This window comes from Gossypium hirsutum, chromosome D10, assembly GCF_007990345.1.
Source record: "Gossypium hirsutum isolate 1008001.06 chromosome D10, Gossypium_hirsutum_v2.1, whole genome shotgun sequence".
NCBI classification, from domain to species: Eukaryota; Viridiplantae; Streptophyta; class Magnoliopsida; order Malvales; family Malvaceae; genus Gossypium; species Gossypium hirsutum.
In genome coordinates, this window is record NC_053446.1 from 67,907,005 (window position 1) to 67,976,235 (window position 69,231).

At 33.6% G+C, this 69,231-nt stretch overlaps 10 protein-coding genes across 25 annotated transcripts in view; 5 read left to right on the forward strand and 5 right to left on the reverse strand.

Moving 5' to 3' along the window:
• Nucleotides 1-1,232: 1,232 nt before the first annotated feature.
• LOC107931798 (uncharacterized) lies at nt 1,233-13,973 on the reverse strand. Of its 11 annotated transcripts, none has more exons than XM_016863737.2 (14): nt 13,828-13,973; nt 11,171-13,701; nt 9,820-10,260; nt 8,998-9,696; nt 7,642-8,439; nt 7,050-7,541; nt 5,293-5,778; nt 4,850-5,185; nt 3,922-4,599; nt 3,687-3,774; nt 3,524-3,576; nt 2,691-2,760; nt 1,898-1,950; nt 1,233-1,596 (listed from the first exon to the last, which is right to left on the reverse strand). In XM_016863737.2, the coding sequence occupies exons 2-10, from the start codon at nt 13,676-13,678 to the stop codon at nt 3,748-3,750; spliced, it is 6,465 nt and encodes a 2,154-aa protein (XP_016719226.1). In that variant the 5' UTR covers nt 13,679-13,701; nt 13,828-13,973; the 3' UTR covers nt 1,233-1,596; nt 1,898-1,950; nt 2,691-2,760; nt 3,524-3,576; nt 3,687-3,747. The 11 variants fall into 11 exon arrangements, with proteins under 11 accessions (XP_016719226.1, XP_016719225.1, XP_016719224.1 ...); XM_016863736.2 differs by having other exon boundaries at nt 3,922-4,629; XM_016863735.2 differs by having other exon boundaries at nt 3,928-4,683.
• Nucleotides 13,974-19,370: 5,397 nt separating this feature from the next.
• LOC107931854 (protein JINGUBANG) lies at nt 19,371-20,995 on the forward strand. Its single transcript, XM_016863811.2, has one exon. The coding sequence runs from the start codon at nt 19,460-19,462 to the stop codon at nt 20,642-20,644; it is 1,185 nt and encodes a 394-aa protein (XP_016719300.2). The 5' UTR covers nt 19,371-19,459; the 3' UTR covers nt 20,645-20,995.
• Nucleotides 20,996-21,424: 429 nt separating this feature from the next.
• LOC107931855 (bifunctional endo-1,4-beta-xylanase XylA) lies at nt 21,425-23,611 on the reverse strand. The gene is made up of 2 exons (XM_016863812.2): nt 23,179-23,611; nt 21,425-22,760 (listed from the first exon to the last, which is right to left on the reverse strand). The coding sequence occupies exons 1-2, from the start codon at nt 23,276-23,278 to the stop codon at nt 21,754-21,756; spliced, it is 1,107 nt and encodes a 368-aa protein (XP_016719301.1). The 5' UTR covers nt 23,279-23,611; the 3' UTR covers nt 21,425-21,753.
• Nucleotides 23,612-24,515: 904 nt separating this feature from the next.
• On the reverse strand, nt 24,516-26,345 carry LOC107931751 (transcription termination factor MTERF15, mitochondrial). Its single transcript, XM_016863681.2, has one exon. It carries the CDS (start codon nt 25,977-25,979, stop codon nt 24,663-24,665), a length of 1,317 nt encoding a protein of 438 aa, XP_016719170.1. The 5' UTR covers nt 25,980-26,345; the 3' UTR covers nt 24,516-24,662.
• Nucleotides 26,346-26,626: 281 nt separating this feature from the next.
• Nucleotides 26,627-32,285, reverse strand: LOC107931850 (pentatricopeptide repeat-containing protein At1g30610, chloroplastic). 3 transcript variants are annotated; one of them, XM_016863806.2, is made up of 10 exons: nt 31,618-32,285; nt 31,223-31,519; nt 30,460-30,651; nt 29,775-29,856; nt 29,480-29,671; nt 29,238-29,351; nt 28,749-28,839; nt 28,480-28,637; nt 27,669-28,100; nt 26,627-27,219 (listed from the first exon to the last, which is right to left on the reverse strand). In XM_016863806.2, exons 1-10 carry the CDS (start codon nt 32,130-32,132, stop codon nt 26,881-26,883), a joined length of 2,412 nt encoding a protein of 803 aa, XP_016719295.1. In that variant the 5' UTR covers nt 32,133-32,285; the 3' UTR covers nt 26,627-26,880. The 3 variants fall into 3 exon arrangements, with proteins under 3 accessions (XP_016719295.1, XP_040959758.1, XP_040959759.1); XM_041103824.1 differs by having other exon boundaries at nt 31,223-31,543; nt 31,618-32,284; XM_041103825.1 differs by lacking the exon at nt 29,480-29,671 and having other exon boundaries at nt 31,223-31,543; nt 31,618-32,284.
• Nucleotides 32,286-35,673: 3,388 nt separating this feature from the next.
• LOC107931750 (protein IQ-DOMAIN 14) lies at nt 35,674-37,861 on the forward strand. Of its 2 annotated transcripts, none has more exons than XM_016863679.2 (6): nt 35,674-35,848; nt 36,024-36,164; nt 36,249-36,372; nt 36,462-36,803; nt 36,885-37,106; nt 37,192-37,861. In XM_016863679.2, exons 3-6 carry the CDS (start codon nt 36,298-36,300, stop codon nt 37,747-37,749), a joined length of 1,197 nt encoding a protein of 398 aa, XP_016719168.1. In that variant the 5' UTR covers nt 35,674-35,848; nt 36,024-36,164; nt 36,249-36,297; the 3' UTR covers nt 37,750-37,861. The 2 variants fall into 2 exon arrangements, with proteins under 2 accessions (XP_016719168.1, XP_016719169.1); XM_016863680.2 differs by having other exon boundaries at nt 35,719-35,848; nt 36,242-36,372.
• A 7,130-nt stretch (nt 37,862-44,991) lies between these two features.
• Nucleotides 44,992-47,442, forward strand: LOC107931753 (cytokinin dehydrogenase 6). Its single transcript, XM_016863683.2, has 5 exons — nt 44,992-45,878; nt 45,964-46,091; nt 46,163-46,423; nt 46,502-46,764; nt 46,849-47,442. Exons 1-5 carry the CDS (start codon nt 45,269-45,271, stop codon nt 47,168-47,170), a joined length of 1,584 nt encoding a protein of 527 aa, XP_016719172.2. The 5' UTR covers nt 44,992-45,268; the 3' UTR covers nt 47,171-47,442.
• A 496-nt stretch (nt 47,443-47,938) lies between these two features.
• On the reverse strand, nt 47,939-53,454 carry LOC107931752 (putative calcium-transporting ATPase 11, plasma membrane-type). The gene is made up of 7 exons (XM_016863682.2): nt 52,951-53,454; nt 51,691-51,745; nt 49,649-51,600; nt 49,266-49,424; nt 49,005-49,176; nt 48,595-48,893; nt 47,939-48,501 (listed from the first exon to the last, which is right to left on the reverse strand). The coding sequence occupies exons 1-7, from the start codon at nt 53,122-53,124 to the stop codon at nt 48,187-48,189; spliced, it is 3,126 nt and encodes a 1,041-aa protein (XP_016719171.2). The 5' UTR covers nt 53,125-53,454; the 3' UTR covers nt 47,939-48,186.
• Nucleotides 53,455-55,224: 1,770 nt separating this feature from the next.
• Nucleotides 55,225-57,730, forward strand: LOC107931848 (sister chromatid cohesion protein DCC1). 2 transcript variants are annotated; one of them, XM_041103827.1, is made up of 4 exons: nt 55,225-55,348; nt 55,811-56,133; nt 56,229-57,122; nt 57,202-57,730. In XM_041103827.1, the coding sequence occupies exons 2-4, from the start codon at nt 55,970-55,972 to the stop codon at nt 57,302-57,304; spliced, it is 1,161 nt and encodes a 386-aa protein (XP_040959761.1). In that variant the 5' UTR covers nt 55,225-55,348; nt 55,811-55,969; the 3' UTR covers nt 57,305-57,730. The 2 variants fall into 2 exon arrangements, with proteins under 2 accessions (XP_040959761.1, XP_040959760.1); XM_041103826.1 differs by having other exon boundaries at nt 55,276-55,348; nt 55,926-56,133.
• Nucleotides 57,731-63,355: 5,625 nt separating this feature from the next.
• Nucleotides 63,356-69,231, forward strand: part of LOC107931826 (putative ABC transporter C family member 15) — a 6,129-nt gene continuing 253 nt past the window's right edge. The window contains exons 1-12 of one of the 2 annotated variants that reach the window (XM_041103828.1): nt 63,356-63,505; nt 63,596-63,670; nt 63,897-66,241; nt 66,367-66,453; nt 66,541-67,191; nt 67,264-67,428; nt 67,531-67,825; nt 67,917-68,131; nt 68,231-68,536; nt 68,629-68,692; nt 68,783-69,022; nt 69,135-69,231. The exon at nt 69,135-69,231 is cut by the window's right edge and continues 253 nt beyond it. In XM_041103828.1, coding sequence (XP_040959762.1) covers nt 63,625-63,670; nt 63,897-66,241; nt 66,367-66,453; nt 66,541-67,191; nt 67,264-67,428; nt 67,531-67,825; nt 67,917-68,131; nt 68,231-68,536; nt 68,629-68,692; nt 68,783-69,022; nt 69,135-69,231 — 4,511 coding nt within the window. In that variant the 5' untranslated portion in view covers nt 63,356-63,505; nt 63,596-63,624. The remainder of the gene's footprint in view (nt 63,506-63,595; nt 63,671-63,896; nt 66,242-66,366; nt 66,454-66,540; nt 67,192-67,263; nt 67,429-67,530; nt 67,826-67,916; nt 68,132-68,230; nt 68,537-68,628; nt 68,693-68,782; nt 69,023-69,134) is intronic. The other variant, XM_041103829.1, reaches the window with a different exon arrangement.

The window sequence follows — 69,231 nt, forward strand, 5'->3', positions numbered from 1 at the left end:
TGTGGCATTCGCCATTGAGAAGTGATGATCTAGTGTAAGATGGTCTTAAAAAAGTGGCAATTGGCTAGAGTCAGGTTCCTTTAAATCGTAAGGCTAAAATCTAAGTGGAGCTGGTGGTCGTAGGTGTCCTCTTCTATTATAACTAGCTTATTCTGTCATGAGAAGGATCATCTAAAAGCCGAGGATTAAACCCAAGAAGGATTGAGACAACCGAAGGCTAGAATCTCTCAATTAAAGAAACTATTTTCTCAATTCTATTTCTCTTTACAATTTTGATTTCAATTTATACAACTTCACCCCTTCTATATCTTTAATTCTATTTTTTTTCCAAGTACATTGCTTTTTCTTGGGAACGATTGTGACCGAGATCTTGAGGAATAAGAAGTTGTGCAAATCTAATCCCTGAGGATTTGATCCTACTTCCCTTATACTATATTTTTCCTTATTTTATAGGGATAGATTATTTTTGGTGATTTTAATAACACACCAGTTTAGAAAATGCCAATTGTTGCTGCAATGTATATGAAGGTAAGTGGGTGTATGACAGCTCCTATCCTCTCATCCACAAGGAGTTTAATTGCCTCAAGTATGGCCGCCCTGATAATCTTTACGTTAAATATAGATGGCAACCAAGCAAGTGTAATTTGCCAAGGTACATATCTCTCACCGCCCTCAATGTTTCATCTATGGAGGGTGTCGAAATTATCAAATAAAAATAATTCCTACAATAAAATAACTCTAAATAGTGGTAAACAGTAGTAAATAGTAGTGTTTGTAAATTAAGCTGCCTTTTAAGTGTACCACACCACCTATTTATACATAAATCATACGCTAATTTTAAGCTTGTTCCACATATTACTAACTACATAAATTAATATCATATTTCATTTCTAATTTTGACTTTTACAAGGTTAAAATTTGATCAGCCCCTCAAATGTCTCAAATTTATGATTCAGTCCCTGTTCTATTTCTCATGCTTCAATTTAATTCCTTCTTTGTTTGTTTTTTATTTAAAACACCCAAATTTCATCTCTGTAAATATTTAAACACAAAATTCATCAATTAGCAGGAACTAATTCAAAATCAAATTAAGCACAAAAAATATACAAAATGAACAATCTATCAATCTGCATGTCTATTAGCTTAATGGAACAAATGACAGGTTTGATGGAACGCATTTGTTGAGGAGATTAAGGGCAATAAGATAATGCTTATTGGAGACTCCATAAGTATAAGCCAATGGCAATTTCTGTTATGCATGCTTCATGCTGCAGTGCCTACTACATCTGGTATAATCACACTGTTTCCACTGTTACTTTCAAGGTATAATCACACAAGACTTGCATAATCTGGTATAATCTGACATAATTTGAAATTAAATTAAACAATATCATAATAATCCTAACAATAATCCTAAAAATAAAATTCATATTTAAATGAAGTCTTATATTCATAAATCTCTTCTTTGATTTTTTGCTCCAAGTCTATCACAATTTGTATTTTTGGCACCACTTCTTCCCTATTTCGCATGCTGACCTATTTTGTCTCTAATCTCACACTTTTTCCCCAAACTTCCTTTTGCCTTCAAGTTAGTCCCTACAAGATTAAAAACCATAAAAAGCCCAAATTAGTAGGATCATTTTAGAAATATGTTATTAGATCTAGCTTTTGCTATATATATGGTATTCAATTATATTTTGCTATATAATTTCAAGTATAAAAAAACATACAACTTAAATAATTCAAAATTAAACATTGCAATTTTAAATCCATACTAACATACTTAACCCAATTTTCACAAAATATGAACAAGATATCATATATTGCATAAATAACATAGATAGTTTGAAGTTGATTTTTCAAGTATTAAAGACCAAAAGAATACCGAGTCACTTACCTAGTCTGCTGAATCAACACTTGAGTGACAAATTTCACAAATCCACTAATAGCCTAAAATTTAAGAATGGAACTTGAAAAATCAGAATTCAATCAATAAATCAAAGGCTTAAAAGGTATGGCTTTATGCGGTAATCCTATGACATTTCACTTGTGACAATTCCCCTAACTAAGACACAATTATATAGTTTAATTAAACTATTCTTTACTTCAAAAGTAAGTAAATCAAATTTAATAAAATGCATACATATTTTAAGAAAATTCAATAAATTAATAAAAATCTGTTTACTATGGTTGGAGTTCCAACCAAAGAATATATATTCAAACAGAAAATATTTTAAAAATCAAAATTTCGAAATTCTAAACTTCACTATTTTGACTCACTTGAAGCAATTCAAACTCACAACTTACTTGGTTTTTGGCAGTAGAAAAACATAATTTAAAGAATTAATGTAATAGTAAAACTGAGAAACTTAGTTTTGTCAAAATCAGTTACCAAAAACTTAAGTTTCGAAAGCCAAAACATAAGAAATCATCACAATCTGCACAGATTTTTTGGGTTAACAATTTTGACTAGCCTACTTTGGGGCCTCATATGACCAAGATAACAAATACCACATAAAAAAACAAACCCCATACTATGAAAAACATCTAAATTTCGGAACAAATGAACACCTAATGATGGATTTTTTGTGCATCAAAATCGACTACTCAAAACTATCAAAAACCCACACATCAGAAACTTTTAAAAATTTTCTCCTAAACTACTCGATCAAAATGGATCTCATACATACCATTTGAAAAATCTTGAAAAGAACTTTCGTTTGGTACCAACAATGTCACCGAAATCTCACCGGAAAGTCACTGAAATGTGGCGAACAATAAAATTAACCCAAATAAAATACATGGGCAAAGATTTCAACAAATATAAACCAAAACTCATCTTAATAGTTGAAAACTAAGATCGATTTGCCAAATTATCAAAACCACCGTCCAAAAGAAAATAGCATAAGTGATTTTTCCCCTATTCTTTGATATAAAAGAACAAACGCTATAAAATACACATAAATTTGAGCTTGATAAAAAAAATAACTAATGGATCAAATAATTAATTGGGCATTCATTTAAAAAAGTTGGGGGTATTACAATTAGTGAATTAATTATCTTGAAGGCAAGGATGGATTAAGGTATAGGACGTGATTACGAGGGTTGGAGCATAATTTTTTGAAGGCTAATGTTTGGAGTTGGATTGCGAAACCACGATATGTTCTCATTAAACATTAATGGAGTGAATAATGAATTTGAGCTGAGTGTTTCATGAAGCAGGTGTTTTCTTTTCTTGATCTTTGCTAGACAGGGAATATTGTTAAGCTCAGCTGGTTGTTTTTAAAGATTGGTGGATGCAGGAAATTTTCAAAATTGCGATGGCCTATGTATGAATTACGTGAGCAGAAAAACTACTGTTCAATGACAATGATGATGACCAATGTGTACGCTTTGTGTGATCTTGATGAGCATAAAAACTATGTGATAAGATTTTAGATACTTTAATTGCTGTTTGATGAAAGAGAGAAAGTAATGTGAAATGGAACAGTTCAAATAATAGATTTGCAAAAAGTGAAACAACCTTTTAGGTTCGGAGGAAAATTGCAGACCCATACATCAATAGAGCAACTCAACCTACAATGAAAAAGGCATCTCCATCATCACTTTGTAGCTTCTGTAAAGCATTAGTTAAGCCATGATGAAGGTTAATAAAGCAGATAAATGAAAATAGAAAAGTAAATTACCATTTGTTTTGAACTGAAATGAAACTAAGCTTTTGTCTCAGAAGCACCCAAACATATTTCCTTAAGTCACCTGAGAATTTTGCACATTCTGTGCTTGACCAAAATAAACAATTATAAAGAAAGGTAAAACCAAGAACTGTTCAATTAACTATGTATGCAAATGCACCAAATAGCAATTTATATTCGTTATGTTATTAAAAGTTAAAGACTTGAAATCCTTTAAAATGATTTTTACCATTACTTGGAACATTTGTTTTATGGTAGTGTTAAGGTCGCCTTCCCACCATAGTTCATCTTCCTCATCTCTTGCTACATGCATTTGTTGTAGATTTGAGGTGCTTAAATCTCCTTGACAGAAATTTCTCATTTTTGGGCACTTTGTCACCATTACCATTTGCAAGACAGGGAACTCTAACGAGTGATGTGCCAAGGAAAAGCTTGCTAGACTTGGCAGACCACTCAGTTTCAAATACTTCAGTTTGGGAAAAATAATGCTGCCTTGTATTTCTTCACCCTCACATGCTATGATTTCCTCTATCATCTCACAATCAGCTACGCTCAATCTTTCTAGTAGCATCAGGCTCTTACCTGTTGAGCATGCCATTAAATTGATGAATCCATGGCAGCTTATAACTTCTAGAGTTGTTAGCTTTTTGAAAGACAGCAAAGATGGTTGAAAAGTCTTTAATGTCAACTGCGGAAGTTTAGACAACCTCAATTCCTTTAACTGATAGAATGCTGATGTCTGCCTTCCCTTGTCGCTGAGTCCTTCAGACCAGACTATTTCAGAAATGGAAGCATTGTTTATAACAAGCTTTTGAAGCTTTGGTAGTGACTGAATGAAGCAATATGGAAGAGTAGTGGATGTCTCCGGAAAGCAATGGAGGTTAAGAAGTTTAAGGTTTGGGAAACACTGCAATGAGAGTTGTCCATCACATATCCCCTTCATCATATCATTCATTTTTAGTGTTAATTCTTCTAAGACAGGGAAAGTGTCCTAGACAACAGCAAATATATTAAACATTGGTTAAAGAGTTTTAAATTTAAGTACCAGAGAGAAGGTGACAATATTAGTTACAGTGATAATCTCATTTGGTATGGATATAATCTCAAGCAATGAATTATATATAACACCATGGAATGTAAACTATTTGTGAACATACCTCATTGACGCAAAACAGGGGTTGTTGGTTTGAGATTTCAACTTGACTCTTAGGACATTTTGGAGCAAATATGTGTGCTTTGGGGCATTCAATAACCTCCATATGTTTCAATGATGCCCATTGGGTGGTATGCATCCTAGAGCAGAAACTTTTCAATCTCGGCAACTTATTCAACCCAAGGTATATTAGTTTGGGAAATACAAACTTAATCGTCGTAGTTTCTCGCACAATAGATTGAGTAGTTGATGTATCGGCAATCAGTCCTTGTGCCTCAATTATTTCTTCTAAGGAATCACAATTTTGAATCTGCAACTTCTCCAAACTAGGGAAAACAACCTAATAAATTATTTGATTGGGTTAATAACTGAAATATGTTTAAATGAATAAGATTAATGAAAGAAGTAAAGGGAGAAGACTGGTAAAGTAAAAGAAGAAGAAATGACCTTTTCATCGAGGACAGCAGAGTTATGAACCAAGTTACTTGCTTGTAGATGGTGGTCAGCTCGTGGATCATCTCTGGATACAGATACAGATATGAATGCTTTTAGAAAAGGACATTTTTTTAGCTTTAAATTTGTTAAGCATGGGAATTCAGAGTAATTTTGAAAGCAGAAACTTGTGAGTTTGGGAAGGTCTTTCAGAGACAGCAAATCTAGTTTAGAGAAAATCGTATGATTCCTCCATTGATCTTCTGCACCCAATCCATCCGTGAAGATTACTTGTTCCATCATATTACAGTCCCAGATTTGAAGGATTTTGAGTTCCACAAGATGTTTTACTAAGAAGGAGGGAAACAGGTATTTCAAATTGTGACACCCCTCCACCCGCAAATGATACAAGTGTCTGAGAGATGAGGAAGATGGGTAGTGCCATAAGTTATGAATGTTAACGGAGGACAATTTCAGATCCATCAGAAGGGGAATGACAACCTGCAAACATAAATCTCATTGTAAGATAACATCACTCCTCCTCCTTTACTTATAAATACAATCAAAATCACAAGACGAGTATGAGGATTAATAATATTCAAACATCAAGTCGCTCGACAGTCGTGGACCTTTTTTGTTTAGATGAAATGTCTAATTTGATTTTTTTTTTTATAATAAAAGAAAAAAGCCTTTTTCTATAAAACTTGAGCTTCTTTCTCTATCTCCTAATAAACCACACTTGACAACCCCTGATTTAATATTTCTTTCTAATAAAACATTTTTAAAAAAATTTAAAAAAATATTAAAAATTTATATAAACTTATAACAATTATAAAAAATATATAAAATTTAAAAAACCCTAAAAAATAAAAAAATCATTAAGAAAAACTAATAAAAATAATAAAACATATTTAAAATTTTATATAAGCTTATAAAAGTTTTTAAAAAAATCAAAAAAGCTTATTAATATTATAAGAACTTATAATTTTTTTTTAAAAGAAAAGTTATTATTACTTCCTCAATTTGTAAATTAAACCCCTAAAATCAAAATGAACACGTGGTATCAGATCAACCATTGAATAATGAGAATAATTTCATGTTGAATAAAATGTTCTCTACCTTCCATAGATAAAACGACAACTGCACAACCCTCTAATTTTTATTAATAATTTGCGATTTTTATTTTTGAATTTTTTATCTTCAATTTTTTGAGTATAGTACAATAACCTTGAAAGGTTGAAAATTGTTTGCCAAATATTATATACTATAAAGAATTTTTGGTACAATTAGATATTATAAAACCAAAATTTCATAATCCAATGGTTACAAATATTAGCATATATTTGTATAAAATATTGTGATGACTACACCCATTATCCAAGGGTTGATATGATGTCACATGTTTATTCTGATGTTAAGAGTTTAGTTTCTAAAATGAGGAACCAATAAATGATTTTTTTTAAATATATATTAATATTTAATAAGTTTTATGATTTTTTTCATAATTTTTATAATTTATATAAGTATATAATATTTTCAACATTTTTAGAATTTTTTGAGTTTTAATAATATTTATAAGTTTTTTATGAATTATTTATAAGTTTTATATTTTTTATAAGTTTCCTTAAAAATTATTTTTTTATCCATTAGATTTTGATATATGAATTATCACCATTCATATATATGTGTAGACCAGACAAACTCATAAATTGATCAAATAAAAGGAAAATATGAAATAAGTTGTGCAGATAAATATTAAATACCAAACTGACCTTGTCGCTAAAAAAATTTGCAGTATTATCGTCGATGTCCCCCTCACCAACCACATTTTCACTTGCATCGCCACTCTCTCTTGAAACTGAGGATGAAAATGCAGTCATTTTTGGACAGTCAACTATCGTAATATCAATAGACTTGGGAAATTCAAGAGGTCGACTTCCCAAATAAAAATTTGTCAAGTTGGAACACGCCTCTATTTTTACAAAGGAGAGCTTAGGAAATGTCAACTTATGAATGGTTGCTTCCTCCTCCTCCCTAATCACTTGTTCCATTGTATTGCATTCCTTTACTTCTATCCTGTCTAGTTGCTTGAGGCTCAAAAGCATAGACGGGGTAAAAATGTACTTCAAGCTGCTACATTTATAAAACTCCATTTCTCTAAGGTTCTGCAACTCCAAAATTTCTTGAGGGTTCCTTTTCCATGTTTCTATTAACTTTGGAAATGTGTCAGAAATGTTCAAATCACGTGGGCCATTGAATCCACCCTAAAACAATAAATCCATCCATATTATTACATTCATAATTCAAAAAATAATTGTACCAGGACAGGAGAAAGCTAGCTAGCCTTATGAATTAACTCCGTACCTTTTCCGTGTACAATTGTTGTATGGTGGTATTCAGGTCACCTGTCCAACGCCCTTTCTCATCGAAAGTCTCCTGTTTTACTCTTTGTAATTGCGGGGTACTTAAAACTCCCTCAGAAAAGATCTTCAATTTAGGACACCTTTCCACAACCACTTCTTCCAAACAAGGAAAGTTGAAGGTGTAACTCCCAGGACAAAAGCTTGTGAGGCTTTGTAGTTCGCTGAGTTGTAAACATTTCAATTTACCAGCAACTATCGTCTGATGGTAGTCTCCCTCGTGTGCCACTATTTCTGTCATTTTGGTGCACCCTTTTACCCTCATTGTTGTTAATTGTACCAGATTCTCAACTACAGATGGAGCTACCAGGTTTTTCATCATTTTGCAAAATGACACGTGCAAAGTTGTGAGATTTTGAAAAGATAATGACCAGGCTCCGATATTTATCAAATCCTCACAATTCCAGACTTCAAGTGTTTGGAGATTAGAAAGAATATAACCAAGCACTGAATCTTTCCTCCATACGTGCTTAAGATTTCTAGAATATTGCAATTTCAGATTTTTTATTCGTGTGAGAGTCCTAGCATCTCCTTTACAATGGACTACATCTTTAAAATCAAAACCAGAAAGCAAAAGAGTTCCCAGATTGTAGAATCTTCGGAGGAAAGGAAATATATAAGAAGATCCACCATGGGAGGAACAACTCAGTCGAAAAAGTTTAATATTGTGAAACAAGTCCAGCGGAAGCAGATCCATATCACCAAATATTACTACCTGCAGTTCCTCTAAATTGGGAAAGACCTTAAAAACCAATAAAACATACACAAGCCAGGCTCAGTGTGGGTCTGCATGCTTAAATCAAATGAATCCAAAAATAGAAGAATTTTTTATTTTAAGAAAACACAACACCTTATACACAACTTGAGAGCCATGGAAGAATAGCAAGTCTAAATTAAAATGGATATACTATCACTGTTTATGACAAAGACTACTTAATGCTCATATATAGGCACAACAATGTAATCAAAACAAAAGGTTTTCTTTTAGTACAGTTAAGGTATCCTCTAGGTTAGTTTTAAGGTTCATGAAGACTCTTTCAAAGTTCATGGATGCTCCTCCTTATAATGTCATCCTTAATGTTTAAATTTGAGTTTTTCTCCTGAGAGCACAATGTGTTTTACCATTGCATAAAGGCTTGTTGCATAAAAATTAAAGTTTCTGTAGAATATGTAATGCCCATCGAACTTATATAAGATTCAGTTAATTAAAATGCATTATCATGGCATATATACGGACTTGAGATGCATGTGGCAGTGGTTTAAATCAGGAAAAGAAATATATTTGTAATAATATACGTACCTCCTCAACCAGCAAAACTGGCTGCCCATTTCCATTTGTCTCTTGGATTAATCTAAGATGTTCTGAAGCCACTATCTTTCGCAAAGTAGAAGAATCTGTTCTCATTTTTTTCAACATGGGCCAGACTATTGTATGTTGCCCTTTATAGAAACATTTGAGCTTTTCTAAGTCTGTAACCTCAAGTGAAGACACTTTGGGAAACTTAAACCTCACAGGCTGCTCCTCCACTCCTTCCCCTGCCGATACAATCTCCTCCGCCCCACACCTACTTATCCTTAAATGTTCAAGTTGTGGAAGATGTTTGGCTATTGACACTGGAAATAGATTTTTCAGACTCCAACAGTCCTCAAGAACTACTTGTCGTAGATTTTGAAAGGTAAGAATTTCTTGGCCTTGGAGATCAACATGCTTCAATTTTGGGCTTAGTTGAGAATCTGCAGCATGTACTTTGTTGGTATTTAACCCTCTGACCTCAAATATATGTTCTAGTGATTCACATCTCCACACTTGAAGCATTTGCAAACAGTTAAATACTCTGATGAGACATTTAGATGAAAAAATAGTCAACAACTCATCACAAAAAGCAACACTTATTTCTTCTAATTTGCAAAAGGAACCTGGTGCTAGCTCATTATCAAATATCATCTTCACATAACTCAAGTAGGAGATTGTCATCCTTTCCAAGCTAGGTACTGCAACCTATTCATATATATAATTCATGCCCATACCAAAGTTAGCTCATATAATGAAGGCAAAAAAAAGAGGACAAATCAGCCGAATTATATAAGAGTGTAAGACAAATGAATTAAATAAATAAATTACCTTCTCACTGAAGAGAGCTTGTATGCTGGATTTAGTACTGGTTTGACAAATGAATTCTTTTAATTTTGGGCAATTCTCAATCTCTAGCTCTTTCAACAATGGGAACTTGATATTATAATTTCTTGAGCAAAAGAAAATGAGGTTTCGAAGGCCCTCTATACGCAGGAAATTTAATCGAGGGAAACAAATAACATCTATCTTTTCTTCGTCTATTTTCTCTATAAATATTATCTCCCTTAAGGACTCACAATCCAATATCTGAAATCGTTGGAGCTGCACCATGCTGTTGGCGAGAGAGGGTGATAACAGATGCTCCAAGTTACCGCATTCATTGATGAATAAGCTCTTCAAATTCGAAAGCCAAGGATATGTTTGGCTATGCCATATTCTTTTGGTGTTAATGGAACACAATTGCAAGCTTTCCAAGTGACGGGAAACAAACTGCACACATTTACACACAATTCATTTCTTCTTAAAAATCTAAAATTTAGAAGGGAAAGGGAAAGAAGGTATGCAACATACTTTGGAAGCATGATTTTCAACTTTAAAGACAATTTCAGTCCGAATTAGGTTTCAACTTTGAAACATATTTTTGAGCCCTGAAAAGTGAAAACCATTGGACAATATTTTTTTTATTTTTGAAGTTTCATCTAACAGGCAGCCAATCTAGTCCCCTAACACTCCAAGGTATTGTCCCCTAGGGAGGGTTTTGTCCCTTGTGTTCTGTCGAGAGCCAGCGTGCCATAAGCGGCTGTCTAAGGACATGGTTCATTGAGCCAAGAGTGCCTTGACCATAGTCTATGGAGACACTCTATGTCACCTCTTGGTGGGTGGTCGTATGTCCACGTATGGTCAAGACTCTTTCGGCTCCATGAACCAAGCTCTCAAGGCAGCCGCTCCTGGCAAGCTAGCTCTTAACAGAGCACAACAGTACATTTTTAATTATTTCATTTAAACATTTCATATAAAAATATTAAAAAACAAAAACACCATTATATTAATATTCATTACTTTTTTAAAAACTGATTTTTAAGTAACTTCCATAACCAGATTGATATCAAGTTGAGTCGGGACTCCAACTCAATCAAACACATTACATATAGTATAAATTATTTATTATATTGATAGTTAAAAAATTTTAACCACACAAGCAGGATTGAAAAACTACAACATGTAATATTTTTTACTCTAAAGTATCAATTAGAAACATATGACTGGGTTCTCATTGAAATTAAATATCTGCAAATAATTATCTATTAATTAATACTTTTGATGGCGTTACTAAATAATTGGAGTATAAAAAAGGGTGTATAAGAAAATACGTATAGGAGCCAAAGAAACAAACAAATACCTGTTTATTGAAAAGTGGTAAGGGCTCAGAACTCATGGAATACCTTTCGTCTTGAGAGCAAAAGCTAATGAGTTGTGGCAAATACTCAAGTGTTATGGAACGTAATTCAGAAAACCCAATTTTGTTCATTGTGATATATTGGACCTGCTTACCATTTTTGACATGGACTCTCTTTAAATATGGAAAATCTTCCCCATTATTTAACTCCTCAAATACATTCTTGATGCCTTGGATTCCATCTAGGTCTAGGTACAAATCTTGAGTCTTTTTCAACAACATTTTCACCCCATTATCCAAATCAATGTTTGTATATAACTTGAGCTTCAATGTTCTCAAACATTCATGTTTTTGGCACCACTCGTACACATTATAATCACCTACAAAAATCATGTATCTGTCTAATGTCTCAATGAACCGATGCTTTGGAATCATTTGAGCATCAGGAATATGAACATATAAAGTAGTTAGACGAGGCAAACTATTTAATTCATCAAGGCTTGCGTTTCTCCTATCGTTGTCAACCACGCCTTCATTTTCCCATTCAGCAAAGCTTCCCTCCATATATAATTCTTCTAATTTAGACAAACTTGATAAGACATTTGGTGGGATGATTTTGAGTTCTCTACACTCACTCAAATCTAACAACCTTAACCGAGTCAATTGTGCTATCTCCTTGGGTAGTTCTTTGATCCATGAGAAAGCAAGGTCAAGGATTTCTAAATTTTTGAGCTCTCCAATGATGGTTATGTCTTCAACTAGACATCCTCTTAGACATAACATGCGAAGGTCTATGAGGTGATTAATTGAGTCAGGTAGATAGGAATATGAAGGTAAATCCAAGACTTTGAGACTTTCAATTCGTCTGAAAAAATCGGGAGGAATTGCCACTGAATCATCATGGGCCATATGAAAAAAGGAAAGACCTGAATACTCCATCTCCTTAGGAAGCTCGGCTACAATTTGAGGACAAGGTAAGCTTATCACTCTCAAGCTGTTCATTTTCGCCTTATCGGACCACTCCTTTGGAATATGATCTCTCAAAATAAGCATATGGTAGTCCCTCGAAGCAATAGCTAAAGCAGCATCCCAAACAACATCATGGATATCAAAGTGCTCATCATCATAACTATCAAGCAGCAGGGAAGACGCTTTGAGATTAGCCACAACCGTCAATACTTCATTTCTAGCTTCTTCCATAGTGTTGACACCACCAAATAAACCCAAACCCACAGTATATCTCATCAACTTCTCAACCAGACCATTATGGCCTATTACACAGCAAAGCAAGAAAGTCAGCTTAACTTCCTCACTTTCTAAATAATTAAAACTCCACTCAATAGCTGAATATGCTGCAGCTATCCCCGTGAAGTTGCTTGATGAAGGCCTCTCTAGTTCTCGTAAAGCATTCTTCCACTCAAACAATCTTTTGTTTCTCAAAGCCCCTGCAACTGTCGCAATGGCTATGGGCAATCCTGCACATTTTTTGGCTACCTCCATAGCTGCAGGCTTCAAATCACAACTTTCAACGCAGTCGCCAGCCTTCTTCTTGAACAGGTCCCAGGCCTCGTTTTCATTTAGAAACCCTATTGCAAAACATTTCTGAGCATCCATCCCATTTGATAAAACATTTAGCTCTCTAGAAGTTAGCAGCAACTTGCATCCCTTGTGCTCATCTCCCAAAGGGATCCCAACTTCCTCAATATCAACCTTTGCCCAAATGTCATCCAAGACAACCAGAACCCTCTTCTCTTTCTTCAATCTTTCTCGTAGTCGAAGTGCCTTTACATCAGTACTCTGTTCCTCAAATTTCAAGCCCAATAACTCTGCAATTCTGTTCTGAATTTTCTCAATATCAATGGCTTGAGTTACTGTTGCTATGACAACCGAATCAAATAAATTGCCCTTGACCTTTCTAGCGATTTCTTTGACTAGCATTGTTTTTCCGATCCCACCCATACCGTGCACCCCAATAACGCTGACGCTATCATCATTTAGTGCCTCCATTATTCCATTCAAAACCAACGTTCTTGACTCAAAATCCTCGTACCCTTTAAATGGTGTGATAGTGATACCTTGCAGAGGCACAGGATAAGAAACCTCGTCAAACTTGCCCTGTTCAAGTAGCTCGGCAACAGCCTTCGCCTCCTCTGCAGCTTTTAGGCTAAGCTTGTAACGAGTCCAGAAATTAGGACACAAACCAACGAAACACTTTTTCTTTGCTTTTTCTTCATCTTGCGTCACTTTCTCTACTTGTTCAAGGATCTTTGTGTCGACTGCAGACAACCATTTGTCAACATCGCCTTCGATCTCTTTGCCGTTTCGTAAAGCTGCATCAACAGAATGCTGCACTCTGTCCCTTGCAACTTTCAGCTTCTCAGCTTGGTGCTTGAGGGTTTCAACATTTTTCCGATGATTGGAAAGGTATTTGACATGGTTTATGATAGGATAAATCGAATACTCTGCAGCTTTAGTGACAATACAGCTAACAATGCCACTAACAGACTCCATTGAGAGAGCAAACAGAAAGTAAACTGAATAACCACAGCAAAAAACAGAAATCAAACAAACCCAGAAGAAAAGAATTACAAATAAAAAAGAGCAAAAAGTAAAGCTTCAGTATAGTAAGAAGTAAGAGCAAATGAAAGCAGATGGCGTACATTCCAAAATATAAGAGAAGGATTCAGCGATTAATTCTCCCAGTTAAGAACGAGCAAAAATTTTGTTCCTTCTTTTTTCTTAACAGAGTAAAGCGAGTAGTAATTTGACAAAAGGCAACTCAATGTTAGAAGTAAGCAAGTTTCAATTGTATTGTATGTTCAAAAAAGTAGGCGAGTAGTAAAGCTAAGCGCCTAAATAAACTGCTAATTTCACGTAATATAATATTTTTTCTTCTATTTTTTTTACTTAATTACAATTATAAATATGTTAAAATTATTAATTAAAAAATTACTTTTTAAAATAATACAAATATATTAATATCTAATTATAAAATTTAATGATTATATTTAAATATTTAAAATATAATTTATATATTCTAATTAAATTTTATAAATATTTATATTTTATATTTTAAAATATTAATAATAAGTTATAATAACTTTTTTATATTTTTACTAAAATATAATAATATTAACTAACTTAAATATTATTTAAATGTATATTTGTTACTTAATAATAACATGTCTAATATTAACATTTTATTTATCAAAATATTTTTCAAAAACATTGTTAAACTATAGCTCAAAAGTGAAAGAGACAACTACATGATGACCCACTTAAATGCTCGATAAGGATGTTTTGTCATTTATCGGACTTTTTGTCTTTGTTGTTTTTCTTTTTAAGGGTAACTTATACATGATGGTTACTTAATTATGTTCATGTTTTTATTTTGGTCTTTTAATTTTTAAAAGTGTATAATTTAGATATTAATATGAAAATTAATTTCTATTTTAACCACCAATAATTAAATTGATAATAAAATATTATTTTAATCGATATAATAACACATTTAGTATTTAATATTTACATATTTTATCAATTTTATCTTAATTCTAAATAATTAAGTAAATATAACCTTGCACGTTTACATATTTTATTAGTTTGATCCTCAAATTTTTTAACCATAGCTTTCAACTTTTAAAATAGAGGTATTTCATATCTATTAATTATTTTATTTATAGTTGAAATAATCAATTTGGTACATAATCCTTTTTATTTAAATTTTAAAAAGTTAGTGTTAAAAATTAACTGAATACCATTAAAAGTAATAGAAATACAAATTTTAATAATATAATTTATATAAGTTTAATGTTTGTAAGAAAATAAAATTTCACTTAGACTAGTATAATTTTAATTTTTAATTAATTTGGTAAATGATTTGACTCTAAATTAGATTATTAGTGATACATATTGCTTATTGTGGATTTAAAAATTAAAAATAAATAGAATACATAATAATCTCTTAATATATTTATAAAATTAAAAAAAAATCATTATCAATGTAACAAAAGGAAATTCAATTAATTCTTTTACATTTTTTTTTCTTATGAAAAATTAAATGTTCTTTTTATTATATAATTATTGATTAAATAATTGAATTTTTTTTCAAAACCATATTTTTAACTCTGGATTTAATTTTCCATTTCAAGGACCAATTTCAATAACTTATGTATTTAGAAGTAAATATCATACGGTTAACAATAAGAGTAAACTCATTAGTATCAAGAGGTGGCTCGAAAAATGGTTCATTAGTTGAGGGAAGTGTTTTTTTTTTTAGGTTTTACAAATTTATAAATGTGAAATATCTCTATTTTAAAAGCTAAAAGCTTTAGTTAAAAAGTTTGATGATCAAATTGATAGAATTTATAAATACGAAGTGTTAAATTTATTAAATTATATAGAAGTAGGATCAAATTGATAAAGTATGTAAGTATTGAGGACTAAATATATTATTATATCAGTTAAAAAAAACCTTTAGTTAAGAATTTAACCACAAATGACCAAAATAGAAATAAATTCAAACGTTAATGTTTAAATTGAAATTTTTTAAAGTTTAGTCTATTTTTTTAATTTATTTTCTCTGACAAAAGAAAGAACACGGTATGGCCCATTATTGTATTTGCCCATTCTATTGACTTGGGGGACTTGGGGGATGAAATTCCTTTTGGCACTTTTGCAGGTAATTTCCAAAAAAGAGCTTATAAAAATCAAGTAATTAGTCTAAAGTACTGAGAAATATATATAATTAAAACATTAAATAATTATTTGAATTATGAAAGAATTCTAAGAAATTAAGTAATTCATAATACATAAAAGAAATTATTTAAGCAATTGGAATATGAGAATTGAAGTAATTACATGAATAATATATAGTTTTTCAAACACCTATACATAATTTTAACATTAAGAAGTTATTTTTATACAAGTTTAAGTCATACATATTATATTATTAACACGGGCATGTATTAATGTTTGGGATGATTATGATAAAAAAAATTCTGAAGTTGTATTATCAATGTTAAAAATTATATTATAAAAATAATTCATGTGTATTTTATAAAGTTATAACAAAAAATTATACTATATAAATTTTAAAAGAAATTCTAAAGTCATCGTCAAAAAATATAGTATGAAAAATAATTCACATGTTATAAAAGTGTTATAGTATACTTATTTATAAAAGTTAAGGTCAAAAAGTATAGACATAACTTATTTACGTGTTCATACTACATGTTATAAAAATAATAATATACTTATTTATAAAAATATATCTTTAAAGTTATGGCAAAAAATTATATTATTTATAAAGTATGGACACTTTATAAAAAATTTTAAATAAATTTTATATTTTTTACCTAACTTACATATTAAAAAAAGTAATAACTTAACATAAGCTTTTCTACAAATTAAATTTATAAAAGTTTATATAATTAAAATTATTGGGAGAATAGGGCTAGACATAAGCACTAAAGACAACTCGCTAACGCTTTAATTTAAAATATTAAAAGCTTTGAAATGTAGTTTAGAGAATATGTATATTTTAATAATGTTAGACTGCTTTGACAAAATCACCATATTCATTACGAACCATCGCAGCAAAGCTAGAGACCCGAGCAGTGTGATCGATGGCGGCATCAACGTTACATTCAACCAAGCCAGCCGGCGGCGGAGACCAAACGGTAGCAGCTGAAAAAGGAGCCAAAGACAACCCTTTGAGCCGGCCATAGGCGCTCCTCGAGGCTGCCCAATCCTGCATGAAACGGGCAGCAAAAGAAACAACCTGTTGCGAAGGCACAAAAGAAGCTTTCCAGACAGCAGAGTTACGAAAATACCAAAGGCTCCAAAGCGTGACGGCCACCTACTCCAGTCGGTCAACATCCGAACCCAGCAGCAAACTACAAAGCCAGTCAAACAGGGAGGCTCGGGGCATCAATATTCACCAAAGACCAGACCAAAGCAGCAAACGGACACCCAAGAAACACATGATCGATCTCTTGATCAGTCCCCGCAGCGAACACAGTCGACAAGGGCCGCAGAACCCTTTTCTGCTAACCGACACCAAACCGGCAAAAAATTCCGCAGACAACGCCATATAAAGTCTTTAACCTTAGGCGCTAGGGACGAGTTCCACAATCTCAGCCATAGTCCCTCCACCTGCTGCGAACAGCAAGTTTATAGTTATAATTCAGCGTATAAGTACCTCGACGATCAAAATGTCATATTCATCGATCGGGCACAGAAAAGGAACTTACGGTAATCGTAGAACACGCGAGGCATCAGAAGGGGTTAACAAACCATCAATAAGCGAAACATCCCACCCCTTACCATCGGCTCTAATATATTTTATCTTTATATTATTAAAAATATTTATAGATTTTTTCAAATTTAAATACTAAGATTTAAAATATTTCATTTTACAAATTTTCAAAATTTAATATTATTTTATCTTTTATATCGATTTTACTATCCATATTCGAGATTCGTGGTTGTTCCTTCCAACGATCTTATCTTTGATGTTGAACTTATATTTTGTATTTGATAGTGCAATATGCCTTATTATTACATTCCATACTTATTGGTTTTGTTAGGTTTAATGCATATTTTAGCCTTTGTAGTATATCACTTTTCCTAATTTGGTTCTTAAGGGTTTTTGGCTTATTCAGTCCTTACCATTATCAGACGTTCCCAATTTAGTCCCTAACATTGTCAGACATTTTTGTTTCAATCCTTTGCACGTTAAAAGAAACCGGGATACCATCCAATCATATGTTGCTGCATGTCATACAATAATATCCTTAATGTCAGTCATCTAAAGAAACTTTAAAAATATTTAAAAATTATAAAAAATACAAAAAATATTTAAAATTATTAAAAATAGAAAAATTATACAATCATAAAACTACAATATATATAAATATAAAAAATAAAAACAAATTAAAAAAATTAATATTTTTAAAGTTTTATAAATTACATTTAATAAAGTTTGAATATGAGATCATTGTCTCATAGAAGGATATCACTTACAATAATTTTTTTTATAATTCAATTAATCGACATTTATGATTAGATCTTTTTACTGATGAATTTGAATAATTTTTTAGTTATTTAAATGAAACATCCTTCTAAAAAAACAACGATCTTATATTCAAGTTCTATTAATTATGATTTATAAATTTTAAAAATATTAAAATTTTTAATATAAATTAAAAATTTTAGTAATTTTATATTTTTTTAGTTTTGTAATTTCATTTTTTCTATTTTTAATTATTTTTGTAATTTTATATTTTTTTCATTTTTTAATATTTTAAAAGTTTTTCGTATGATACATCACAATGATGTCACCACATGATACACGGAAGCTTGAGTGCTTGACTAAATATCCAACTGTTAGTTTTTAACCAATTAAACTGGTATTGGAGATTGAACTTGAGGTGGACCAAATAAATTTCCAAGGATCAAAGTCAGAAAAGTGTAACATTTTAGGGATTAAAGTGTGCATTAATTTTTTTTAAATATTTATCCTCTGAACAGTGCTAAATATAGTTTGATAGAATGCAGGCAGTTTTGTGTTGAAAATTTCGCTTTCGTGAAATTGTTTCTGCTGAAACAAAGTCTTCCATGGAGAATGAGGAAAGAGTTGGCCCAACTATCTAAACCTTTTCTTGTATTATTATATTCTGAAAAAGCGTAACGAATAGTAACCGACCGCTTCTAATTTAATATAAACTAATCAAGTTTAGCTCTCGATATTGACTCTATTATTATTACTTTTTTATTTTTCCTTTGCTGATGGAAAAACAAGAGAGCAAAATTTAAGTTGATGATTGGCGAGCTGGCATGTTTCATGTGCTCTAATAATGATGCTTAGTGCGGTCAATCTAATACCAATTAGCAAAATCACCAAGGAAAACTAACTAATTACTCCATTTTTTGTGTATCTCTTTTGACTAGGAATGTCTGAATTCCACTAGCATTGGTGGAATTGGCTGCCCAATTTTGAAGTCAGTTTACAATCCATAAATTTTTTTACCAAAAATCTCATACCATACATTTCATTACATACATGTCAACACATACTCGAAACAGACAAGAAACGGCCCCAAAATATCACCAAGGCCAAGCTTACATTTTTGTCAATATAGCCGTTACAAGGCACCCTCTCTTCCATTTATTCACATTCTCTCTCTATCAAGAAATCCGTGCCTTTCTTTAGACCCCGCTCCTCTCTTTCTATAGCTGCTCTCTGTCTCTCACACTCGTACAGGCGCAGAGGAGCATAGAGTTCAAGAAATGGTCCTTATTACAATGGCTCCTTCAATGCATGAATTTTCAGCTCCCTTACTGTCATCTGCCACAAGCAGTAGAAGCTGCAGCATTAGCAGCACAAGCAGTGAAGCTGATGATAATAGCCCACCCACATCTCATCGTTTTGAGCTTCGAGATGTGGCCACCACATATGAATTTTCATGCAAATCATTGGCAGTGCTGTCCGGGCATATTGGTTCAGTTTCTTGCTTGGCTTTATGTGGGGAATTCATCTTAAGTGCATCACAAGGCAAGGACATTATAGTGTGGCAACAACCTGATTTGAGGCAGTTCACAAAGTTCGGCCAAGGTGATGGCTCGGTGAAAGCGCTTGTGGCTGTAGGCAATAAGGTTTTCACTGCACATCAAGATAGTAAAATCAGGGTATGGAAGGTGTCAACAAGCTCGGAGAACGTCTTTAAGCTGATCAACACACTTCCTACTACTAAAGACTATTTGGGAAAGTTCATGAAGCAAAGCAATTATGTCCAAACTCGTCGGCATCACAAGCGATTATGGATTGAACACGCAGACAGTATTTCTTGTTTAGCAGTGTATAATGGGTTAGTTTATTCAGGTTCATGGGATAAAACACTTAAAGTATGGAGGATATCTGATTTGAAATGTTTAGAATCCATTAAAGCACATGATGATGCTATCAATAGCTTAGTAGCTTGTAAAGGAATTGTGTATTCAGCATCTGCAGATGGGAAAATAAAAGCTTGGGGAAAACATGGGAACACCTCTCATTCATTGCAAGGGATTTTAGAGGGTCATAAAGATGTTTCATTGAATTCAGTCACTGTTTCAGAGGATGGAAAATGGGTCTATGGAGGTGGTTCAGATGGGTATATTATGGGGTGGGAAGGGAATGCCAATTTTATTAGTTGGAAATTAGTGAGTGAGACTAGAGCACACCATATGGCTGTTTTGTGTATGTGCCTGATGGGAGAGGTTTTGTGCAGTGGTTCAGCTGATAAAACCATAGGTATTTGGAAGCGAGAGGCTTATGGTAAACTTTGTAAAATTGGGGTCATTAATGGTCATCAAGGACCAATCAAATGTTTGCAGGCATCACCCTGTAATGTTGGCAATGGTTTCTTGCTCTATAGTGGTGGCCTTGACAAAACAGTAAGAGTCTGGTGGGTGCCCAAGAGGTTTGCTATATAAGTTAGTCATCAATTTTTTTTTTGTTTGTAATGAAGTACTGCTTCCTCTTTTAATCGTTTGTAGTGCTTCAATAGTTTATTTGTTGTTAATTAGTTTTGTTTGAACTTAAGAACTTAGGAAAAATCTTTTATTGAAGCTTTGAGAAGATATGGTTTAGGGGTTCATGTTTTAATGTGCAGTTTCTTAGGGTATATTTGTCAGTGATCGATTTTTTGTCTTATTGTTTTCATACGGATTTTTTGAATTCTTGTGAATTGTAATTAGTCATTTGTGAAAAGAAAAAATAAAGAATGTAATAGTTTGCTTTATTTGTTCAATGATTGAGAATAATAGCAGCTTTGTTTTGTTTAATGAAGAATCAACATTTGTTGTCTGAATCATGTGTTTGCTAATTAAGGACAAAGAAATCAGGTATTAAGCAATAATTCGCGGTCATTACATGATTGATGATTATGTTAGGCAGAAATTAGTTAATTGAATCAGGGGGCAAACTTAATCAAGTGATGATTTTAGTTGTAAAGTTGCTACCATTGACATTCTTACAAACATCTTAATATGCCATTAACAAAGCAATCTTTGCCTTATCATAGACATCAAGTGTTTTAGTGTTTTCTAACTTCTCTTCAGTGTAAGCATGTCCTTTACTTTGGACTAAAATGTAGAGGAATCATGCTAAGTGTCTTTAAACTTGTTTATTAATATCATAAAGGCTGTTTAGAATGTTGAAAAGCATGCATAATAATAACAAGATAACACTGTTGTGCAAGTGTAACCAGTAAATTAACAACAAAATAACACTGTTGTGTAAGTGTAACCAGTAAATTAATAACAAAATAACACTTCTATTGGCAGAGCTTTGTCTCATGGACATAATTATGGACCAAAACAAAAATGTCTATATGGATCACAAGGTATATGTATGAACTTCCCAGACTCTTCTGAAAAATCAGGGGAAGGTTCACTATTATCTGGTATGCTCTATGCTGTGGCACCAATTGCACAAAAAGGAACCACCATCCCCTACTTATGAGACAAAAGTGAAGTAAAAGATGTTCATGGCTTGATGGATGGAGAATCTTCAAACAAAAAAAATTAGCCAGCAAAAACGGCTACTCGCGCACAAAGCTAACCCTCTTGTTAGATTTTGTGTTCCTCCAGTAATGATTTGCTTGATTATCATCCTGTTGAAACCTGGAGCTTTTGTAGCCAGGTGTATACTGGTGAGAACCTTCCCTCTTCCGGGAACCAGAATGCCATGCTCCCCCGCTGCTGCTACTTTTGTAGTCCAACTTTCTTGATCCAACATCATGATTACCCCCTGCTTTCCGACCCCATGAATTTCCATCACAACCTGCATTATGCTGAACATAGCTACGTTCCCATGAATTATTCCTATTCGGCAACTCCTTAGCATCTTGTCGGTTCCTTCCCCATGAAGTTCGTTTGAAGTCTCCCCATCCATCATCCATCTTCGAGTCAATGCCTTTATAGCTATGACCCCAAGAATTATTTCCAGTATTCCAATCCCTAGACCCATAATCCCCCCATGAGTTATGCTTTCCACTTTCATTTCCCTGAGTAATGCTACTCTCCCAAGGATTATTACCACTCCTTGCGTCATCAACTTTAAGAACCAAATGGCCCCAGCTTATAAAATCCTTTGAACTACCCTGAGTAACATTGTTACTTTCCCAAGGATTATCATCAACCTTAGAGGGGATCGTGTTACACTCTTCTGTTGGAGCAGATGAAAGGTTCCTTGTTATCTTATTTTCATGCTCTACCACGCTATCTTCTTCTACCTCAGTGGGGGGAGCAAAATATTCTCGTTCTAATTCCCTTATTAATTCAGGGTCAATATAAGGATTCCAATTTATTTCTTCGATATAAGCATTCGGATCAGGAGCAGAAATGTCACATGAGAAGCCATTGATTTTTGCCCAATACTGGCTTTTTGCATTACGAAATGCTTCTTCTCCAGCTGAATCATCCCAGTTGAGCACATTATTGTTGTGGCTAGTGAAGTTCTTGGCATCCACTATCTTCCGCCACGAAACTTTACCAACTAGAGTGCAGAATTTCTTTTCCCACAAAGGCACACCATCATTAGAAAACTCTACGAGGAAAAAAAACATAATCAGCATAGAGTCGCACACCACCATTTTATATATATAATTTGTTAAAACATGAATAAACAAGTGTTGGTTCTTAGACAATGTGGATAGTAAAAATCAAACTAGCAACCAGTAAGAAATTAGGAATAACATTTAAGTCGTTTATCATGTAAGTAGGTTCACCAAGAATACACATACAGAAACAATTGATGGTTATATACAATAATATTCCAAGAATGCACCAACTTGCGAAAGAAAGGAAACTTTTTTTTTCATCTACAAATTAACAGTCATCAAAATTTGTTCACTCTTTAAAAGCATGTGCCTCTGATTCTGTGCTGTGTGAAGTGAATGTGAGATCTTTTGAATCAACAAAATCGTACAAGAAATTAGATTGATTGGAAATGATAGCGGCAGTACCAGAAAAAGAAGATTCAGGGACATGGTAGGAAGGAGGATATTTAGGAGCTATATCTTGGCGGTCAAATCGTCGGGGTCGTCGATGTCTCCAATTGCCCATCTCTCCTCCAAACCCTAAACCCAAAAAAATGTTTTTATGGTTTCAATTAAGGGGGAAGATTAGAAGACAAGCTTTTAGGGGATAAATAAACAAAAAAAGGAATGTTTTTGGAGAAACTAAAAGTGAAAGTGAAAAATGAGAAGGATAGAGATTGTGTTTCTGGAATTTGAGTTTTGAGTTTGAGAGTAAGACGGAGATTTATGGTTCCAGAGCGCGCGACGGGCCGGAGGAATGGAACGGTTTATTATTTATTTTACGATTTTTATTTATTTCTTTCCTTACAAATTACAATACCAAGTACTACCACTATAGGCTACAGCTATGCTTTCTTTCTGAGCGGCTGTTTATTTTTATACTTGCATTTTTATAATTTTATGTAATAAATTTATATAATAAAAAGTGTGGATTAAACCTTAGTTTAATTGACATTGTTGTAATATATAACATAACCGAAATTTTAATGGGGTTAAATGGCAATCCCAACTTATGATGCCTTTAAACTTAATACTAATGGATGATCGCTTGGTTATCCCAACATCAAAGATGTTGAGTGACATTGTTGTAATATATAGCATAACCGAAATTTTAATGGGGTTAAATGGCAATCCCAACTTATGGTGCCTTTAAACTTAATACTAATGGATGATCGCTTGGTTATCCCAACATCAAAGATGTTGAGTCTAGCATTAAAAATCAAGATGGAAATTGAGTTAAAACTAGAAAGTCTTATAGACCTATACTAATTGTGGGATATTTAGAGATTGACTCTCCTTAGCACATCAAATGAATATTTCTCACTTGAAGATTGAGGTCAATGTTGAGATTATGATGAAAATCATTAATAATACTTTGTCTAACATGTTTCTCTCCACTTTTGTTAATGAAATTGCAAGTCGCTTGTGTTTAGATTTATTTGCGCCTCATGCCTCACTCATATATATATATAGGGAAGGAAATTAGTGTGCTGATAGGATGGCTCATTTAGTGAGCATTTTTAAGAGATTAATTCTAGTGTTATGGGCCACAAATTAAACTCCATCACTATTACGCATTGAACGTCTTATAAAGTTCAACTTATTAAATGAGAGTCATTTGGTTCATATGAATTAGCTTGATTCATAGAACCCATAGAGAAGCTTAGGAACTCAACGAAACACTCCAATAAAACTAAAATTAGCAAGGTAATTAATGTAAATTATGAAATGCACCTTTTAGATAAAGAAAAAGGGAATTTGAGTGTACCAACTATGGGTAAATATATATTATCTTCCAATTTAGAGATTGAATATTGAATGTAAGAACTGTATACAACAAAAAAAGAAGAAGCTTATTTACACATTTCAGATTGGACTACAAAGAAATGATAGATCAGTAGCTTTGTGAGCTAAACTAGTGGTTCCATAAAAGATTTCGTGTTGTTCACATCTTCCTTTGATTCTGCATACTTTTGTGGTTTAAAAAGCTTCCACATCCCAACCGGATGCCGCCCTTGAATGGCAGCACCTTCAGCAAACCTCCCAAACATCTTCTCGCATTCCGGATATGGTTTGACATACAAATTATAGAATCTAAGCCTACTTGGCTTTATCAAACTCTTCAATCCCACATCAAATTCTAGTGCTCCTTGCGATCTCAAATACTCCACGACATTGTATCGAGGAAGGATCTGTTTGTCGAAATTAGCACCCAAATATTCCGGAACTTCAACTAAGCAACCAACTTTATAATTCATCGTGTTCACCAAGAAGTCTATTTTCTTCTCAATCTCTTCCACTTCATATAAAATCAATCTTGGTTCTTTCCATAGGATCTTAAATGCTTCTCTATGAATTAACCCCTGTTTGCACAAGCAATCAACTCTAAGCTTTACTTCAAACCCAGCTCTAAATTCACCTTCGCTAAAAATCTTGTCTTTAATGGGAGCTCGGCATTTCAAAGTTTTTAACAATCCCAAACACCTTGACATTTCCCCTAATTCCATGCTCAGAACTCTTGAATCTTTTATAATTTCATCCCTAATCATATTTTCACTAAAACCCAGTTCCAAAAACTCATCAAGCAATGGCTTCAACCTATTTTCGACATCAAATCCTAAAACCTCAGGAAACAAATGAAAAACCCTTTCAATCCCATATCTTGAAATCCCAATTCCTTCCAGAAACCCAATCTTTTCACAAAGATCATCTTCCTTCATCATGATTATCCGAGGAAACCTTTCTAAAACCCTAGTCAAAACCCCACCATTAAACCCTAAATCTTTCAAAACACCAACACGGTTCAAAAACAAATCCGGGTCGATCCGAAATCGCCTAGAAAGTGCCAAAACATTGCAGATCCCTACTGGGGAAATACCCAAGTTCCCAAATTTGGAAATCCCAATTTGCCATTTCTTCAAAAAGTTCGAATCCAAGACTGCCGGACAGTCAAATAACAAAGAAATAAAGGAAGGCTGAGGAATTTTAAAAGATAAAAGAATGTTCAGAGAGTTCTGGATGTCATGGACATTAGAACGATTAAGTAAAAACTGGTTTTTTGCAAGAAAAGAGTGGAGTTGAGTTGGTGGAAAACCGTACCTTCGAAGGAGATTGGCAAGAGAAATTTGGTTCCTGAATTGGGAAATTTTGGGGGAAACTGTGGAAAAGTATTGGGTTGATGACAACCGGTAGAAAAGACTTGCTTTAGTTAAGGAACTGATAACCATGGCTTTTCCTACCCGAAAAATTCAGTTCTTCTTTTCAAATAAAAAACAAATAACACATTAAAAGCACAACCCTGAGCTCGAAATCTTTAATATAGTGATACTAGTAAGGATGGCAAATTTAAGTTAAAATCAAACTACTAACTAGTAATAAATTGGGAATAACATGTAAACCAATTATCGTACAGGGGATATTTAGGAGCAGTATCTTGGCGGTAAAATCATCGGCGCCGTCTCCAAATGCCAATCTCTCCAAACCCTAACCCCCCACCCCCCCCAAAAAAAAAAAGCTTTTACGCTTTCAATTAAGAGGGAGGAGTAGAAGTCCAGCTTTTTGGGGCTAAATAAAAAACCCCAACCTTCAAAATCTGCCAAAATTTCATTGGCATTGAAAGATTTATTTACTTTAATTTATTATATATTTTTAGATTGGAATTGTAAAATTTCTAAGTCATTTTGATTTCATCCTACCTCTTTGATACAGACCATTTTGCGTTACTTTAGCATGTTTAAGACATTTCGAGAGTTAAACAAATTTAAATTTAAATTGTTGAAATTGTGCTGGATTGAGTTTAAACTTGATCAGATCAAATTTTTGAGTTCGAGTCTGAATTTGGTTCATAAAAAGATAAACAGAACATGCAAAAACATAAACATAATATTTATATATTCATTCATTCATCCATTCTTTCCTTGATGCATTTGCATACATATTTATTGAATATTAAATGGAATTAGCAATATTGTAATAGTAACTAAGATACAGAGAGACAAAACTTGGCACATACGATCAAGATTTAGAAAGAAACTTTACTACCTACCTACACATTTTCAACTATACAAAAAACAAGGGTTTGTGCTAGCATTGATTGATTTACTGATTGATGTGATGAGATAGCATGAATCAAACAAGCCCAGTCCTCAAAATTTGTTTAGAAGATGCTAAAAGATTGTCGAGAACAGGGTTTGGTGACTCACTTTTGCCAATAATCATATCCACTGCTTCGACTAATCCGATAATCGTTTCTTGTTGGAAACGGGAGGCATTATCCTTGTATAAGTTCAACCACACCGACTTTGACAATGCCTGTAACTCACTCGCGGGATGGATGGTAATACATGAAACAGCAGACGCGTAATCGTTTTTCTCCAGCTTCATGCAAAACCTTTCTTTTATCAAAGGCAGAGGAGGAGTTCTTTCGGCCCTATCCATCTCCTCCCAAGTTGTTTCCAATAGCTCCCCCTGAATAATAGTAATAATATTAACAGCTCTCAATAATCATCTAGAATATAGTATGTTCATGGCAAAGATACCATAAGGCCCCTGTACTAGGAGCCGGATTGTATTTTGCACTCTCTACTCAGAAAATAGGCAAACTAATCACTATACATTAGATTATAGTGCAAATTGGTCATTTATGTTAAAACTTGTATCCATTTGTACTATTAAAAACTGGCATGGTTGTCAGAATAATCATACAGTGACATCTGACATGCCACGTGTAACTCATGGTAACATGCATGAACTAATTTTTAACAGTAGAAATGGATGAAATTTTTAATAGAAATATCATATTGCTCCTTGATCTAATGTATAGGGCCCATTTTTTCAGTAGAGGGGGTAAAATACAATTTGACTCCTAGTATAGAAGTCTCCATGATACTTTTACCACAAAGGTTCTTATAAAATACCTTTCCAGCTCGAGCAGCATCTAGTATCATGCGGAGATGACGTTTTGCGTTGAAATGAAATCCATGGCGCAACATCCTTCTATACACATGCTCGAACTCATCCCACCTATTCCGTTGAACACATGCGTCTAACATGATATTGAATGTATAACTATCAGCTACCACTCCATTCAAATCATTACATTTGCTGCTATTTTCATTTGCATCTTTGGACATCTTCTGGAACAGTTCTTTAGCTTCATCAAATAATCCATGATCCAAATAAGCTTTTAGCATGATATTACAAGTGACAAGATTTGGAGAGCAATATTTCTGCATTTGGTTGAAGATGTATGCTCCATTTTCAATGTTTCCACTATCTAGACATGCTTGAATTAAACCAGTATAAGTTACCACCAGTGGTTTGTTAGCAACCTTGCATATTTTCTCAATCTGCAAAAGACAAGCAAATGTTTTAGTTGAGTAACAGATCTCACCTTGACATTTTATTGCATATTCATTGAAGGTAGGTTGAAGGTCAAAAATAGCACTAACTGATAACAAGTAATAGAGTTCACAGGCTTCTATTAAGCAGATATGGCAAAAAAGATCTAAATCTCCTTTTCAGTTCATATGAATTCGAACATATTTTAAATCATATTTGTTGCAAGCAGACCCTGACTTTTTTCAATGGTAAAATTCATAAAGCTCCTAAATAGTCATAAGTAACTTTTTCAAGAATAAATGTGGACAGCCTGAGCTGAACTTACTTCAAATACTAACTTGCATAAAAGGAACCAGTTAACAAAATATATTAAAATTAAAAATATACCTGCATCAGTGCTTCCTGGCACCTTCCGGCACTACAAAGACAGCGAGCAAGATCGTAATAAAGAGCAGAAGAACCTACAATTCCTCGTTTTTCCATAACTTGAACAACCGACACAGCCTCATCTATCCTATCTTCCTTCCAAAGGGTATTTACAAGAACTGAAAACAACCCAAAGTCAGCTTCCACAACAGATATGATCTGAACCTTTGGAATTAGACATGAATCAAGATACCTACTGGAACAAAGAGAAAGAAAGATTACATGAATACCTCTATATGTCAAAGCATTCGGTATACAAGACTTATCCATTTTCCTGAAAAACTCATGGACCAAGTTGTATTTGCCACATTCAAACATCACCTGCGCAAAGAAAAACACTTTGTAGTATTTTATCCATATATAAAATCCATTTAACAGCATCATATTACAAATTTCAGCGACATGATAGGCCAAACTTGCAATGATATGATACTAAAGAATATAGTCAAGACATGTCATGTTAGAAACCCTTTCCTGCAATAAAACACTGCTATTCCATACACAATATCTATCCTCGCTAGTAAGAGTTCTTAAGAAAAAGTTGTTTGATGACATTTGATGTTAGTTTCAAGAAACCTCGAAACATTGAAGGTCCTTCACTTGCAACTTAAGAAAAGTACACACTCATCCAACATGCTACCATGATTAGCATTACTTCATAAATAAAATGAAAATACAAAAACCGGAACCTGGCATGAAAACATGCTTTATAAACACACCTCCATTACAAGTCCATATGTAGTAGTGGAGGGCAGTAGATGCTGTTGCTTTAACTGCTGCAAAACCCAAAATGCCCCCTCCCACTGTTTCCGCCTAGCACAGGCATTTAGGACCTGCAAACACAAGAAAAATATGGACATTCTTTATAAGCACCAATAATCCAGCATAAAGGATCAAACAAAAGATAATAATCAATTTTTAAAGATGATAGTGTTTAGGCATGCTAATATGCATTAATCACCGCATTGTAAACCACAATATCAGGCTCTAATCTTGGGTCCCACTTTCCAAGTGGCCCTGTCTTGAATTTCTTCTTGGGAGGAGACCGCATGCTATCAATAACATCAAAAAGTTCTGTCATATGCCCAGCTTGCCCAAGAGTGACAGCAATGGAATGATAAGCAACTATGTCCGGATATGAAGCCATTTGTTGCTGAATTGGGGGAGAAGAAAAGGACATCAACAAAACCTTTCCCCTTTAAATCAAACTAAAGTTCATTTCATAAGCCATAAAATTGAGAATTGAAGTGTATTACCTGCATTGAACGGAATAAGTTAAGAGCTTCCACAGGTCTCCTTGCTTTCCCAAGTACATCAAGTGCGGTGGTGTAAATATGTCTGCACCATAAGAATATATCTAGTTAAGAAGCATATTCCCAATGGTTTTCTTTTCTTCAAACTATAAACCACAGGATTCAAAAAACTCAAGCAATGAATTTTTGGGATAGGAACAACTTGTAAAAGTTAAAGGAGAAAGAATGAACAGGTAACACTCCCTGTCCAATAAATAAGAAGTTCCAAGTATTCTTAGGATATAGCATTCTCATGCATCACAATTTGCTTCCTCGTTATTCTTGAACTCTTAGTGATGAAGTTAAAAACAAGAACATAGAACATTTCAAATTATTCTAATATTTCAGAACATAAATGCTGAGATCAGAAGTTTATGATTGCATCTTATGAGGAGTTGCCTTGATAGAGGTTACCTAGCGAACTTTATGCAAGTACAAGTTACGCATTAAAAAGAGTAAAATACTACTTAGTGCAGAGAAAGGAAAGGTTAAAATTTCCTCGAGTAGATATAGACATATACATGCCTCCTCTGAATCAAACACGCTCAATCATAACTTTATTGAGTCAAATCTTCTTACAGCATAACTGTTCCTAAGGACATAAGCTCATGTATAAGAGAAAATAAGGGGATTTGGTGAGGAAAAATACCTGAGCCTGTGTGATTTGAAGCGCTCACGCACTTCAAGCCATTCAATGACTTGAAGTACCCGTCTCCAATTCCCTAATTTACCCAATACCTGGATCACCCTTAATATACAATAGTCTGAAAATTTTATTTTTGCACTACGCATCATCTTAGAAAACATCCACTCAGGCATATCAATGTCTGCACCATTCAACCTGTTAAAAATGAACTACCTAAAGAAGAATGAGAACATTATAAAACCTGACCAAAATACAAAATATTGGAACTCGTAATTAACCAAAAAAAAGAAATGGAAATAATCCATAACAAAATAAATTCACTTAGAAATATCCTAGGTACAATAAAAGAACTAGACAATCAAGATTTGGCAATAAGCAATGAAGGTCATATGAGATGTCTTTAGCATGTTTTAACTTCAGATATCAACTTGGAAGATCCTTTCTTTCCTATCAAAACAAAAACTCGATAAATCCATTTAAGCAAATCTTGATAGATGCTCCCTCGTCTAAAGGCTTCTAGTTCCATTTAAAACATTTTAATCAATTCAAACAAACAGGTACTATGATAAACTATAAATGATGGGTGGCAAATAATTCATAAAAAGTTAGCAATGTTCAAAATTAGATAGATGAAAACAAAGGGTGTAGCTTTCACCTAGCAGTGGTTGTAAAATGTTAATCATAATTTCATATCAATAACATCCAAATTCTGAAAGTAAGGAAGGAAATTTGGAGATAAGAAGAAAAAGGAGTATAGAGTACATACGACTTTGCTAATTTTTGAATTCTCTCCTCCATTTCCATCTTTGAAACTCGTGGCTTATTAACAATGTCATTGGATTCTTCAAAGTTCTTGAAGGCAGTTCTTTCAATCTTCAAATCATCATCTTCCCCTTCTTCAACAAACCCCTTTCTGCTTCTAGTTCTTCTTATTCCTTCATTTTTCGAGTTCACTTCATTGTACTTAAAGACTTTAGACATCTTTACTTCCTTAGAAAACCCTCCAAACTTTATCAAATTCACATTATCTTCATAACTCTCTGAATTTGAATCACATTTGCGTCTATTACATAGTAACAAAGTTGTACTTAGAAAACAAAACACAAATAACATTCTGAAGAGAATGAAAAGACTAGCAAAACAAATAGATTAAGTACTTACAACTTAGCTGATTCTTTTGTTCTTTCTTCTGTTTGAATTCGTGAAACTTGTGGATTATCTCTCAGCGCCTTCACATCATCATCTTCACTTTTTACAAGCAATGCCTTTTTGCTTCTAGCTCTAACAGCTCCTTCACTCTTCATTTTCACATCATTATGTTCAATTTTGGACATATTTTCATTCTCCCCAAAGTTTCTACTTGACTTACCTCTATTTGATTTAAAAGATTGCTTTTTCTCCCTCACAGACTCCATAGTCTTCAAATACTCATCGAAAGACGGCTTAAATTCGAACTCTTTCTCGAGAACCCCTCCACCGGAATTAACCACTCTTAAAGCAAACTTCCGTTTTTTCTTGCTTGGATTCTTTGACCATAAAGCAACCCGGCTTGTTGGTCTCCAGCAACTGAAGAACCCACTTGCGGGAAACGGTTTCGGGCTAGAAACTGAAGTGTAAATTCTATTGCTTTCAAAACTAAAGATACCCATTCGGTTTTGAGCACTCACCATAACCATGAATTAAAAGCTCTCACCTTTAGCTAACTGCTGCTATCTGCTAAGTCCGAGAAGAGATAAAATAAATAAAATGTATATTATGTTAGTATAAAATTAAAGAAAGGTTGGGGAAGATGATGCGAAAGCTTGAAGCCGAAGAAGATTAGAGATATTTGGGCTGAACAAGACAGAAACAAGTCTTTTAGCGTCTGTGTTGAGTTATTTGGGCTAATGGCAAATGCATTTGGATTTTTAGCGTCTGTGTTGAGTTATTTGGGCTAATGGCAAATGCATTTGGAGTTTTTTGATAGGGACCAAAAAGGTGTTTTTCCCAATGGTTTAAAATCAAAGGTCAAATCCAAATGTTATTGGGCCAAAGGTTCAAAGTAGTCCATCAGCGGTTACTGGACTTATCTCCTTTAGTTTCTTGTATAGGTTGGGCTCAATCTGAATTGCCCTGTTTGATGGGAGGCAAAATTATATTGACATCAATCTCTTTTTTTGGTCTACTTTTGAATGTAAAAAAGAAAATTATGAATGCTTTTGTTTGCTTATCTCTCAAGCTATGAGGTAGATATATATATGATTAAATGACCTTTTTCTTTTTTGGGTTTCTAATCATGGTACCTTAACATGTGCAATCAGCCTATCTTTTTTGAATTTAATGCAATTTCCCTAAAATAAAATAAAAAAAAGGTAAAAAACAAAAGGTAATAGGGCCGGTGGCAAATGCCAATGTAGTTTTCAACTTTATTTGTTTTACAAAAAGAGAATAGAAATATTTGAATGAGTGAGGTGAATGGTGATGGTCGGGTAAAATGCATATATATTTTGGGTGAAGCATGTGTGTAGTAAAGCTTCACCTTACATCTGCTGCTTGCTGATTTTATGTTACAATTAATAATGCAAAAAACTTGGGTAATTAAACAATGTAGGATGTGGTATTCTCATGTTTGATCTAATAGTTAAAGATTATTCACTCATAGAATCTATTTATGTAATGTGTATGTGGTGTATGTTTCGACTATGAGTGTGTGTGTAATAACCCTCTAATTATATAGCACAAAAAATGATGTAACATGTGAAACTTCATATTTAGTCTATAGTCAAATACTGTTCACTCATAAAATTTACTTAGATTAGAGCTTCAGAAAAGTAAAGAATAAACTTTTATTTTATATAGGCATGTGAATATATTCCCATAATGTATAATAATGTAAAAGAAATAGTGTAGTATGTGAATCAATACGTTATTTATGTTATTAACATTTTCTAGATAGCTACTCACCATATTATTATTGGTCACTAACTGATTAAGTGTGAGCTAGGAAAATGATTTAGAATAAACTATGATTATTAATCATTATAAATTCATCATAATTATAGGCAATTTTAACTTTGTAGTATTTCCCATCTTGGGACTGCGGACAAATTTGGTTATAATTGACAAAACTTGGCTCATGCTTTACATTTTAAACACCTTACACATACACACATCCCTTTTTTATCATATGGGTTAATTGTAACTTAAGAAATAAAATGATGGTTTCTTGCAAGCAAGAATAAGAGAGTGAGGGCCAAGGGGTTTGCTTTTCTGAAAACACAGAGAAATTCTTCTTCTTCTTCTTCTTTTGGTAATTTTTATTTATTTATATTAATAAATTTGATTTTTTTTCAATTTGATCTTTAAACTTAAATTACGTTTAAGAGTGATAAAGTGACATTATGAGAGCATCGTTATCTAAAAATTTTAAATATATATAATACGAAAAATATTAATTATAAATAAATTTTAATATTTTTCAAAATTTTATAAAATAAATTTACAAATAATAATATGACATAATCTTAAAATGTTATTTCATCCCACCTTATTAAAATCTAACTTTAGAGAACAATTTAAGACTTATTTAGATAAAAGATTTTAAAAATCAAGATTAAAAAATTATTAAGTTCATAATTAAATGGGTTTATTTTTTTATAAAAGTTAGAATATGAGAATGAGAGTGAGAGAAAACCTTGCTCATTGAAAACAATCAATAGCAAATTCTCTCTCCCATCCCCCACCTCCCTCAACCTCAATAATGGCTGTATGTATGTATATGTTGGTATGCACGTATATACTAATATATATAGTATCTCAGTGTACTGGTTGTGTTTTCAAAAATGGTCCACATTTTTCTAATAAAGAATGACAAGTTCACCATGATGCGATGAGGGCCAATGGAAAGGGAAAGGAGATGAGAAACTCATCTCAACTCTATCCATGTTAAGTGCAAGACACAAACTGATATTGTATTTTTTTTTAGATACTCACATGTTGCTATTTCATTTCTTTATATTTTTTACAATAATAAAATCTTAATTCAAAGATATTCGAATAAAATTATTTATAATTATGCATCATAACATGGTTTAATAAGTTAAATCGGGATAAAAAATATATAAAGGTCTCTAGTTTATTCTTTTTATAAGAAAAATGAGTAAATTAATTTATGTCCGTTAAATCAAAGCACAAATAAGTTTTTCTATTAAAAATTTTGTTCATGTATATGGTTAAAAACTGGCGTAGCTAACAAAATAACCATATAGTGCCACGTGTACTTCATGCAGATGTACAAAAATCAATTTTAACAAAAGAATCGGTTTACTATTTAATCTAACGTACAAAAACAAATTTACTTATTTTAAATACAATCGAACTCCTAATACAAAATATTCATTATATTTTTACTCAGATTGTGATAGAAAGCTTCATAACATAATTCAAGCCAAACACTTTGATATAAATGATTTGATATTTGAGGTACGATTTAGTCTATACCCTTAATAGTGCAATAATTTCAAAGCCGATAAGTCTTTTATTTTTCTGAAATCAGTTGAGGACCCAATCGCAAATTGCCTTTGATGTACTAAAAAGAGAAATATAACAGATACCGAAACTTAAATGCCTCGAAAATTTGGTATGTGAATAGTGGATTGGTCCCCCTACTAGCCTTAGGCCTCAACTTCCTTTAAATCCTATCGTGTAAAATGCAAACCCACAATTACAAATCCTAGTCCCCTCTTCATCCCATTCCTTTTATATACTACCATAACTCAGATTAAATTCTGCTATACTTTGTGAAATGTAAATTTAGTTCTTGTATTTTACTTTGATAAATTTTAATTAATATATTTTTAAAATTTTAATCTTGACTCTAATAATAGCAGATAAATTTTTTTGGTTAAATTTAATTATTAGTCCTCAATTACGTGTATGACTATAGATTTAGTCTAGAATCATTCAAAGTCCTTATACTTTTTGAATTTAAAAATTTTAATCTTGACGTAAATGACAATTGTCAATCCATTAATTGGATTTTTAGTTAGTAATATGTGAAATAATAAGTTGACATGGTATTACAATATGATAATATATTTGCCGCATTTAACTTACTGAATTTATCAGTTATCATTTGGTGAGAATTGAAATTTTAAAATTTTAAAAGATAAAAAAACGAAAAATAACCAAATTAAAATATCATGATTAAATTCACAAATAAAGTACTAATAGCACAACTTAACCGATATAATTACATTGCAATGTCCCTCCCAAAAGATCTTACAAAAGGATAGGTAAGTAATTTCATTCCCCCTCAGACATGTAGAAATGTTTGTTAGGACTTTATTTGTACACAATTTAGAGAAAGTGAAGAGTTGGACAATGCTAAAACTTCTCATAATTCATTGAAGAGGTTGGTTGATTCCCTCCATGAACTACAGTGAAGCTCAGCCCTTTATTTTATTTTATATTTTTTGGAAGGCCCACAACTTTGAACATATGAAACTCATCACGAAAAAGATGGAAAATTATGAATCATTACCATCAACCATTGAATTTAATCAACTTTTGGGTGTTTGTGGTTTCAGATTTTCAAGGAAAAAAAACTATAGCTTTCTTCAGTTATGTAATGGAATTCCTCGCCAATTCTATCTTAATCTAAGCTATCCAAGTTCCAAAGACTAAAGCTTTTCTGAAGCGGTGATTCCTGTTTGATTCTCCCAAAATATGTAAGTATTCAGTGCACCTTTTATACACAATCCATATGGAATTTACCACTATACTATAGTATATAAGATGATGTTAGGATGCAGAAATGTAAAGATTCAGAATAGTAGTACCTGAAGAAGTGAAAGTTCTTTAATGGCGAAGAAGAAGAGCTGGTTCAATCTAGTGAAGAGGTTCTTTCTCTTTGAGACACTTATAAATGCACAAAAGGTAACTCCCCCCCCCCTTTTGTTTTCGCTGTTCTTGTATGGATGAATGGCTGTCATGGATGTTAATATGTTATATATATCTGTCGGTAGGATAACAGAAGGAAATGGATGTTTGGAAGGTTTAGGACCAAAAGGTTAGCATCCATTAAAGCTCCATCACCACCAAGAGACAGCATAAAATATGAAACAGAGGAAGACCAGAAGAAACATGCCTTAACAGTGGCAATTGCCGCAGTGGCTGCTGCTGAAGCAGCTGTTGCAGCTGCTCAGGTTGCAGCCGAGGTTGTTCGCCTCACAGGCGCTGATGCCCCTAAAGCTAAAGAAGAACAAACCATTGATGTTAAACCTGATTGTTCTTCATCTAGTGAGCTTGACAACCAGTTCCAACAACTTGCTGCTGTAAAAATCCAGGCTTCTTTTCGGGGTTACCTTGTAAGTTCTCTTTCTTTCATCATTACTGAACACATTCTTGGGAACAAGAATTTTGAAGTTATGGTGTGGAGAAAATTGTAGGCAAGAAAAGCTTTGAGAGCATTGAAAGGGATAGTGAGGCTTCAAGCAATTATTCGAGGCCGAGTTGTGAGACGACAAGCATTGACTGCTTTAAAATGCTTGCAATCAATTGTAAACATTCAGTCTCAAGTTTGTGCAAGGAGATTCCAAATGGTAGAAGGCACTTGGCAACAACATGATGAGAACAAAGAGTTGATAACTTTGAAAGATAAGATTCTTAAGGTATGTCTGTCCATTGTCACTATAAACAACAGTCAAACAGTCATCTCTTGTAACAATCAATCCTTCTGGTTTCAAAACATTATAGGTGGATACCAACAGTCAAACAAGATGGGACAATTGTAATGGAAGATTGAAGTACTGGTTAGACCAATGGGTAGATACTAAAAGTAAAGATGTTGAAGTCGAAGATATAGACTCGGTTTGGACTTCGAACCGCAAGCCTACGAGGCTCAAGACTTTTTCGAGACAGTATCATTGTGATGCAGAAGGGGTGGATTCTCCGGTACGGGTTCAACGACGACGATCATTTCATGGAAAGCAGAGTTCTTTAGGAGAAGATAGTTCTTTTATTACATCTCCTGTAGTTCCAACTTACATGGCTGCAACACAATCTACTAAAGCAAAGGTAAGATCAATGAGTTCACCAAAGCTAAGGCCAGGAACTTGTGATACTCAATCCGAAAGCTATTCACCATATAAGAACAAGTTGTGTCTTATATCTTCTGTTACAAGCAAGCCTAACGCTTATGAGCAGAGATCCCCAACACTAAAGGGTATAAAGTCAAAGCAAACCTTGAAGGATCTTAGCTTTGACTCTGAATGTTCATTGCCTAATTGGGTGCAAAAAAGCACCTTCAAATGATGACCATTGTGATGTTTTAGGTCCCTTGATAGCAAGTCTTTGTTATTGTGTTTGTGTGAGGTTGTTGATGCTGTTTTGTGCTTAAACAATTGAATGAATCAAGTTTTGTGTATGACATACTATTAAGAAAGCCACAATAAAAACAGAAATGTTATGAGACTATCCAAAGATAACATCACTTGGGTAATGGTTAGAAAATTAAATGACTAAACTAGAGTGGTAGTCACCATATTATTAGTATTTTTTTTTTGTCATCTAATTATAAAAAGCTATAAAATAGTCAATCAAATATTCGATTAGTTCTTTTTTGGTCACAGAGCTTAACAGAAATATAATTTGACAACTTTTAAAATTGGCATGATAGAAACTTTAATCCTTAATATTTACATATTGTATCAATTTAGTATCCCTCGACATTTACACATTGTGTAATTTGGTCTTTTTGAAATTTTTATTTTTCTTTGTGACATTGAGGAGTTAATTTTAAAAGAATTAGAAAAAATAAAAATTATTATCTTGAATTTTTGGGTGTTTTTAATTTTAGTATATTTTCTATCAAATTTAACTAATAAATTTGTTTTTTTAGTTGATGAAAAGGTCGCAAAGAAAAGTAAAACCAAATTACATAATGTGTAAATATTAGGGTTAAAATTTTTAGAATTAAAACTAAATTAACGCAAAATATAAATGTTGAAGGTTAAAGTTTTTATTATGCTAAATTTAAAAGCTATCATATCATCTTTATGTTATTTAAAAGTTAGTGACAAAAAAATAAAATTAAATATTTAAATAAATACTTTATAATTTTTTATAGTTAGATGAATAAATTAATAGTTAAGTTGTAATTTACTCAAATTAAATTTATTGAGATAATATCCCAAAACTTCTAATGAGTTTTGATAAATTTTGATTGAGATACAAAATTTGGAACGGGCTTAATTCCATGGAAGTATATAAAAGGGCCCATGGCATAATTGGACCTATAAAGTAAAAGTCGAAAGAGTATGGGCTACACTTTGATTTTAATACAAATGGTTTGACTAAAGCCTAAAATAATGGGCCTCTGATGAAGCCAATAGGTGTTTTCAGTTTCAAACAAAACAAGTTTGGTTTCCAAGAGACACAAGTAAAGGTGAAATATTATGGAGTTCATTCTACTAATAATTATATTACATTTTACCGTCTTTATTTAAACAAAATGACTAAATGGGTATTTGTACGTTAGATTAAAGGTAAACTGATCTTTTGTGTTAAATTATTTTTATCTATTTTTACTGTTAAAAACTAGCGTAGTTAACAAAATAACAAGACATGCTACGCGTACCTTATGTTGGCGTGCATGGACTAATTTTTAACAGTAAATTTGATTAAATTTTTAATAAAATGATCAGTTTACACTTTGATCTAATGTACATAAATAAATTTCCTATTTTTTTAATAAATGGGACAAAATGTAATCAGACTCGTAGTTAACCTTTTGTACTTTTACTCGCAAACAAATAAATAGGAAAAAAGAAAAGTTAAAATATTCTCCAAATCTATTCACTTTTCAAACATTTAGAATGTAGTCATTTTTATTTCAAAATTATGGAATTTTAGAAATTGAAGGAGGTTTTTAGGCAATGGCAATGACAAAAGAGATGGGGAAAAAAATCTTGGACTTACTTGATTGTAGAAGATATTGTTGTTTCTCCACTTCCTTTTTTATATATGTAGTGTGTTAAATGATAGGCAGTGTGAAGTTAGTCAAAGATTGGATTTTACTATTCATTTGTCTGTTAAGAAAGCTACAAAACGCATGTAATTGGAATATAATAGGGTACAGATTGTGTGTATATTTCAAAAATCAATAATTTTCAAACTGCACTAGTTGCTTTCATTAATAAGAAAATGTCGACCACCATGCCATAGCCATTGCATGGATTAATGGCCTTTCGTCATTGGATGTGGTTGGAGCTCATGGATTTCCTTTGGGCGATTGTTATCTTAGGTGTATTTATTATTAAATGAGTCAATTTAATCCCTGTATTATTAGAAATAATTAAATTAAATTAAATTGGAATAAAGTTAGTATTTACTATTTAAAATTGATATTTTTACTAATAAATAGACTAATTTAATCGAATCTCTATAATATAGGGACCTCCTAAGAATTTAACCATTACCTTTGCCAACCAAAATTCTCATCCGTCCTTTCTAGTCCTAGTCCTACAAGTTGTATAAGTGTTTGCTTCAAACCACAATGTCCAAATTCAAACTTGTGGGAATCCTTCTCAAATAATAAAAAAGACTTAATTTGCTCTTTTGGGTCCTAGAAAATGACAAACAAGATGGTTTGAAACATATATTAATTTAGGAGGATAAGTTTTTCGGGGGGGTACATGGAAGATATGTTTTTTAATTATGTATAGAGTGAAATGATGTTCAAAGGGTCTGCCAGAGCCAAGCCAATGCTTGGTCACTAGCTCAGCCTTTGTTATGTTTGTGTGTTGGGTGTGTATATTCAGTTGATATATATCTAGCTGAAAAACCACTGTAGTAGATAGCTAGACCGCATGCCTTGGATGCTTAAGAACAAATTAACAAGTGATTTGATGATCCGAAAAGTTGTTATATTGAATTATGTATCATATTTTAAAGTAAATTTTAGATTACAGAAACCTTGAATGTTAGAAAATGCTAACTTTGCATATTTTAAAGTGATATAAGAATAACATTGGTAGGAGGAAGACAGCCAACCAAACATTCCCATCACCTAATTCTCAATTAATTAAAAGTTAAATATGACCAATTATGAAAGTAATTTGACATGTATATAAATCTTTGCAGCTGCATGTGACATGTTAACCAAAGCGACAAAAATGCATAATCCCGAATTATGTCTCTAATCATTGTTTTGTTCCCCCTTCCTGTTTGGGTCAAACGGAGTTAAAACATTACATAAAAAATAAAGTTGATTAAACAGCTTGTGTTGTTATTCGAAAACTAATTACATGGTTGTAATTACAGTTGTATACATCGATTTTAACATTAAATAACCCTTAATGAAGCAGCAGCAGCTTTATGTGATGGATTGGAATAGAATCAAGGTTACAAGTAGACCTCAAAACGCATCGAGACTATGACTGTGAGCTTAACTCCTATTGCTTTCTAAGGCTTCAAAAGGTATTGGATAATAGCAATTACTTTAATTTGAGCACAACAAACCTAGCTACCTAACGCAATATATATACATGGATTTCATCACTACTTGAATGGATCGTGGGCTAAGTTTGTTACAACTTAGAAGGTAGAATCTCCATCAGTGTGAACACGGCTGTTATTGGAAGGACAAAGGAATTGATGTGGGGGCTTTACATAGATCAATATTGCAATATATTAACAATCGACAGAACAAAAAGAAAAAGAACAAAAGAAAAGAGCTAATATAAAATACTTAAAACCCAACCACAAATTTCATCATTTAAATCATTGCCTATTGATGAAAAGAAAAAAAGTTTTGCTGCAAAAACTATGTAGATCATGATCATAGGCTAATCAGCTAGCTAGCTGTATATGTTTATTGAATTGCTGGACAGTTCATGGCCTCCTCACTTATCCCTAACATAGAGAGAAATTGCTCATCAAATTAATAGTAAAAGTTGTATAATATGATCTCTCTTTTTTGGCTTCAAAACCAAGTGTTTTACAGATCAATCTTTTTTGGTTTGTTCGTTAATTGATGGGGTAAACCAAATCAAACACAAAATCTGGTCCTGCATATGCGAGAATTCTGGCACTGCAGATTTGTCCCATGCAACTGCATGTATATATATGGAAAACAGCATAAACATGCATATACAACAGTAGGAGTAATGAGACAACTGGCTACGTACATGCAGACAAAACATATATAGACATAATTGTGGAACAGGGAAAATCCTGTGCAAACTTTACCTGATTATATTTCCTTCATGCTCTTCAATGGCCCCTCCAGTGGTCACTCAATGAGATGCGTTTTTTTTGTTTGTCGATAAAACTAAACAATAATGAAACAGATTTTTGTCCTGGTCCAGCCTACAGATGAGGCACTTAACAGTAATATTTATCTAATTAATGATGGATCGTAATAATAAGTTTGAGAATTACATTAACAAAATCAAGTAAGTATAGGTATAGGTGGCTATAGGTAATCACGACAAGTTTGAATATTGTAGGAAAAATATATGTATATTAAGCTTTAAATATGAACCTCTCAGTCTCAGCCATAAGGGATGAGATTGGGGATTAGCTAGGTAGAGACAAGGAGACATTGATTAAAGTGGAATAAAAAGTGGGATGGGGAAACATGATAAGCATAATTATTCATTAATTATCTCACATAAGGTTTTGAGCATCCTAAATGGAATTTCTGCCCTACCAACTCTCATTTAACTACATTCTTTACTCCCTAAAGTCATATATGAGTATTTGAGGGTGACGACCACAAATTACTACGTGGCAATCTCAGCTGCCGCATCCGCCCTAATGGCACCGCCACCCCCCTACTTGTCCAAACATCATTCGCCACCCCTCAATCTGGGGTTAGCCAATGGAATGGTGGAGCGGACACTGACGTGGCTGTAATCTTGTAAAGGGTTTTTGACTGATAGATGGGAGCCACCTTTGCAGTCCCATGATCGATATTAAGGCTTTAATTAGGCTTTAATTATGGGGCTTTGTATTCCACAAATGTAGCATCTTACGGACAAGATATGCCCCAAGTACCTACGCTCGGGGGGCTACCAACATACGTCTAAGTTCTAGTTTGCCTATATTTCTCTTTCTACAAAACATATATATTTGTAATATATATATATATATATGAGATTATACAGAGGTATATTTGTTGCATGTACATAGTTCACACTCGTAATAAAGGTAGAGGATATGTGGTAAAAAGTACCATGGAGGCCTCTATGTTAGGAGTTAGATTGTATTTTGTCCCATTTATTAAAAAAATAGGTAAATTAGTCCTTATAAGTTAATTCAAAGAGCATATTGGTCCTTTCCATTAAGAGTTTCATCCATTTGTATTGTTAAAAATTGATATGACTAATAAAATAACTAAACAATGATATGTGGCATGCTACGTGTTCATCATGCTGGCATACAAAAACCAGTTTTTAATCATAAAAATTTTAACAGAAGGACCAATTTGTTATTTGATTTAATGTATAAAGACTAATTTGTCTATTTTTGAATAAAAAGGAAAAAATGTAATCCTACTTCTAGTACAAAGATCTCCATGATACTTTTACCATCTCTTTCTAGAAAACATATGCATATGTATTAGAGAATAGAAAAAGGTATATTTGTTGCATGTATATAGTTCACACTATACGTAACAAAGGTAGAGGATAAGTGAGTGGATTTCATAATATATTATTAATGAATTCAGACACCTAGAGTACTCCTAAACTTGTAATTCTTCGGACAGTTGTTGAATTCAAGGGTATATACTTTTAATTAGGTTGTGATATGTCAGAAAAGAGCAAATTTCTGGCTTTTAATCCTTGTTAATCATGTCACTTTTGTTGTCTAGGTCTTCTTTTTCCTTTCTTCCTTGGCCTACTCAATTAGGTCCTATTCACTTTTTTTTTCCTCTGCTTTTGTGATGGAGATTTCTAAGTTTTTTTTTTTTTACTTAATGCAACTTCTAGGAATAGAAAGTATGATCTACACAATATAGAAGATTTTCCTCGTAGAATATCTCACATTGGATAGGTGTTTTAAATACCAAATAACTTAGATTAGGATATACACTAATTAAAACTAGAAAAAAAATATTTGTTGTTTAATTATTCAATCTTTCAAGAACTCAAGAAATCATAAACTTCCCCCTGAACTTGATTTCGGAAGAGGAAATAAAAGATTAAATTATGCTATTAGTTTTCATACTTTTCGAGTTGGTCAATTTTAATTTATATAGTTTTTGAATTTTCAAATTTTAGTCCTGACTTAAACAGTGGCATTTAAATTCGTTTGGTTAAATTTAATTACCGGTTCAGTACTATGCATACAATTGTAGATTTGGTCCATATTTTTCAATATGAATTTTGGTCTATAATTTAAGAATTATCGTTTGGTAAGAACTGAAATTTTAAACGTTGAAAAATACAAGGACTAAAAAAACCAAATTAAAGTATAGGGACTAAATCCACTACTTTTACAAAGTAAAAGGACTAATAGCAGAATTTAATCAAGATAAAAAAACAAGTTTTTAATAAGTTCAAGTAGGTAGTTAGCTATTTAGGTTTAAAATTAACCGAAAATTTAAACACAAATCTTTATTCACTTCACTTGTAATTCAAGATATCCTGATGAAACTAGTCTATAATGAGTATATGCAGGTGACTGATGAGTCTAAATGGAAGAGACAAATTAGTTCGGAATGTGATCGATGGTATATAGAATGTTCCATGCATTATATATGTATAGTTGAGAAAGAGAGAGAGAAGGAGAAAGAAAATCTAAGGGGATTAGGAAGGGAGTATGAGAAAGGGAGTCCATAATTATTTCAGCTAGCTTTTGAAGATCTTCTCCCTACAATCTAGAGACTATAGATAGCTAACTGTTTGATATTTCATCACTATTGTAATGAGTTCAAACTCCCAAACTGTCTTGTCTTCTGACTTGTGTTTCTCTTCTGTTGCATTCAGGCAAGTTGTATTTTCTGGTCTCAACTATAAAATCAAAATTCAGAATTTTAATTTTGGTACCAAATTTGAATCCTCATAATCATTGGGATTGAGAATATAATACACGTAACATAGTTTACATACAGCAAAGGGGAGAAGCAATAATTGCGGTACTGACCACTGTAACGAAGTCTAATCCCAGAGAATCATTTAAACTTGTCCAGTTGCTGGACAATTAAGGCATAGGTAGAATACATGTCTTTGCATTGCATAACTCTTTACCTCTCCATCACCATGACAGTCCAAAAGGGTCCCAACCTCACCAATCATACACCTTCAACCATAAAGCACATAAAAAGCATTTGAGTATCACGTGTCCCAGGGACCCCTTTGCTACCCCACCCTACCCCGGCAGTCCCTCTCATCCATATCCCAGAATAGATACGTGATGTCTACATTCCGACACTGACGGATACAAGGAGAGTATGCATCAGAGGCCATGGCATGGCATGGCATGGCATGACATGACATAATACGCATTCAGCTTCAAAGCAGAGAGCCATTGCATCTTATTCTAAAAGGGGGGGGAGGGGAACAAGAATATCCTTAAACATAGAGTTAAAATCTGAAAATTTTGCAACTCATTTTGTCTTTTTGGTGAAAAAAAAAAAAAGAGAGGTGAGATTGTGGTTTCAAACTGTTGAAGAAAGTGCAAAGATTTGTGGAAATCTTTTCTTTATGGTGACCCTGGCTGGTCTTATAAACACAAGACCCCAAAAAAGAAGTGAAAGACAATCCTAAAAATCTCTAACACCCCCTCACTTCTTCTCTTCCTTGCCTCTCCTAACCAATAGGAGAACATGCTTGTTAGCTTTCCCGGACAAAACAACATGCTTGTCTTAAGAAGCTTCATGATCTTGTTCTTCAGCTGCATAACCATTAAAATCAACCTCTGTTTTCCAAGTATTCCTTCTTCACTAAAAACACTTTCCATTGATGGACATTTCGATTTTGAACAAGTCGAGCATGCAGCTAAAGATTTTGGTAATAGATACAGTTACCTCCCTTTAGCTGTTTTATACCCGAAGTCAGTTTCCGACGTTGCTACCACAGTGAATCATGTTTGGCAGATTGGTGGCGGTTCAGAACTAAAAGTAGCAGCTAGAGGGCATGGTCACTCACTCCAGGGACAAGCACAAGCTCACCGAGGTGTTGTGATCAACATGGAATCACTCCAAGGCCTTAAAATGCAGGTTCACACTGGGAACTTCCCTTATGTGGATGTATCAGGTGGTGAGTTATGGATAAATATACTGCGTCAAAGCCTGAAACATGGGTTAGCACCAAAATCTTGGACAGATTACCTACATTTAACAGTTGGTGGCACTTTGTCCAATGCTGGGATCAGTGGACAAGCATTTCGGCATGGACCGCAGATCAGTAATGTTTACCAACTGGAAGTTGTAACAGGTTAATTCAGCCTCTATGAGATACATACATACATGCACACATACAGTATATATACTGACTGAAGATTGTCTCTACTTGAACATAGGGAAAGGAGAAGTGGTGAATTGCTCTGAGAAACAGAACAGTGATCTGTTTTACAGCGTCCTTGGAGGATTGGGTCAGTTTGGCATCATAACAAGGGCGAGAATATCACTTGAACCAGCACCCGAAATGGTAAGAATGGAAATTATATAGTTAGAAGACTATTTCAAATTAGTTGACTAATAATTCTGATTGTTGAACAGGTCAAATGGATTAGGATGGTGTATACAGATTTTGCGACATTTACTAGGGACCAAGAGAAGTTAATATCAGGACAAAGCACATTTGATTATGTTGAAGGATTTGTGATAATAAACAGGACTGGTTTATTGAATAACTGGAGATCATCATTCAATCCACAAGATCCTCTACAAGCTAGCCAATTCAAGTCTGATGGAAGGACGCTCTTTTGTCTTGAATTAGCAAAGTACTTTAACCATGAAGATATGGTACTAGTAAATCAGGTGAGTCACTCTTTGATTATTAATGGATCATCAAATGGAAACAATGGAACTGATAAAAAGGGCATTGATGTATTGCAGGAAATAAAGACATCATTATCTCAGTTAAACCATATTCCATCCACACTGTTTATATCAGAAGTTCCATACATGGAGTTTTTAGACAGGGTTCACATTTCTGAGATCAAACTCCGGTCGAGAGGATTGTGGGAAGTTCCACATCCATGGCTTAATCTATTCATCCCAAAAAGTAAAATCCATAGTTTTGCTCAAGAGGTTTTTGGCAATATCCTTACAGATACAAGCAGTGGCCCCATTCTTATCTACCCTGTTAACAAATCGAAGTAAATAATTTCAAGCAAATAATAATGAATAAATGAATTTTCATGATTTCATTTGATTGATGGATTGTTAAATGTTGATTGCAGATGGGACAATAGAACATCTGTTGTGATACCAGAAGAAGATGTTTTCTATTTAGTGGCATTCCTTTCGTCTGCGGTACCTTCTTCAACAGGAAATGATGGATTAGAGCAGATATTAATTCGAAACAAAAGGATTTTAGACTACTGTGAGATAGCTGGCCTTGGTGTAAAGCAATACCTGCCCCACTTTTCAACACAAGGAGAATGGAAATCCCATTTTGGCCCACATTGGGAAGCTTTCATTAGGAGAAAATCCACTTATGACCCCTCGGCTATACTAGCTCCGGGCCAAAGAATATTTCAAAAGCCAATAGCTTACTCATGATAAACATCATCTTATTATATCTAAAAGGAAAAACAAGAGGAAAAAAGGAGCTTTTGCAGCATGCAGGCAAATGTGCTGCAAATTCATACTGAGGAAGCTTAAGACTAGTACAACTCTTTTTTTTTCTGCCAAAAAGGTTAAACCTATCATATTTTAATTATTGACTACAATTGTATACCAGTGCCTTAACGAGGGGATGTAAATACTGAACTTGCCAGATAAAGGCTAATTCTTTTCTCTACAAATTGCTAAACTTAGCAGAGAAACATTGGTTACCTGTTGCTGCTGCATCTAACTTGTTGCAAATGGCACCGATCTAAACTTTGATGAATGGCATAAAGACAGTGAAAAGTTGTTACTTAAATTATTGAGTATTAATTATGGCAGAAAGCAATTGACAGCTAAACCAGCATAAGCCTACAGCCTTTCTTCCCTCTGAGTTGCTATGGTCTGTTGCATTCTTTCTTGTCCTTTTATCTTCTATGCCAAGCTCCATAGCATTTTGAGCATGTCCTGTCTAAAGATAAATATCTGTTTTCCTACTTAACACTTTCTCATAGAGTATTCTAAACTAACAAGGATCTATCTTGAAATCTATTCATTTGACCTGCATGGTCTTCACTACTAGGAAAACTTGATTATTATGGCTTTCTTTATATAATAATAGTCAACTATGCATTATGATTCTAATGGCTCCCATCGAACTTCATTCATTTCACATCAGCCGAAAGGAAAAGATGCGCTGATAAAGTGGGTTAAAAAGGATAATTTTTGGCTGTTCAGGAGATTCTGGCATCTATATATCAGAGACATCATAGCAAGGTAGTTATATGTGACAGTGATCTATACAAAGTTTGGTTGTAGCAAAAGTTTGCTTCTATGGGTAAATAAATTTGATTACTTATCCAAAAAATAAATTAAATTCATCAGAATAGTTCCTAGCTACTTCAATAAAAGCCTTTTCTAGGCCGACCTATTACTGCCATTGTTTCAACTGTAACATGGAAGTGGATCGTTCAAGCCATATCTGGGCCAGTCGGGAGCGGTTCGTAGCCATCATGGTGCTTGGTTGTGGAAGCTTCTTTGCAGTTCTCAACGGGTATGCATTTGAGGATAACAGCAACAATGAGGCTTCCTGCTCCAAGTAAAATGCTGGTCAGCCATAACTCCCAGCTCAGTGGCACAGTATCTGCAACTGTACCCAATAGTTCCACTATTATGCTTTGGAAACCCACTGTACAGACCATCACCATAATGAATAGCCAGCTATCGAAGAAGCCTCGGAAAACATTTTTCTTCTCCATATCCCTGCTATTGATTTCATTGAACACCTGAAGTAATAGTAGAAACAAACTACATTGTGAACTGAATAATTCCATACATTAGAAAGTGATGAAAAGAATATAACGATTAAGAGGCAGCACCTGGCAAAACACAAATGAATTGAAGATGAGTGTATTTAAAATAGCAGTAGCATTTGAACCAGAAATCTTCAAAAGCCGTTCCCCATCAAATTTGAGAATTGCAAGTACAATCAATTGATAAATTGTCTGACCAATTATATTCCTCCACATGACCCTGGTGATGAAGGCTACATCCCTTCCAATAGGGGGTCTTTTCATTAGGCCTTCATGAGGAGGTTCTGTGGCCAATGCCAATGCACCGAGAGTGTCCATGATCATGTTCACCCAAAGTAGCTGAACAGCCGTCAGAGGGGCAGAACCTGAAAATTACTTCTCAAATATTATCAGTCATTTGCAGTGTCTTGTCTTAAGACAGGTTTAAGCTGAAACTAGGAAACAAATTTGCTAGTGATGTTTTACTGTCTCAGTACCTGAGATGCAAGCAGTAACAAAATTGAGCATGAGAGCCACAATGTTAACTGTTAGCTGGAACTGTACAAACTTTTGGATATTGATATAAACTGCACGGCCCCATCTGGCTACATTCTGTATAGTCGCGAAGTTGTCATCCATTATGATAACATCGGCATTTTCTTTTGCAACCTGAAGGTGATATTGAAGAAACATGCTTAGTTTACAAAACAAGTAAAACTGCTTAATTGTCACAACTGCTGGCTGAGATGATAACAAACCTCTGTACCAGCTATTCCCATAGCAAGTCCAATGTCAGCCTCATGCAAAGCTGGTGCATCGTTTGTCCCATCACCAGTCACAGCCACCACTTCTTTAAACTCCTTCCTCAAGTAGGTTACAAGTTTGTGCTTGTCCAAGGGCAATGATCGGGCCAGAACCTGCAAACATGTCAAGCATGTTATAGGGAATTCATAAACATGCTACTAAAGTTGTGGTTTCTGTTTTCTTTTTCCAGCTCCAAACATGTTTCTAGAAGTCATTTTTTTTATAGTAAAGCTGCATTTGATTCCTTAGAAAAACAGAAGAGTAAAGTTTTTCATAACAATAACATACTATATATTAAAGAAAAAAGATTTCCATGTGCTTAAAGCAATAACAAGACCTGAAGTTTTGGTATGGTCTCCTCCATCTGCCGTGGACTCATGTCACGAAATTCTGGCCCTTCAATTGCCAAACCGTTTTCTGTCAAAATTCCACACTCTCTTGCTATAGCTTTAGCAGTATTAATGTTGTCTCCAGTAACTATCCGCACTTTAATTCCAGCAGATAAACAAGTTTCCACTGCTTGCCTTACCCCAGGACGTACAGGATCCTTAATTCCAATCACAGCTATCAACGTATAGTTTTCTTGAGGGATGCTATCGCTATGTACATCTGAAGTGTCTTTTACATCCTTGAAAGCCAAGCATAGAGTTCTTAGAGCCTCACAGGCAAAGCCATTAATTACATCAGTGATGTACTTCTTCTGCTCTTTGGATAGATGTTCAGCCTTCCCATCAACATTGATTACCTTGTTGCAAGATTCTAAAATGATTTCTGATGCACCTTTGCAAAATGCTCTATTCTCACCACCATTAGAAAGGGAGACAAGGACGGACATCCTTTTCTTCTCTGAATTGAAAGGCTCAACTTTCAGAATTGTAGATTCCTTCCTATACTTTTTGAATTCACCTCCCAACAGCAAACCAAACTCTAATATTGCTGTCTCTGTTGGAGAACCCAAAATGTTGTTCTTGCCATCTTTTCCCTTGACTACTTCAGCTCCTGTATTTTGAAATATGGACTGCAAAAGTAGGTCCAATACTTCTCCAGCAATTGAGGACCGCAAAACATCCTCCCTCTTGTTATCTCCTGCAATACTTATGGTTCGCCCACAAGTCCAAATTTTGTCAACAACCATATGATTAGTAGTGAGTGTCCCTGTTTTATCAGTACAAATGCAAGTGGCTGAACCCATTGTCTCACATGCTGAGAGATGTCTTACAAGAGCTTTATCACTCATTAACTTCTTCATTGCAAATGCAAGACTTAATGTTACTGCCAGTGGTAATCCTTCTGGAACTGCAACTACAATTATGGTCACTGCAACGGCAAAGAAATTCAAGAGAACCAGAACGTCGCTCATACCCCACTTTTCAATCTCCCCGAGCTGTGCCTTTGTCATCATAAACCTTATGGTGAGAACCAAAAATGTCAAAACAGCAAATACCAAACCAATCTTTCCAATAACCGTAGCAACTCCGTTGAGCTTCACCTGTAGAGGTGTTTCATCTACTCCACCTTCGCTTAGAGTAACCATCAGTCTTCCCCATTCAGTCCTCATACCAACTGTTGTCACTAACATTTTCCCAGAGCCATCCTGGACTTTTGTCCCTGAGAGAAGAAAAGGTCTCTCCTGAGTTACTTTTACAGGCTCACTCTCCCCAGACAAGCTTGATTCATCGATCGATAAGCTGTAACCAGATATTAGAACACCGTCTGCTGGAACTTGATCTCCAATTGATAGATGAACAATATCCCCAACCACCAGATCATAGATAGAAATCTTCTGCCTGCACCCTTCTCTGGTGACCTGAACAAGTATATTTTTCTTTTCTTTATCCAAGTCTTTGAATTGCAAGGACTGCTTGTAATCACTAATGGCAGTAACAAATACAACCAGGAAAATGCAAAGTACTATTCCTAGCCCATCATACAGGCCACCAGGCCACCCTTCAGTAGCAACTCCAACACCTATAGAAACAACAGCACATACTATGAGAATAATCAAAGTCAAGTCATGCAGCGCTTCCCACACAAACATCCAAAAGGATCTAGCAGGTTTTTCATCAAATTTGTTGTTGCCATATATATTTTGCCTGAATGAGATATCAGTTGGAACAACGCCGTTGGTCAGAGAAACAGAGACTTTTTTGGCTAAGCCTTCTACTCCTCCATGTTCTTCAAAGCTACTCATGTCATGGGACCGAACAATGGATGCTAGCTCATCCGCTCCAATGTGAAAACCAGCTTTCCTAACATCTTCTGGAAGCTTGCTTTCAGCTTGCTTGCCAGCTGTTCTAGGTACCAGATAAAGTTAGATGATTGAAGAGGAATATTTGATTTGGATGGATAACGATGTATCATATATATAAGAGATCATACCATCAATGAAATTCAATGCCGCTTTTTGCACATAAAGAGCTACCCTAATTTTTTCCTTGCAAAAAACATGATCCAATCCAAGTATAATAAGTTCAGGGATACTTTGGAAAACCAAATGTACAACTAAGACAACCAGTCAGTCAGATTCTCATGTATTCAAGAATTGAGATTGTAACATATCTAACAAGAACATAGTTGTGAGCTTCCATAGCTAATACCGATTCAATTAGAGTTCCAATATCCCACCACATTATATCATTCAAGACTAACACAAGTCATTAATCTAGCTTGAAGGTACTGTTTAACAAGAGTGCAAATGCGATGACTTTTGTTGACCCAACAAGTAAATCTTTTCATAAAAGAGGAAAGTTATGCAATTAGGTAGGTCACGTCCTGAATATAGAAATGACCTTTATATTACTGCTGCATGAAGCTTAAATATCAAAGTGCGTTAAGAACACTGAAAATGTTTGGTTGCTGCTCCCTCCATCAGAGCATACTCGACAAAAGTTTTGTGCTTAGCGTTTCATAACTGGTTAAGACATTTACAAGAAATTAAAGATTAATCATCTATTCCTTTGAGTAATTTTGGCCTGGTAATATGATGATTTCATCATTTAACAGTAACATATTGCTGGAAAAAAGGACGAACTGTATATTTATATTTCGACAAGTATTGGTTGGTTTAAAACACAATCCCATGCAACCTTAAGCTGGCTTTGACTTTGGGCTATTAATTCAACCAACCAGAACCAGACATGACATGACATGACATGACTCGGATCCTTGTATGGAAGGAGCTCGTTTTGGTCTAAAATAAGAGACGGGATCAAATCAAAGAGATGATAAATCATGTCCGAAGCCAATCTAGATAGATATAGGTAGAAAGTTTCCATTAAACTGGGAATGGGAAATCAGATTCGAGTTGAAAGCAAAGATAAAGTCAAAGGCTGTAGCCGTAAAAAATGGACTTGATATATTCTTGACCTTACGTTTTCGAAATTCAACCTCTGAACAAATAAGATTATAAGGATGATACATAAAATTCAAAGCTTAACGTAAATTGTAGACCATTTCGGCGGAGTGAGGTTCAAATTATAATTCATTACAAAATTCAACCTACTCGAGAAAGATACCTACAATTCAAGCCTTCGCTTTCTGATATTATGAGGACATGACATAGTACTTACGTACGAGAAGAAAGAATTAGGACAGTTACCACTGCAAATTGTTATATAATTAAAAAAAAAAATTAAAAACCTGGATAATTTTACGCCTGCGATCAGCTTCAGCACGCTTAGCAAGATCAGCAACCATACGAAACCTACGACTGCGGTTCTTGACGAGAGCGACAGCAGACCTCCATCTCCTTAGAGCTTCTTCGGATGGCCTTTTGGGTTCAACGGCAAAGTTCTTTCTCAAGTAGTCCTCCATATATGTAAATAGAGGGAAAGAGCAGCGATGGATGGTATTAGGGTTATATATATATATGTAGTATGAAAATCTGAAATATTACAAATAGTTGTAAATTGCAATGCATGCAGCAAGGGGGAAGAATAGATGAATGGATGGAAGGTTTATTGGAATGTGTTGGATTTTTAACGAAGAAAGGTTCAACTTCAAACCTCTATCGTACGCCGTGATTGGCGGGAACCACTACAACAGATTTATATAGATTATAAGACTAGACTAGCGTATGCCAAGCTAAAGCAAAGCGAAAGCTATAAAGTGTATATATCATTTATACATGGAAATTTCCATTGCTGGACAACCATAATAAGATTTACTGGTAATTAAAAAGAAGAAAAGAAATATGTTAAAAAGAAAAGCACAGCAGCCCATCAAACTTGACTAGGTCGATATTCTTTGATAACGTAAAGGTTTGGGCTGAAACTTTGGTTTTAGGTTCCATTCAACCATGGCCTCCTAATTTTCAACCTACCTTTCATTCCGATACTTGTTCTGGGTAGCGGACAGCAATTTATTCCTTTAATTTTTAAAATTTTGCAATAATCTTTACTAAATTTTATTATTCATAACTTCTATCCAAATACTTAATTTACCTTTTCAAATTTTGCTCTTTCTTAGAAATCAAATTTTTGGATATTAAATGTCACGTAAATTAACATAAAAATAAAAAATTGTTTCTTCATCTCACATTTTCAAAATTTTGAACATGTATATTAATATCTAAAGTAATACCTTTATGTGTTGTTTCAAAAATGATTCAAACTTCATGAGATAAAAATACCTTGAATGTGCTTAAATTTACGAGGATATATATCACTAAAAATAGCATTCAAGGCCTTTGAGTTATAACTAGATATCTTGTATATATTTGCCGACCTAGTAGTTCTAGGTTTGATGTTCAAACTCCATTAATTTCTTTAGTAAGTGGTTTCCAACCTGATAAAATAGCCTTTTAAATGTTCTCATCAATCGACTTTTATGTTGACCAAGTGATTTCAAGCTTGATGGTTGAAGTCTATTGATTTCTTTAATAAGTGGTTTCTAACTTGATAAAATAGTTTTTCAAGATTTCCAATTGACTTTTTTAAAGGCTTTCATTTGTGAAAGTCTCTCTTATATATTTTTTTAATTGGCATAGTTGAAACTATCAAGCAATTCATCAATAGGATCTTTGCCTAGGGCACCAAGTGCCTAACTCTAACAGATTTGATAGGAATTGTTAGTGTTGAATTGCTTGTTAACTATATATTAAGTTTCAATTAAAGAAACAGCTAAAAGAACAAAAATTAGATATGGACAAATAAATTGGTTGCATAGTTTGAAATCGTAAAATAATCCACTATGTATCAATAGTATAGGATGTTATTAAAATTGAATTCACTCACTAAATTGCAATATCACTCTTATACATTTACTAAAATTCCTCTCCTATCTAAAATAAAGTCCCAAGAAGAAATAAATTTATGCTCTCTAAAGCTCTTGAATAAATTGATAATCAAGTCCTTAATATATAGGTATTTGTAGACTTAAATATTTGAGTTAATATGATCAAAATGAATCTATGAAATTTCTTCCTAATTAAAACTCTTCAACATGATATATCATAAAAAGGCAATCTTCATCAATTAAATTTCTTACTATCTTAAATCTCTTTAAACAATGTAAATAAATTATATAATAAATTATCAAAATATACTTACTTGATCAAATATCTTTTTCAATTTGAGATTAAAAAATTATTGCTGAATATCTTAAAAGTGTATAAAAATAGTTTAAAAAATGTAGTCCAAACATGTAAGCAGATTGAACTGTGTCGAACTGCAAAATGAATTGCAATTGATGCCACTAAAAATATAGAAATATTAGATGAATTTAAAATATTATATACATGATAAATATAAATTATGTGAATAAATACAACTAAAATATTAATGGAAAAGGAAATTAGGAGCAAGTGAGGGAGGGGAAAGAGGATAATCCTCAATTTTGTTTAGGGTCCATCTGCTACTGCCCATAGGCCATGCCCAACAAACTGGGTTCCCGCCATTTCTGAAAAAGCCCATTTTCATCCCCTCCCACTATATGACCACAGCCAAACTCTGAAAACCCTAGCTAGTAGCAACTCAATTTGACTATGGAATTTGGGTTTTTGTTTCTTGCTCACGGATTTTTCGTCTGACATTAACGGGTAATTTTATGGCTTCCGATTCTCTGCCTTTTTTTTTTAATTAGGGAAAGATAAACGAGAAATGCCAATTCTTTCGAAACCTTCTCAGTTCGGTGTTCCAACTTCCAAGGTTTATATGACATAAAAGAAGCTTATTTGATACTATCTGGACCTAAAGTTTACTTTTAGTTTACCATTGGCCTCTGAAATGTGTTTTATTTTTCTTTTTTTAATTTTCATTTCTATGCACATTGACTTGATCTTTTAATTGCAATGTTTCATGTCTTGGGTGTGGAGGTATTGTTTTGGCAATGTACTTTACCATCTATTTGCATTAGCATTGAAATTTTGTTCTTCAATTAGATTGTTTGGTGCAACCTGCAAATAGATTCCTATCCTAATAATGTTTTTTCTAGTTGGAGGTTTCAAATGTTCTTCCTTGTGTTTTTGATAGCGTATACTGCTTTGTAACATTGAATGCAGATAGTAGCAGAGTTACTCCTTTTTTGTTTACCCGTAATGCAATTAATAATCTCACAAGTTACCGATGAGCTGTTGTAGTTTATTTTGCCCTCGAAATACAAAAAATTTATTGTAGAGTTGGAGTTTCCAAGTTAGGCTTTTCTCAACTACTTGCTGTGCATGATGGAACAACCTCATTCGTGTTGCAAGGGAGCTGAAGTGTTATTAAATCTCCAGCCAACTTCTTCAGTTTCTATTCAATATCATCCGTTCTTTGGTTCCCATGATGATTTGGTTCTACTCGAGCTTGATGAGAAACTTCTCTCTGATGTCCTGTACCAGAGGTAAGATGTAATTTTAATTTAGCTTGTAGACTTTCTAATGTAATCTTTTGAATATTCCAATTTTATACCCTTTTTTTTTACCATCTCTTTTCTAGGGTAACCTTAAGAGGACAGCCTGATGAAGATGCGGTTCTTTGCACCAAGTCGAAAACATACTCGGTTAAATTTGTAGGAACTTCAAACTCTGTGTTCCTTATACCACCTGCAGATTGTTCAACGTCGCATGAAAGTGGCGGGGAAAATTACAAGCAACAAGTTGCTACAGCATCAGTCATCAAAGTTGCACCTGGTAACATGGAGCTTGTTGAGGTTGCTCCTAGACTTGACAAGCTCAAATCAATTCTCTCAGAGAATCTTTACAGCTCCGATGAGGCATCAACGGCAATGGGGGATTTGTATAAATGGGATGATCTTATAAACAAGGTTCAAGCTAGCGATGATGAATTAAAGGCTGGATTACAAGCTCTTTCAGCCGTGGAGATTGATGGATATTGGAGAATTGTGGATGAGAAATACATGGACGTGATTCTTAGGATGCTTTTGCATAATTCTGTGTTGAATGACTGGTTGCTGGACTCACTTGTTGAAGATAAAGTTGTGAGTGTATTGGAATCGGATGGATTTCCACGCAAACTTGTCTACCATTGTTTGAATGTCTATGGTAGTAGCGTGGAGGAGGAGGCCATGGGTGGAGGTGTTTGGAGACTGGATGCAAGACGAGTATGCGTGCATTTTGCAAGGGGGGTATTGAGAGAAGGAAAGAGGAAGATGGAGAGTTTCATGGAAGAATGGTTGCGGATGATTCCAGAAGAAATGCAGCCCAGTTTTGATATGTTAGAAGGTGAAGTGTTGACTGAGAAGATTGGTGTAGAGACATGGGTTCGTGCCCTCAGTGTTTCCTCATTGCCAACAACTCCTGCAGAACGTTTTTCCATCCTCTTCAAAGAACGAGCTAAATGGGAGTGGAAAGATTTAGAGCCCTACATTAGGTACTTTCTTTTAAAAAATTTCAATTGCACATTAATCTGATTCGTGTAACTATTAATCTAAGAAGTTTTCTTTTTTTAGGGATCTAAATGTACCCGGGCTTTCATCGGAAGCTTTGCTTCTGAAGTACACTCGGAGATCTCAACCGAGCATTGATGCGGAACCTGTTTTTAGTGCTAGATAGATATATGTATATATTGAGGCTTGGCTTTCTGAGGGTGCCATTGTCGTGGTTTCATGCAATCTAGTGATTTAGTACTAGAAGAAAGTTGTTTGACCTTTGTTATTATTATTAGCTCCCTTCACCATGGTTCTGGATCTAGAAGTATGCCTATGCCATGCGAGCATCTAATTTCTCATTTGCGAGAGAGCAGGTCTATATTTGTCAGTATAATTTTGATATGTATGTTTTATTAGTTATTTATGTCGAGATAAAGTAGCAAATATAGGATTTACATGTACAATGAAACTAGACGTGTGCACTTTCTTGTAAAGTAGACGTCTACGAGAAAACGCGACAACCACATACTACTACAACATCAGTTGTAACATCATGTAAGAGCCAACTACTAGACGTATGCACTTTCAATAATATTAAAAGTTAAATGTATTATAAATCGTCTATTTTTTTTCTTCTTTTATTAATAGTCAATGATAATTTGTAAATAATATGGTATTAATAATTTGTGAGTCGCGAGGGTTATAAGTAATTTAGGAGTCATTAAATTACGACAGATTATGGAAATTAAAGCTTCCATGTCGAGATATCTTACCTACAGGGTTTAAGCTACAGAAGAGATCAATGCAAGTACATGTTACCTGTCAACTATGCCAAATGGGCACTTAGACAACTGACCACGTTTTTCGAAATTTGTCAGTCTATAGTTTAGATCATTTTTGTCTCTTAAGGATTGAAAGTTTACATTCCATGAATGAACATCAATATATTTAAGACTGGTGCATCACGATGGATCACACAGAACTCTCGAGTTAAGCTTTCTACACCTTATTAATTGTGGGTTGTTGGTACATCTGGAAAACTAGTAATGGTAAAATCTTCAACGAATAAACCAAAATCCTCTTCAAACCATTCAATGGATTAACCAAATGTCCACCTCTATCATGGAGGCTTTTTCAAGAACATGCAATACACTAACCCGTATTAGTCGAACCAAAAAGGTAAATCACAGCATCTACAGGAGTGTATCACCTCATGGAAACTTTTGGACTATCCTATGTGGGTTAGCAAAACATAATGATTCTCAACTTTACGGTATGGCATCTATCATACAAGATTACAAAGGTAATTAGATCATAGCATGGCATAGCTTAGAGTGTAGCTCTAAACCCCACTACCAGATGCTGTTCCTACTTGAGTTCTGCTCAGACTCCGGCACTTAATGTGGTAACTTGTGTTTGCAGGGATAATTCTAACAAATAAATATTCTTTCTAGCAAAACACTTCGACTAATCGTGGCTTAACACTTCGACTAAAATTACAGCATCCAATCCAAGAACGAACAAACAATATGACTAAAATTACAGCATATTGTAAAATAAGTTGTACTTGACCTTGACTTTTGCTAGCACTGCACCATATGTTTTACAAACACCATTTTGTTATCAAAGAAAAAGAATAAAGAAAAGGTATATACTAATAAGATTTCATCTTACTATAGATTCTCTTCCATCGAAAGAGAAACAAATATGCTAGACAAAAATTATTGAGAAAGCAATGATGAATAATGTCAAAACCTATTGTAAACAAATTTGGAAACGCCATTTTCAAGGAAGACATCTCCATCACCTACGCTAGTTATTTTGTTGTCGCGCCTTTTGCTTTTGTTTTTTTTCTTCATTATTTTTCAACCGTAAAAATTTAAGAAATGGCCAAAAAGAAAATTTGATATTCCATTATTTTCATATAATAAAATATTTGTGAAAGACGTAATTGGATGGAATTCATGTTTGTCAATTGTCAATTGCGATTTGTCTACTTTCACCATAGTTTCTACAGTTAGTTTTATATTCTTCACATAAAATTTTTAGTTTAAACTTTATAAGATATATTGTACTTTTAAAATTAGAATTTATGTTGGAATTTTTAAGAAAATATTGTTAGAAAAGATAATCTTAAATTTTGAAATAATTAATTTTTATGAATTTGTAGAATAAGGAGGAATGATACTAATTTTTTTTTAAATTGAGTTTGAATTTTGTACATAACCAAAGTTGAAAAATAACTATTTAAAGGTTAGATATAAGGGTTAAATTTAAGTTAGTTAGTATTGTATAGGTATACCCTTTTGAATTTATTAATTTTAAAAAATATATATTTAATATATAAAATATTAATTATATCAAATGAATTAAATTAAATAATTTTAACTATAAAAAATAATAATTGATTTTATAAAATACTCATCATTAAGTAAACAAGGAAAAAAATCTACATATTAAATAACAAATTTATCTACAACGTTATTTTAAAAAAAAATCTATAATAAAATAATCTCATACTCAATTTGTTCTATAAATTTTTTATTTATACTTTATTAATTTGGTTAATATTTTTTTAAAAGTTGATAAAAAAATTATCTATTTTTATTTATTTATACTTTATTAATTTGGTTAATATTTTTTTAAAAGTTGATAAAAAAATTATCTATTTTTTAAACATTATTCATACATGGACTGATGCACAATGTTCTAACTAATGCAATTAGAATTGAACAGAATATGCCGGTACAACTAGTATGGACCGAAATTTACATCGGTACAGAAAAGAGAAGTGATTGTTCCGACTTATTATTGGAATAGTGCAACTAACTGATACAACCGACGTCGACTACATTGGTTAAATCAGTATATGAGACTTGGCAGCAACTACCACATTGAAATCTGAATTTTTTTTCAACTTAGTCCTTAAAGTTGGTAATTATTTCCATATTGGGATAGTAACTAGTAAATGTTCTCATATTGAGACTTGATTTTTTTTTATAGTTATTGAACTTAACAATTATTCTCACATTGGAATCTGAACATTAGGGACTAATTTAGACAAAAAAAAATTCAAGCCGTTATGTGAAAATAATTATCAAATTTAGAGATAATTTAGATAAAAAATTTATACCTAATGCCAAATTTAGAGAATTAACCCTAGATTTAATTTTAAATTTAATATAAGTATTCCGTCGACATCTCACCATTTATAAAGTAATACTATCCATCTCTGTCAGAGAATCTTCAGAGGACAAATTTGCATTCACTCAAATAGGTTGGGTTTTTCTTTTGGTTCAACACACTAAAATAGGCTGTAAGGTAGTTTAGTTCATTTGCAGTTGCAGCTGGTACCGTCTATTATTTTTGGGTAAATTCACTAATTGGTCACCTGATTTTTAGGGGATTTCATTTTGATAACTAAAATAAAGCATTTCCTAAGGATGGTGACAATATTACAAGAATTTAATTTTAGATGATCAAAATAAAAATAAGGTGATTAATCGAGTAGTTTATCCTTTATTAATAAACAATAGAGGTTTAAATTTAAAAATATTAAAATTTACTAAAATAAGCATTTTCTATTATTATTATTATGAATGTAGTTTATCTATACACATATGCAGCATGTATAATAATAATTAAAATTTTGAAAAAAAAACATAAAAGGTTGAAATTTGTCTAAGTTTATTGAAAAAAAAAACCAAAACAAGCCAAATTTGAGTTCTACAGAAGTATAATTTTCCTTAAATACCATGGCTTTAGTATCATTTGCACTATTTGTTTGTATCCACGAAGTTCTAAAACTCTTAGCGAAGTTGTAATTAATTTTTTATTTAATAATTACAAAGTTTAAAAATTTCTTGACTATGTGTTTAGGATATTATTCTTTATGATTTTGGGGTGGGAAGAAGAAAGGAAGCATCTCTACATTTTGCTCTCTATCCCATAATTTAATTTCTGATCTTGTTTGCATCATTCACTTTTAAATAGTTTAATTAAAATCAAATGGAATTGAAGAAAAGCTTGTATATGCATGGATGTATATAATTACTGTTATCTCTTTACAAAATTTCTAGAATGATAATTAATTTTTTTTAAGAATGATATTAATATAAAAACAATAAATGTATAATAATATAAGAATATGTGAAAAAAACTTAAATGTTCTTTTTTTTATGGAATATAAACTTATTCGTTTTGGTAAAAAAAATGGTAAGAGTATTAGGGAAGCCCTTGTACTTAGACGCGGATTATATTTCGACCTTTTTATTGAAAAAATGAGCAAATTAACCTTCATATATTTAGAATGCAAATTAGCCATTTGTTTCTTGTTATGTTAAATGATGACGTGGAACGTTAATTTAAATAGTTAATTACTGAGTTGGTCCCTAAACTATAGCAAAAACATCTTTTTATTTTTTAAATTTTTTCTTAACAATAATTCTAAAAAAATTAAAAAAATCTTAAAAATATATATAAATTATTAAAAATTATGTTACCATTTATAATTAGCAACGTACAAGTAGGAGCTATAGCACCTTTGACTATTAATGATTTTGAATATTTTATTTTGAAAGAGCGTATAATTTATTCTATCATGAATGTTTTACTTAAAATTTTTATTTATGATAATTAAAATCATGATTTGATTCCTTTTTTTTTTTGAGTAAAAAACGACCACAAGGGTCGAATAAAATTTTGATTTGGTTATTATACCGTTTATGTTTTGAATTTTATTTCGATTTTCTTATTAAAAAATAAATAAATTAATTCATGTAGGTTAAATGATGTAGCAAAACAATCTTACTTTGCTATTAAATGCTTTTTAATATATATATTTGGTGGATTCCATTTTTATACTTTTAAGAGTATGGGTATAGAGATTTCCCTAATGGAGAAAATGGCGGGGTTGGTTAGTGATGAATGATTAAATAATTTTATTGATGAACTAGTCATCCGCATATAACCATTCTTAATTAGTTGTAATCATTGATTCCTTTGTTGGTTAGCTCATTGTATTAAACTCTTTTGCACTCACCTACAATTATACAATTATATAAGAAATTCACTATAGGAAACTGAAAAAGCATAGGAGAAAAAGCCAAAACAAAAAAGTGATCGTAAAAAGTGGCACTCCCAAAAGAAAAGCTAACTCCACTAAAAATTAAATTTAAAAACTTATTAGTCATAGTCATTTCAATGAGTGGAGGAAAATGTAGATGTCTTTTATGGTGTTTGATTGTTTTCATGTTTTTTATTTGATACATAATTATTAATTAAATTAGAAGGAGGCCTTGTCTTTGGCCTTGTCCTCGACTAAAACAATGTTATAAATTTATTATTACTAAATTTTATTAATATATTTACATCAAATAAATTATCTGTTTAATATGATATATGAATGGTGATAATTTATTTACATTAAAATTCAGATTACATTTTATTTTCTCTACTCTTAATCTTTATATATTAAATAAATTAATTTACTTTTTTTAATCTATCATTTTTATCCAATTTTCTGAATAATGGAAATAATATATCCTAATACAAATTCCTCGTTAACACATTTACCAATTTTAAAAATTTTGGATTTCAGTGTAAGATGACAATTATGCATAGTTCATTAATTATATCTATGGTTTTAACTATATATAAACAAAATGATAATACTAAATCTAGAGCAATCAGTTCAAGCCCAATCGCCATATAGATCTCTTACGCGTTAATAGTCATTTGCCGTGCCCATCGAGTTCTGAAAAAAAAAAAAAAACCAGTGTTTTCTTTTTTGTTCTTAATTAATAATATTTTCTGTTGGTTCAAGTTTCCAAATTCCAATACATTGGATGCAGCTGAATCTACGGCCAGTCTCCATGATTCATGATAACAAAAGGTAATCATGCATGTAAATACGTAGCACCCACCGATTAATCTCTTGTGCTTAAAAAATAAACCTCTTTTTCTTCTACGACTTGATACAACTAATTTCCTTCAGTGCTTTTCTTACAAAGACGGACAGGGACAGAACACCGACCATCACTTCATGACTCATCTTCCTTAATTTGCTAGCTGTAGTGATTGATTTTGATTTGTGATGTGTTTTTCTCCTCTCATACTCACAACTCACGTGCTTTGAATCTAACAAACCAGCCAAACAATCGCCTCTTATCACTGACTTATTATCACGTCAATCTTTTTATCTGATTATTTGACAAACAATGTACATAATATTTTTTACAGGTTTATATTTTGATCTTAAGATAATTGATATACAACTTGTTTGTCTACACCCTCAAAACTCTATATATCATCGACAGCTCTGAGTCATATTATATATATATATGCACTTACTCAACTTGCTCCTTCAGCCCTCTGTATACGTCGTGTAAGTCCTACTCTCATCAGCACGCTGTATACTTCATTCCTCTCAATAATTATTAAGACAACTGAAGCTTTTATTTTTATTTTTTTTAAGTTGCAGAGGAAGGAGGGTATGTACGAAGCATGGTTTTGCAAGACCAAGATGTTTCCACTTCATTCTTTTCAGCCAGTGAGTAACAAAACACATGCACTTGTATAACCTCTATGAATACAAACATACATACAGTACAACAGAAAATGATCAAAATTAAAAATCGCCATATTACACCATGCATGGTGTTCATGACTCGGATTACTGATATACCAATACCTATATATATGCATAATTAATGGCTCTCTACACCTTGTTGGACCTAATTCATGGCTCATATTTTTCTATTATTATTGTATGACAGACTTGAAGTTTCTTCAGTTCCAAGTGACATGGATGCAGCTAATATCACCGTGTTTCTGGGAGGAAGTCTGCATAATTCTGCAACTTGGCTTCGTTGGAATCATATTGCTCCCTTTAGTTCAAAAGATTGCGAGCAAAACCAGCAGGAATATTGCAGCTCAAGCTTCAAAAGATTACCCCATCGTTGCAAAAGTCAGTCTTTCTTACAGAGCCAGCATTGTCTGTTCTAGTTTAATGCTATGCATTCATGTCCTAAAGCTACTGATGCTGCTATATAGCATGAATGACACTCGTTGCAACTCCAAACTTGAAGCTTATTCTTCAGAGATTGTGCCAGTGATTTCATGGGCAGTAACAATAATTGTAGTGTGCTTGGTTCCTAAAAGAAAGCACATTAGATTTCTTTGGATTCTAAGAACATGGTGGGCTTTCAGCTTCTTTTTTTCCATTACCTCCACAGTTCTTGATACTTACTTAAAAACAGAAGAGCATGGCTATCTTAAAATGATAGATTATGCAAACTTTATCAGTCTCCTTCCATCCTTTATCTTGCTGATTATATCAATCAGAGGGAAGACAGGTTTAATCTTTATTGATTCCCATAACATTGCTGAGCCACTTCTCAGTGGAAAAACTGATAAAGATTCGAACAAGAAAAGGGGATCTCCATATGGGAAAGCAACTCTTTTTCAACTCATTACCTTCTCTTGGCTCAACCAATTGTTTTCTGTGGGGATCAAGAAAACCTTAGAAGAAGATGATATCCCTGATGTTGATGTCAAGGACTCTGCAGAATTTTCTTCCTTTGCCTTTGATCAGAATCTAAAACAAGTTAGAGAGAAGGATGGTTCGACAAATCCATCTATATACAAAGCAATATTTCTGTTCATCAGGAAAAAAGCAGCAATTAATGCAATGTTTGCAGTGATAAGTGCAGGAGCATCATATGTTGGTCCATATCTGATTGATGACTTTGTGAACTTCCTAGCTGAGAAGAAAACCAGGGACATAAAAAGTGGATACGTTCTTGCACTAGCCTTTCTAGGTGCCAAGATGGTTGAGACAATAGCACAAAGGCAATGGATCTTTGGGGCCCGTCAGTTAGGCCTTCGGCTTAGAGCTTCTCTAATATCTTGCATATATAAGAAGGGACTAGTTTTGTCCAGTCCTTCTCGGCAAAGCCACACTAGTGGAGAGATCATCAACTATATGAGTGTAGATATCCAAAGATTCACAGATTTCATTTGGTACTTAAACATTATATGGATGTTGCCTATACAAATCTCATTAGCCATCTACATTTTGCACACAAGTCTAGGTTTGGGGTCTTTAGCAGCATTAGCTGCAACTTTAATTGTCATGTCTTGTAACATACCAATAGCAAGAATCCAGAAAAGATATCAATCTAAGATCATGGATGCAAAGGATGACAGGATGAAGGCTACTTCAGAAGTTCTTAGAAGCATGAAGACCATAAAACTTCAAGCATGGGACAGTCAGTTCCTTCACAAGCTAGAGAGCTTGAGAAAGGTAGAGTATAAGTGGTTATGGAAATCACTGAGATTGGCAGCAACTTCAGCTTTTATTTTCTGGGGATCACCAACGTTTATCTCTGTGGTGACTTTTGGGGCATGTATGCTAATGGGGATTCAGCTCACAGCTGGTAGAGTCTTGTCTGCACTGGCTACCTTCCGCATGTTACAAGACCCTATATTCAATTTACCTGATCTACTCTCAGTTATAGCACAGGCTAAAGTTTCAGCAGATAGAGTTGCTTCCTATCTCCAGGAAGAGGAAATACAGCAGGAGGCTGTTGAGCATGTTCCCAGAGATCAAACAAGTTTTGATGTTGAAGTTGACAACGGAAAATTCAGCTGGGACCCCGAATCAACTAATCCGACCCTCAATGGGGTGCAACTAAGAGTGAAGAGAGGGATGAAGGTGGCAATATGTGGAGCTGTGGGATCAGGCAAGTCTAGCTTGCTTTCATGTATTCTTGGAGAAATAGAGAAGTTGTCAGGTACCGTAAAAGTTAGTGGCACAAAGGCTTATGTTCCTCAGTCGCCATGGATATTGACTGGGAATATTAGGGAGAACATTTTATTTGGGAATCCTTATGACAATAACAAATATGACAGAACAGTGAAAGCATGTGCTTTGACAAAGGACTTTGAGCTATTTGCTTGTGGTGATTTAACGGAGATTGGAGAAAGAGGGATCAATATGAGTGGAGGACAAAAGCAAAGGATACAAATTGCTCGTGCAGTCTACCAGGATGCTGACATATATCTACTTGACGATCCATTCAGTGCTGTGGATGCTCATACGGGCACACAGCTGTTTGAGGTAAAGATAAGTACATGTCCTGAGAATAATAGGTTTTTCTCATGGATCATGGACTATGACTACCATTTTGAACCATTAAGAAACTTTAATTTAAAGACCTGTTATTGTTTAACTACACTTTGCAGGACTGTTTGATGGGAATTCTCAAAGACAAGACTGTACTTTATGTTACTCACCAAGTTGAGTTTCTGCCTGCAGCCGACATCATTCTGGTAAGCAAGTTAAATCAAATTTCAGATTCATAGCAAAAGACAAGACTGTACTTTATGTTGCCTGACATCTATCTTGATTCTCAACAGGTGATGCAAAATGGAAGAATTGCACAAGCAGGCACATTCGATGAACTTCTGAAACAGAACATAGGATTTGGAAATTTAGTTGGTGCACATAAGAAAGCACTTGAATCTGTTGTGACAGTTGAAAATTCCAGTAAAACATGTCAAGATCTGGGAAGTGACGGTGAATCCGACACAGATTTGACTTCTAATGCCCAACAACTACAACAAAAGCATGGCTCGGATCGTCTCCACCCTCAAGAGATAACAGAAAATGGAGGAAAGCTAGTGCAAGATGAAGAAAGAGAGAAGGGAAGCATAGGGAAAGAAGTTTACTGGTCTTATATAACAACTGTAAAGGGTGGATTCTTGATTCCAATTATACTTTTGGCACAGTCATCATTCCAAGTATTACAGATTGCAAGTAACTACTGGATGGCATGGGCTTCACCTCCTACAAGTGAAACAGAACCTACATTGGGGATGAAGTTTGTATTACTCGTTTATTCGCTACTTGCTGTTGGAAGTTCACTTTGTGTGTTAGTGCGAGCTATGCTTGTGGCAGTAACAGGACTTTGGACGGCACAAACACTCTTCATTAACATGTTGCACAGTGTACTCCGTGCTCCAATGGCATTTTTTGATTCAACCCCAGCTGGAAGAATCTTAAATAGGGTGAGTTGCTCAATAGCACAGATAAATCTTTTTTTATGTGATTGCATAGTCTTAAAGTTGTTTTATTTTCAGGCATCTACCGACCAAAGTGTGCTAGACTTGGAAATGGCATCGAGATTAGGATGGTGTGCTTTCTCAATAATACAGATTCTCGGAACCATTGCAGTGATGTCACAGGTAGCATGGGAAGTGTTCGTCATCTTCATTCCCGTGACTGCAATTTGCTTATGGTACCAAGTAAGTGAAAGTTCACATTTATTACTAAGTTATATAGAGATGTTTAAATAGCTATACCATGCCCAATGAAAAACCAAGTATGACTTAATATAATTGTTTCAGCAATATTACATACCAACAGCAAGAGAACTGGCACGCTTAGCAGGAATACAAAGAGCTCCTATTCTCCACCACTTTGCAGAATCACTTGCTGGTGCAGCAGCAATCCGAGCATTTGATCAAGAAAATCGTTTCATTAATGCAAATCTTGGTCTCATTGACAACCATTCAAGGCCCTGGTTTCATAATGTCTCAGCAATGGAATGGCTTTCTTTCAGACTAAATCTACTGTCCAATTTTGTATTTGCTTTCTCATTGGTCGTGCTGGTGTCGCTTCCTGATGGAATCATTAATCCAAGTGAGTATAATCCAATATGGTATTTTCAGAAGAGGAAAATTTTTTTTTTATCAATGACCACTGATCGAAAAACGAAAAACTTTTCTAACAGGCATTGCAGGACTGGCGGTTACATATGGAATAAATTTAAATGTTCAGCAAGCTTCAGTAATATGGAACATATGCAATGCAGAAAACAAGATGATCTCAGTAGAAAGAATACTTCAGTACTCAAACTTAGCTAGTGAATCAGCACTTGAGATTGAAGAGTGTAGACCCCATAATAACTGGCCTGAAGTTGGAACTATTTGCTTTAGAAACTTGGAGGTAAGGAATGTTAACAACCATCCATAATGTTCCAAACATTATATTGTAAAGCTTGAGATGCATTTAGATGCATTTACTAACATTTTGACTGCCATACAGATCCGTTATGCTGAGCATCTTCCATCTGTCCTAAAAAATATTAGCTGCACATTTCCAGGAAGAAAAAAAATTGGTGTTGTGGGAAGGACAGGAAGTGGGAAATCAACACTTATACAGGCTATTTTTAGGATTGTTGAGCCTAGAGAAGGGAGCATTATAATTGACAATGTGGACATTTGTAAGATAGGCCTTCATGACTTAAGATCAAGACTTAGTATTATACCACAGGACCCTACAATGTTTGAGGGAACCGTTCGAGGGAACCTTGATCCTCTCGTGCAATATTCGGATAATGAAGTATGGGAGGTAATTGAAATTCATAAAACTTACCCTTAAACTGAATATAATAGACAAATATGTATATAGTGATTAGAGTGGCATGCATGTGAAATTTTCAGGCTCTGGATAAATGCCAACTTGGTGAGATAGTGCGTGCAAAGGAAGAAAAGTTGGATGCTACAGGTGAGGTTTATAAACTTGGGGTATTAATTCATAGAGTGGTTGTATCTCATTTGTTAATGAAAGGTACTGATATTAGAATGTGTTGAACAGTGATTGAAAATGGGGAAAACTGGAGTGTAGGCCAAAGGCAATTATTCTGTCTTGGAAGGGCATTGTTAAAGAAAAGCAGCATTCTTGTACTGGATGAAGCAACAGCATCAGTTGATTCTGCAACTGATGGAGTGATACAGAAGATTATTGATCAAGAGTTCAAAGATCGGACAGTTGTGACAATAGCACACAGAATTCACACTGTTATAGACAGTGATCTTATTTTGGTTCTAAGTGATGGTAAGACTATGTAGATGCTTACATGCACGCGCGCGCACACACACACACACACACACACACACACACTCTTTAGAATTGTTGAAAAACAAATTGAACCATTTTGTGTTAACAGGAAGAGTTGCAGAGTTTGAGTCACCTGCGAAACTACTAGAACGAGAGGATTCATTATTCTCTAAGCTTATAAGGGAGTACTCAATGCGGTCTAAGAC

Coding starts and splice junctions, on each gene's coding strand:
- LOC107931798 (XM_016863734.2), bottom strand. CDS start 13,678: ATGGAGTCTGTTAGTGGCATTGTTAGCTGTATTGTCACTAAAGCTGCA. Junction 10,261..11,170: donor TACCACTTTTCAATAAACAG/GTATTTGTTTGT, acceptor AAATGTGTGCAG/TTTGTTTCCCGTCACTTGGA. Junction 4,684..4,849: donor CCCTGTTTTGCGTCAATGAG/GTATGTTCACAA, acceptor GCTGTTGTCTAG/GACACTTTCCCTGTCTTAGA.
- LOC107931751 (XM_016863681.2), bottom strand. CDS start 25,979: ATGGTTATCAGTTCCTTAACTAAAGCAAGTCTTTTCTACCGGTTGTCA.
- LOC107931753 (XM_016863683.2), top strand. CDS start 45,269: ATGCTTGTTAGCTTTCCCGGACAAAACAACATGCTTGTCTTAAGAAGC. Junction 45,879..45,963: donor CCAACTGGAAGTTGTAACAG/GTTAATTCAGCC, acceptor ACTTGAACATAG/GGAAAGGAGAAGTGGTGAAT. Junction 46,424..46,501: donor ATATGGTACTAGTAAATCAG/GTGAGTCACTCT, acceptor GATGTATTGCAG/GAAATAAAGACATCATTATC.
- LOC107931848 (XM_041103827.1), top strand. CDS start 55,970: ATGATGGAACAACCTCATTCGTGTTGCAAGGGAGCTGAAGTGTTATTA. Junction 56,134..56,228: donor TCTGATGTCCTGTACCAGAG/GTAAGATGTAAT, acceptor TCTCTTTTCTAG/GGTAACCTTAAGAGGACAGC. Junction 57,123..57,201: donor GATTTAGAGCCCTACATTAG/GTACTTTCTTTT, acceptor TTCTTTTTTTAG/GGATCTAAATGTACCCGGGC.
- LOC107931855 (XM_016863812.2), bottom strand. CDS start 23,278: ATGGGCAATTGGAGACATCGACGACCCCGACGATTTGACCGCCAAGAT. Junction 22,761..23,178: donor CCCTGAATCTTCTTTTTCTG/GTACTGCCGCTA, acceptor TTTTCCTCGTAG/AGTTTTCTAATGATGGTGTG.
- LOC107931854 (XM_016863811.2), top strand. CDS start 19,460: ATGGTCCTTATTACAATGGCTCCTTCAATGCATGAATTTTCAGCTCCC.
- LOC107931750 (XM_016863679.2), top strand. CDS start 36,298: ATGGCGAAGAAGAAGAGCTGGTTCAATCTAGTGAAGAGGTTCTTTCTC. Junction 36,804..36,884: donor CTTCTTTTCGGGGTTACCTT/GTAAGTTCTCTT, acceptor AGAAAATTGTAG/GCAAGAAAAGCTTTGAGAGC. Junction 37,107..37,191: donor TGAAAGATAAGATTCTTAAG/GTATGTCTGTCC, acceptor AAAACATTATAG/GTGGATACCAACAGTCAAAC.
- LOC107931752 (XM_016863682.2), bottom strand. CDS start 53,124: ATGGAGGACTACTTGAGAAAGAACTTTGCCGTTGAACCCAAAAGGCCA. Junction 51,746..52,950: donor GCAGGCGTAAAATTATCCAG/GTTTTTAATTTT, acceptor GTTTTTTGCAAG/GAAAAAATTAGGGTAGCTCT. Junction 49,425..49,648: donor AGACCATACCAAAACTTCAG/GTCTTGTTATTG, acceptor ACATGTTTGCAG/GTTCTGGCCCGATCATTGCC.
- LOC107931850 (XM_041103824.1), bottom strand. CDS start 32,132: ATGGTTATGGTGAGTGCTCAAAACCGAATGGGTATCTTTAGTTTTGAA. Junction 31,544..31,617: donor ACAAAAGAATCAGCTAAGTT/GTAAGTACTTAA, acceptor TTGTTTTCTAAG/TACAACTTTGTTACTATGTA. Junction 28,101..28,479: donor GCCAGGAAGCACTGATGCAG/GTATATTTTTAA, acceptor TGTCTTTTGCAG/ATTGAGAAAATATGCAAGGT.